General features: G+C 45.5%; 2 protein-coding genes, 1 long non-coding RNA gene and 1 pseudogene across 3 annotated transcripts; 2 read left to right on the top strand and 2 right to left on the bottom strand.

Moving 5' to 3' along the window:
* Positions 1-25001: 25001 nt before the first annotated feature.
* On the bottom strand, positions 25002-38983 carry LOC141025923 (uncharacterized). The gene is made up of 4 exons (XM_073501858.1): positions 38427-38983; positions 28711-28770; positions 28364-28637; positions 25002-25772 (listed from the first exon to the last, which is right to left on the bottom strand). Exons 1-4 carry the CDS (start codon positions 38981-38983, stop codon positions 25002-25004), a joined length of 1662 nt encoding a protein of 553 aa, XP_073357959.1.
* Positions 38984-40099: 1116 nt separating this feature from the next.
* LOC109744259 (desmethyl-deoxy-podophyllotoxin synthase-like) lies at positions 40100-41896 on the top strand (annotated as a pseudogene).
* An 11223-nt stretch (positions 41897-53119) lies between these two features.
* LOC109744261 (uncharacterized) lies at positions 53120-59260 on the top strand. The gene is made up of 2 exons (XR_012187487.1): positions 53120-58224; positions 58308-59260. It is a non-coding gene; the product is annotated as an uncharacterized lncRNA (long non-coding RNA).
* A 6290-nt stretch (positions 59261-65550) lies between these two features.
* LOC109744258 (uncharacterized) lies at positions 65551-69009 on the bottom strand. Its single transcript, XM_020303357.4, has 2 exons — positions 68710-69009; positions 65551-68176 (listed from the first exon to the last, which is right to left on the bottom strand). Exons 1-2 carry the CDS (start codon positions 68803-68805, stop codon positions 65951-65953), a joined length of 2322 nt encoding a protein of 773 aa, XP_020158946.1. The 5' UTR covers positions 68806-69009; the 3' UTR covers positions 65551-65950.
* Positions 69010-72089: the final 3080 nt, after the last annotated feature.

Raw genomic sequence — 72089 nt, 5'->3', positions numbered from 1 at the left:
TTTATCATTTGTGAGTAGTTACTTTTGTTCTTGAGGTAACGGGAGAAATCATGTTGCAAGTAATCATGTGAATTTGATATGTGTTCGATATTTTGATAGTATGTACGTTGTGATTCCCTTACACTACTAGGGAAAACCTTATACACAGAACATTAGCAGTAGCCGGGTTAAAAATGCACGCTACTGCTAATTAGCAGTAGCGCGGTGGTGTAAACGGCGCTACAGATACAGTTATTGCAGTAGCGCGCCCGAGTACAAAAGCGCTACTACTAAAATTCCCACGGCTTAGCCGATAGGCTGCACATAGTAGTAGCGATCTTCGTCAAACCGCGCTACCGCTATTTGCTTTGTAGCAGCGCGTTTACGTTGAGAGGCGCTACTGCTAAAGTAAATAAAATTAAATGGAAAGCAAATAGAAAAGTAAATTAAAATGAAAGAAATACAAAAAGGTGAAAGGAAAAAAAATAAAATGTAAAGAAAAATAAATGAAAAAGGGAAAAAAGAGAATGGTATAGCAGTAGCGCGTATATGGGAACGCGTTGTAGCTATGTTAGCAGTAACGCACTTCCTGGAACGCGCTACTGCTACTTCTGACTTAACCGCTCGATTTGTTCTTCCCAACGGCCACTTCCCCCAAATCGCAACTCCTCCGCTGTCGCCACCGCCGTCGCCCGTCGGCCGCCGCGCGCTCTCCCGTCGCTCTCCCTTCTCAACGCCGCCCCCGACCCCGGATTCGACGCCACCCCCGACCCCGACCTCGACTTCGCCCCCGACCCCAACCTCGAGGCCGCACGCCCGAGCCCCGACCCCGACCTCGACGCCGCCTGCCCCTCCCTCGCCGTAGTCACCGTAAGGCTCTGCCTCTCCTCTCCCCTACCCTCCTCTCTCTCTCCTAGGGCAATTTATATATGTGTTGATGTTCATATGAACCTTAGGGGTTCACATGAACCCTAGGTGTTCCATATGAAACCTAGGTGTTCCATATGAACCCTAGATTTGTTTAGGGTAGTATGCATTTTTTAGCATTTAGGAAAAACGATTAGCAATTTTTAGGAAATTAGCTAGGGCAAATTTTTATGAAAATGCCTAAACAGTAATTTCATTTGCATATTGTTGTTATATGATATATGTCATTGATGAAATGAAGCCGAGTGGCTTTGTTATTTCCAGGAAATGAAGCCGAGTGGCCTATGTTTTGCCGGAATGTTGATTCATTTCCGTTCCGGCAAATTTCAGGTTCTCGATTTGTCCACTTTTTAGCAAAAGTCATGCCAAAATTTTCCGTGAATTTCGACATGACTTGTGCTACAAACTAGGACATAACGAGTGCCCGGGATTTGCCGCACCGGGAAGGAGTCAACGTTCCTACAAAGCATAGGACTTTTTATGTCATTATTCATTTTATTAGGTATAGAATTAATTGACTAGATTTAATCGTAAGAACTAGTTGAACATGTCACATTTGTTGTTATTTTTTTAGTTAAAGCAATTTTTCCCGCATCGACGTCGACGATGCCTATCCCGCATCCTCGTCGTCGAGTCGGCGGAGGACACCTGCGTCACCAGATGGGCCATGTCCGAGACTGGGCTCCGCCGGGGTGGTACTGGGAGGCGCTACCTACCGGGGGGCGCAGGTTGGTGAGGAGCCAGCCTGTCGTTGACCCGAACCTTCTTTGGTGGCGGTCGCGTGGGCCAGTGATGGTCCAGAGGCTCGAGGACCCCGCGGAGGTGGTGCGTCACCGTGTCAGTGAGGAGGACGTGCACGTCCGTCACTACTTGTTTGCGTTGGAGCACAGGTTCTCCACTACCTGGCAGGTTCTCCAGGGATCTCACTGGAGCTATGATCCTGTGATGGTTCCTTCTCTTTGGGTGTCCACCGCTCGCGCCGATACCCGTCGTGCGCTAGGGTTTTAGTTGTATTAGTGATGTTATATGTATGATACTATTCGGGATGTATTAGTGATAATATTCGACGATGTACGGACGCATGAGATGATTTACTTTTGCTTATTGAATGCATGCTAATTTGAATACTTATTTATTTTACGATTTGGTTTTGCTTATTGAATGCTCATGTCAATATGAGTCCTATAAGATATTTTGAGTATCCTGGAGTTTTCTTCGATCGATTTTCAATTAATGTTTCAACTATGAACATAGGAAATGTCTGACAACGAAAAGGATCTCGGTATTTGCAAATACTGCGAAGACGAGCGCGGCCTGTGCGATGGAATCTTCCTAGATGATAATAGGCGCTTCAGCATCAAGCTGGATATGAACTTCGAAGTGGATACAGTAAGTGACAAAGACAAGTCTTTTTTCGTAATTAAGCATGACATCTGCTTCATTTGCTTCAACTTATAATTTAATTTTTTACTATTCTACTAGCGTATCCCCTGCCATGCAAGAGTTTTTGTCTTGGATGAGATAGGTTTCAGTTGTACTATGGAGGTAAAGAAAGTTTACTTGAAGACCGAGCATGGTTATATTTTCCACGCAGAATTATACAACGCAGACGACTACACCTATTTTGGATGCAAAACTTGGCGAGCACTATGCAAGACTTATGCATTTGAGCCTGATATGGTTATCACCTTTGATATTCGTCCGAAAGATGATATTGAAGGTAATACCGACATCTGGGTCGATGTTCAGACGCCTCCAGTTATACCATTATGTGAGTTTCTCAACCATATTTATGTCTTTCATATTGTTTATTCAAAAATAGTTGACAACTAATTTCTATTGTCAGCTTATTTCGGTTCAAGCAAACATGTCCAGCGCTTGGTAGACAGGACCTACCACTGTCCCAGGGCTGAACTAAACTACGAGGAGCTAAGTCATTATGTTTCATGGCTTAAGGATCTTGATACTGTCAAGACAAATTTTCTTCCTGCATTTAGAAATGCTAGTACTGAAAACGTGCGACCAATAGTGTTCGTAATGAACTACGGTCACATCTATTTAGGAAAGATGGTAAGATTTTTACTATTTGTCCTCAGTGCATCTTTTGCATACATTATTTTTTAAGCTAAACTTCATTGCTAAGTATGTTACTATACGATGTTCTTCAACAGGGACTCCCGATGAATGCTGTGCCTCATGGGATCGAGACTAATGGTACCATGAGTATTGTTAGCTTACGGCCAAGATATCCTATTATGCACTTTAGTGCATTCAGGATTTCTAAGAGCGAGGAAGTCTTAATAGTGAAAGACTGGACCAAATTTGTGATGGAGGAGCGCAGAGAAGTACTAGGGGGCAGCAATGAGAAGCGCAGCCCACGATTAGGAGACAGGTTCATCTGCATGCTACAACTTGATGAAGGAGGAGAGCTACACATGTTTTATGTTATTTTACCTGAGAGAGAGCAGCAGGAGTGTTTAGCTAGCTAGAAATGAGTTTGAAGATGATGATGTGCTACACTATGAGTATGATGATTAAATAGCTAGTGTTGGTGGTAATGACTATGATGATTAAATAAATATTGTTGGTGGTGATTAGCTAGCTAGAATGAGTTTGAAGATGATGATGTGCTACACTATGACTATGGTGATTAAATAAATACTGTTGGTGGTAATGACTATGATGATGATTAAATAGCTTGTGCTGGCGGATTAGATTCAAGTGGAGGCAACATGTGGTGCACATCGAAAGTACTACTAGTCCAATCTAGATCAAGTTTGGATCAGTAGTATACTTTTGACATGCACCACATATTGCCTCCACTTGAACCTAATCCACCTTCATTTAACACACTGTTATGGACATAATGATATAAACCTCATAATTGGTATTGTACCAAAATTTGTATAACGGCGTATAAATACACTAAAAATGAAAAAAAGAGTACTAGTAGCGATGGATACATAACACGCTACAACTAGCTAGATTAGCAGCAGCGCGGGACAGAACAAGCGCTACCGCTATGTGTCTTAGCAGTAGCGCTTATCGCACACGCTACTGCTAAGTAATAGCTGTAGCGCCTTATTGGTAGCGCGGCTGCCCGCGCTACTCGTGGGCTTTAAACCCGCGCTACTACTAGGGTTTTCCCTAGTAGTGTTAGTGGTGTCATGTGAACGTCAACTACATGACACTTCACCATATTTGGGCCTAAGGGAATGCATTGTGGAGTAGCAAATAGATGATGGGTTGCGAGAGTGACAGAAGCTTAAACCCCAGTTTATGCGCTATTCCGTAAGGGACCGATTGGATCCATAAGTTTAATGATATGGTTAGAATTTATTATTAATACTTTTCTCGTAGTTGCGAATGCTTGCGGGAGGGTTAATCATAAGTAGGAGGTTTGTTCAAGTAAGAACAGCACCTAAGCACCGGTCCACCCACATATCAAATTATCAAAGTAGCGAACACAAATCAAACCAACATGATGAAAGTGACTAGATGAAATTCCTGTGTACCCTCAAGAATGCTTTGCTTATCATAAGAGACCGTTTTGGCCTGTCCTTTGCCTCAAAAGGATTGGGCTACCTTGCTAGATACTTGTTGCTACTATCGTTACTTGCTCGTTACAAATTATCTTGCTATCAAACTACTCTGCTACTTAGAATTTCAGCACTTGCAGACATTACCTTACTGAAAACTACTTGTCATTTCCTTCTGCTCCTCGTTGGGTTTGACACTCTTACTTATGGAAAAGAGCTACAATTTATCCCATATACTTGTGGGTCATCAGCATCATCATACATGGCATAACCTAATACATGTGCATTTCATTATAGAATCTGAAATATGCAATGTTTATGTTAGTTCATACGTTGCACATGATGTTTAAATGCCCCTTAAATCTGGTCAGTCAAGTGATGGTCTTTAAGCCTCCTTCTTTGCTTCTTTTCTTGATATGTAAGATTTGCTCACACATCTGTTCAGTTGCTTGTTTGTATCAGCCAGCCATACTAGGATTGTTTGCTACTTCATGTTCTTGACCTAACACTCTAATAGAGCTTGTCAACGATTTAAACACTAAGGGCTGCTGTAGTGGGGGCTTGTCTAACTCATAGGTGACATAAAGGTTTGGCTGTACACTAAAGTAGGCTCTCCAAGAGTACCTGGAGATCTAGTTCGAAGGTATGCCTAGTTTTTACATAGTGCACACATAGTAAATGCTCATTTCATTGTGTGCAAGAGATGTGGCATGTTTCATTATGTGGTGTTGTTTTGCTATAATCTCATCCTTCTGTGTTGTTCACAGACTGGAAAGTATGCATATTTATCTTCCAAGGAGATGAGTAACTAGTTTGTGTGACCTTGCAAAGGGGGTGCAATGAAGATAAGATTGAGGATTTCCAAGTACAAGATGTTAGGAAGGAGCCTTGCAAGAGAAGGAGGAGCAGCGCTGAGCCTGTTCAAACAGTTAACTATATTACAATTACGAGGACACCCTATTTGTCTGACCTTGTGCTTGCGTAGGGTTCTTCACCTGTAACCCAGTCATTGGGCCATTGATTAAAACTCCCTCCACTCACTACTATATGATGTTCTAACTTTTTTGTAAATAGATGTATGTAAACACATTTTAATGTGTCTGTTCACTCATTACGGGTGTAGTCTACTTTTAAATATCTAAAACATCTTATAGTAGTGAACAGTGTGAAACTGCTTCCTGCCATGGTAGAGTTGTCGATGTCATAAATGTCATAACCAAACGCATATTCACATCATTAGCATCCCTATCAATACTAGGATATTGATTACATACTAGTCGAGATACTTCATAGGGGGCAAACAATATTACATTACTTGTTCCTTTATATAGTAAATGTAGCTAGGCCATGGATGTTATTGAGGCGTGCATGTATGCATGCATGCTGCCAACTCAACAGTTCAATTGCTTGTTTGTTTCAGGCATAGTTAAATTGCTCTTTTCAATTGCTTTATTTGTCCTCAGTTAGTGAGATGCCCAAACAATGATGCCTGATGTTTGGTACTTGTATAACTATTAGTTGACATAATTAAAGGCCTTACCATTTAATTACTCTGGCAAAGTGTGCCTGAAGCTTTGAAGTCTATTAGCCAAATATTACTGCATGAGGCTCACAATCTAGTTTATACTAGGCTAATGATTGCATAGTTTTGCTTGTTGTAGTAGGTTTGTATGAATCCCTCTGCTGTTCGTTATGCTCCCTAAGACTTTAATTGAGCTACAGAATGGTGAACTGCTTGCTTACTTATACGCAATGTGCTGTCTAAATTTGTAACCTGTCTGTGTTTTGGATTTGGCCCCAACATCATGCTCCTCTAGTGAGCTATGAGAGATTTCTGTATGCGGGCTGCACAGACTACCATTTTTATAATTTTTATAATATCACTTGCTTATGCTTCATGACATGTAACATTATTGTTAGTCCTGTTTTGCCATGTACAAAATAGTATGTCTTGCTCGCTTCACTGTTGTAACTATATTTTTGCCCTAGTCATGTGTACTTACAGAAACATTTCAGGATGAAGCGACATCAACAAAAAGATCTGCGAGCAGTGCGGCATGGCCGTTACCAAATGATTATGGATTGGAATTGGAATGTGCTGATGTTCTCGAGCATCAACTAGAGGTGGCAAGACAATGTGTACATGATTCTCAACGTGCAATCAACAAGTTGAGACTGGACTTGCAGGTATTAGATGCAGGAGTCAAACAAATGAAACGAGACACTGAGGTAACCATGAATGAATTGGAGATTTTTGCGGACTGAAATTTGTGCTATCTGAATCCGGCCAATCCTATTTTCTGAAGAGATTATAGTTCAAATGGTAAGTTCTGTTGATGCGTGTCCATGATGTATGAGCTTTATTTGCCAGTGTATGTAATTTGATGTTTGTGTCCGCTTTATTATCACTGGTGCCGAACTATAATGCCCTGTGGGTATAATCGGTTGTAATTTATTTATTGTATAGTGTAGGATTATTCTACGTTTCTATGCCTTAGTCTTTTTATTGTATAGTGTATGTTTTTAGAGGCGATAGTATAGAGTAGGATAATTCTTTGAATATGCTATATCGTTGAAACGGGGGCCAACACGCCCAAACATTTCCTGGACGCCATACAAACGACAAACATGTGTAGTCAAAGCGGGCCTTAATTGGGCTGGTCAAAATAATATTTAGTGGATCCCCAATGGTGTGGCCCACCGTAACAACGGCTCTTAGCAGCCCGTTAACATGCCGAAAGCTCTATAGGGCCGTATAAATGGAAATGGCACGCGGGCCTCTAGCAGGCCGAAATAAATGTCAATTTTGTCTCGGCCCTTTTACTTTACGATCCCGTAAGAGGCCGAAAGTGTTATGGGCCAGAGGAGGCCCAATTTGCAAACTAGGCTTTTAACGGGTCAAAAGTCGCGTCGGGCTGAAATTTTTCCCTGCGGAACGTGGGCCCCTAATGGACTCAAAGTCAAAGGCCCAACTGTTTTGCGGGCCGTTAACAGGCCGAAAGCCAAAATGGGCTAGGAATTGGCCCTTTAACCGAATGGGCCGAGGACAGGCCTAAAGTCCCAACGGGCTAGAATTGGCCCAGCTGTAGAATGGGACAAGAAAAGGCCGAAAGACGTTCCTGGCTGTTAACAGGCTGGAACTGACGATGGGCTGCTAAAAGGCCGAAAGAAGCTCGGGCCGTAATTGGGCCCAAAGACGTAGCGGGCCGTAATGGGCTGAAACTGATGATGGGCTGGAAATTGTCAAATCTAGAATGGGCCTTTGATGGGCCGATTCTGTGTAACTTGTATGGGTCGTGCTTTTGAATGGGCCTGACTCAAGTAGGCTGCTAATGGGCTGGCCGCTTATTTTGACAGCCCGGCCTTTTAAACTGAATGGGCCACTGTTGGGCCGAGACACGTGTCGACGTATCATAGGCGCGTCCCGTCCATTCGCTGGATGACAACTGTCCAGACGCTGGGCCGACACATGGATCTACCATCGAATGAGAATTTTACACGTGCAAAATCCCCATTGGTCCAGGCTGTTAACGGGTTATCGGATCCAAAACCAGACCCGATAGCTTAACGGCGACCAGTTACGGTGGATGCCAGGTGTCGGTTACCCTTGACGAAAGCACTTCCATGACGCACCATTTACCATCATGGAAGTGGACACTTCCGTAATGATAATTTTGGTAATGTCATGGAACACTTCTACGACAGCACAGGTATGACTATCTTGATTCTATCATAAAATCGTCATGGATGTACATGCATGACAGAAAACGTGACCTACTGTGACAAACACGTATCACACGGAAGTGTATTTTTTTGTAGTGATCTCTTGGTTGTTATGTTGACAATGAAAGCATACCTGAGAGGTGGTCATCTGCGAAATTATGATATGTGGTTCTCATGATCGTATTTTAATTATATTAATGAATCAGTGGGTTCTGCTTCATACCTGTTCTGCACATGATTCAGTGTTTGGTTTGTATGATCCAATGTCCTACATAGAAAAGAAAGAACATAAATCATGTTATGGGGATCTTATCTAGTACTTAGATACCCCAAATATCTGTGAGATGTATTGTTCTCAGGTGCAACTATGTCATGATTTGTGGTGTGAGGTTTGAGATCAACTAGAGTTTTGATTGTTGCGTAGCCCAGGTGTTGTGATCCTCTTCTGCTATTTGTTTGCCTTTTGATTTTCTGCACCTTTGATTTTCTTCATCTTCTTCCATGGTGATGCAAGATACAATGGCAGCGCCGGAGGAAAGGAAGAAGTCGCGAGAAGAAGAAGTCGTGAGAGGAAAGAAGAGGAAAGGAAGTGTCACGCCCTAGGGACGGACGAGATTCGACGGCGGCGAGCCGGAGTAGTAGGTAGGGGACGGGATCGGAGCTGAGGAAGAAAGAGGGAGAGAAACATCACAGGAGGAGATAAGAGAAAGCGAGAGGCTAGAATGATTTCAATTTCAAACTTCATACAGTACAGCACGCTACTCGCTCGCTTATATATCGCGGCTTACAACCCAACACTCGGCCCAGCGGCCCATACATCACACGACCCAAAAGCCCTTTGGCCATCTTTTAAACTCCTCGCGCTCTTGTCGCTGTGATCGCCTCTGTACTTGACTCCTTATCACTTACACTTCCCGCCCCTGAAGAACCAACGTGCCCCCATGCTGGTGCTGTCGGAAAGCGTTCCTTGAGCACCTGGTAGTCCTCCCAGGTGGCTGAAGCAACAAGAATTTTTGCCCACTTGACCAGTATCTGAAGATGGGGCGCTTACCCTTTCTTGATCAGTCGTCGGTCCAATATTTCTTTAGGACAAATCCCTAGAACAGAGAGATTGATCGGTACTGGAAGAGTGGTGAACACCGGCGTATGATCTGGCACATGATTCTTGAGTTGTGACACATGGAAAACCAGATGGACTTGACTTCCTCTTGGCAACTCCAGCTTGTATGCAGCACTACCAATCCTGTCCAGTATCTTGTATGGTCCAAAGTATTTCAGCGCCAGCTTTCAACAAGGGCGATCCACCACTGTTGATTGAGCATAAGGTTGCGGTCTCAAATAGACCATTTCCCCTTCTGCAAATACACTATCAAAGTGCTTCTTGTCAGCAAGGTGCTTGTATTTGCACTGGTCACGTGCCAAGTGATCCTTAAGAGCAGCTGTATGCTGAGTATGTGTGGCCAGCAATTCATTGACATCAGGGTTGAGAGACGGCATGTGTCCCAAGAGCCGGCCCATGTTTGCAGCATAACCATAGAGAGCTTTGTATGGAGTACATCCCAGAGATGAGTGATATGTAGAATTGTACCAGAATTCAGCTTGAGGCAGCCAGGTTGCCCACTTGGTAGGAAAGTCATGTACTGCACACCTCAGGTACATTTCCAGACATTGATTGACCCGTTTGGTTTACCCATCCATCTGTGGGTGATAGGATGTGCTCATTTGTAACTCAGTTCCCCATATTCTGAACAACTCTTTCTAGAATGAATTGGTGAAAATCTTATCTCTGTCAGATACAATAGCCAGTGGTAATCCATGCAGTTTCACAATGTTATTGAGGAACACCTTTGCAACAGAAGCTACTGTGAATGGATGCTTAAGTGGTAGGAAGTGGCATACTTTTGTAAAGCGATCAACTACTACCAAAATGGTCGAGTACCCCTCAGATTTAGGTAAACCCTCAATGAAATCCATACTGATGGCTTGCCAAGGGCTGCCAGGGATGGGCAAAGCCTGTAGTAGTCCTGGTGTTTTGCACACAATACTGCATGATGCTGCTAACGGGACACTACGATCAGAGACCCTTCGACGAAACTGTGTGCGATGCAATAATCGCAAACGGTGTTGTAAAAAACAGTCAAAAAAGGTGCAAAACGTTTGCGATGACGGATGCATCAAACACGGTTCAGATTTTAGTTGCGGTTGCGATGCAGGGCATACGGTTCAGTTCAATTAAATATTTGCGATGAGGAGGAACAAAAGAAACGGGCAGCCAGATGAAGGTGTGTGCGATATACAGCATACGGTTCACTCGGATGAGCTGTTTGTGATTAGGCAACACAAAAGAAACAGTCAGCCAAATCAAGGTGTGTGCGGTATACGACATGCGGTTCATTCGGATGAACTGTTTGTGTTGAGACAAGAGAACAGAAAAGGTTCAATATAACAAGATGTGTGTGATACGCGGCAAATAGGACTGTAATCAGAAATGTGTGCGAAGACCGATAATAACACAGACGGTTGCTGCTAATAAGACGTACGTGATATGCTCTGTCTATACAACATCTATTGGCCACAAGGATGCGAAGAGGCATCCTATATCAGCCAGGACTAGTTGTTCCATCAGTAGCTCATCTAAGAGAACTCTCAAGTTAACTGTGCTCAGGCTGGAGCAGCCATTAGAACGGTGACTGGATGGGAAGTTGTCTTGATCTTAAATTAACTGATGGGATGGGTCATCCCGGTCAAATTAAATTACCTTTGACCTGGATGATCCATCCCATCAGTTAAATTAACCTCGAGGTCCTTGTTTTTTAACACATGTTAAAGAAGGTCTACCGCATTAATTTTTAACAATGTGCGATACCTGGCATACAGTTGATCCATCCGACCTGTTTGTGGTGGAATAAGCCATGTGTGTTGTGGGCAAATGCTTGCTAGTATTCAACCATTTGCGATTGATGAATTCATCATCGACGGGTTCCCTAGTGTGGTCCATGTTCATCTGATCAACATCTACTTCTTCTGCTAGCTCGATGTTCCTTCTATGCTAAGTTTCCATTAATTGATGGCGTTTTATGAACACGCCACCGTTTCCCACCATTTCCTCACCTGTTTCCCGCCACCCAGCGATATTGCGCATAAACCTAGGCGGCACGCGACGCACGGAGGCAACAAGCGCAGCCTGTACCACATCCACCTTTTCCAAGCATGCCAACCCACCAAAGCGCCACCTCTGCCATCAACCTTGTCGATGAGGAAAATGAGCAGGCGCCACGGCCCGTCGAGGCGGAGGCGCTCCCCGGCAACGCGATGGATGACTCCCTGATGCGTGTCATCGCCACGGTTGAGCAGACCTTTGGCGCATGGCGCTTGAGCGCCGCAGATCAAGATAGGCATGTCAGCGCCGACAGACTACATCTTGCCGCACAACATGAGCGATGGTGCGCCGCAGAGCAAGCTAGGCGTGTCCGCACCGATAAGCTGCGGCTCGCCGCATGGCGAGACCGTTGGAGCGCCACAGAGCGAGAGGCGCGGCGCGCCACAGAGCGAGAGGCGCGACGCGCCGCACAGCAAGAGCGGATCCATCGGCGCTTGCCTGCTGTCGACACGGCATCGCAGCGGGTACACGTCCCGTCAGTACCCCCATTCCTCGCCAGGACTGGGGCAGAGGCCCTCTGCGCCGTACTTGCACCAGAGGTCGGCCACGCCGTACTTGCACCGGACGCCCACCGCGCTGTTCGCATGGGTCGCGCCGTTTGCCTTGTCTGCGGCCCGCTCGATGCCAACGCACTGGTCGGTAGGCTCGACCGCCTCCTTGGCCCAGGTGTCCACCTGGGCGCAGTAGAGGAACATGGCCGTCGCATCCTCGAGCTGGTGATCTCCGATGAAATAGCCAACTTGGAGCTCGAGATTGCGCTCCAGATGTACCGCGAGCATGTCGACCGCTTGGACGAACACCTGCACGAGTTCAGGCAGAGCCAAGAGCTACCGTAGGCAAGGGCTGCTGGTCATGGTCTCATGGACGCGTTTTATTTTGTTGAGTCGTTTCGACGTGGATAGCAATGTATTCACAGCAATCATAATATTGCTCTATTTATTCATGTGTTTCAATGTGTGTACTCTGTTTTCCGTTCTTATATGTTCTGTTTCAATGTGTGTATATACGCTTTCCATTCTGTATATATATTAATTGTTCATTAGTTCATCACAGAATATATATATATATAATATCATCACATATACGTGATGATACTTAACTACTAGGTACAATGCCTAAAATTGAAAACGAACAATACTAAAACTAATAATCCCTCCAGGGGCCAGTATTCCGGCAACCCCTCGCCAGCAGTACTCCGCCTCCTCCGCCTCGCAGCGCTTGACGTACCGATCTGCCTCTTGCTGGCGGACGAGCGCGAACGATCTTGCCATTTCGTTGGGCGCCCGCCGGAGCTCCTCGTCGGTAGCACGCTGGAGCTTATCGGCCCACCTCCATGTAGCGACGAGGCGCCCAATGCCTTTGACCTTCCTCGCGAAGCACCCGTCTTCGTACACCTCCTCCGCACGATGACGCGCCCGCCCCCAAAGCTCCACCGCCTCCTTTTTCCAGGCGGCATCACGGGCTTTACAGGCCGCCTGGTACCTGGATTCCTCCTCCGCCATCTCCTTCTTGAACGGCACTTGCCTGGCTTTCTCAGCCGGCAGCAGCGACTTCCACAGACAAAGATTGTACTGGCCCCAAAACCAATTCAAAGTTGGGGGGTCCGGCGCAACCTCGTCCGGTGGCGCGTAGGGGTCCTCGTCGCTGCTATTCGAGTGAGCGTCCTCAGGGGGCGGCGACTCCTCGTCGGCGCGTGGGCAGACCGGCGGCGCCATGGTAGAGATTTGAGAGAGAGAGAGAGGGCGAGCGAGGGGAGGATGTAGATGAGAATGCAGGCGGGACGACGTGAGCAAGGTAGTATTTATTGGCGGCCGGAATCTAGATCGACGGGATCAGTACACACGCCGGTCGCCGGAAATTACGAGTACTGTAGTTTGAATTACACACGATTCTCGCAGCAAAATCCATGTGTGAACATAGTAGCTGACGGTTTCCAATACAGAACTGTGTCTGATTAATGATCCCCGCCACTCACCTACCAAACCTCCAGCCGCGAGATAGAATGCCAATCGTGTGGGGGCCGGTTGCCTTGCCAGATCTTTACATTTTCTTTTTTGAACACCAGATATTTACATCGTCTGATGATTTACTCACACACACGTACACAAAAATATGATTTTTCAAACCGTTATGGTTAGCTGTTGCATGTAGATGTAGTTCAAATGTGAATTACGGTCATTAAATGGCTGGAAAATCACTTAAATATCTTTAAAAGGTCGAATGACCCCTGAAATTTTCCAAATTTTCACATGGCAGTTGTATTAGTGCACGTTAAACATAGAAAAAAATTGATGGCCGTAAGAGGAAGCTATCTCCCGTTCGTCATCAAACATGCATTGTTCTCTCTCAGAACCACGAACCTTCTAGTGAGTTGCTCTGATTTGTGAGGGGGGTGTGTCCAAACTTTCTTCAAACAGGCCAATTTTTTTACCACATCATCTTGGTGGCATGACATTACATCAAGCAAGGTTTCATGTTTTTCTAATCATTTTTTAATTTTTTGGAATTAAAATGCCATGGCACTCCATGCATGTGCCCATGCCGTGAGACCAATATGTTTGAAAATTCCTTCTATTTTACTGCACATGGAATTAACTCACACACAAGTACACAAATATGATTTTTCAAACCGTTATGGTTAGCAATTGCAAGATGTGGTTCAAATTTGAATTACGGTCATTAAATGGCTAGAAAATCACTTAAATGTCTTTAAAAGGTCAAATGACCGCTAGAATTTTCCAAATTTTCACAATACAGTTGTAGTAGTGCACGTTAAACGTAGAAACAATTTGAAGGCCGTAAGAGGAAGCTATCTCCTATTCGTCATCAAACATGCATTGTTCCCTTTCGGAACCACGAGCCATCTAGTGAGTTGCTCCGGTTTGTGAGGGATGTGTGTCCAAACTTTCGTCAAACATGCCAATTTTTTACCACATCATCTTGGTGGCATGACATTACATGAAGCAAGGTTTCATGTTTTTCTGATCATTTTTTTGAATTAAAATGTCATGGCACTCCATGCATACATATGCATGTGTCCATGTCGTGAGACCAATATGTTTGAAAATTCCTTCTAATTTACTGCACATGGAATTAACTCGCACACAAGTACACAAATATGATTTTTCAAACAGTTATGGTTAGGCGTTGCATGTAGATGTTAGTTCAAATTTGAATTATGGCCATTAAATGGCTAGAAAATAACTTAAATGTCTTTAAAGGTCAAATGACCCCTGAAATTTTCCAAATTTTCACATGACAGTTGTATTAGTGCACTTTAAACGGAGAAAAAATTTGAAGGCCGTAAGAGGAAGCTATCTCCCGTTCGTCATCAAACATGCATTGTTCCCTCTCGGAACCACGAACCTTCTAGTGAGTTGCTCCGGTTTGTGAGGGGGTGTGTCTAAACTTTCGTCAAACAGGCCAACTTTTTTACCACATCATCTTGGTGGCATGACATTACATCAAGCAAGGTTTCATGTTTTTCTGATCATTTTTTACTTTTTTGGAATTAAAATGCCATGGCACTCCATGCATGTGCCCATGCCGTGAGACCAATATGTTTGAAAATTCCTTCTATTTTATTGCACATGGAATTAACTCGCACACAAGTACACAAATATGATTTTTCAAACCGTTATGGTTAGCCATTGCAAGATGTAGTTCAAATTTGAATTATGGTCATTAAATGGCTACAAAATCACTTAAATGTCTTTAAACGGTCAAATGACCGCTAGAATTTTCCAAATTTTCACAGTACAGTTGTAGTAGTGCACGTTAAACGTAGAAAAAAATTAAAGGCCGTAAGAGGAAGCTATCTCCTGTTCGTCATCAAACATGCATTGTTCCCTCTCGGAACCATGAGCCATCTAGTGAGTTGCTCCGGTTTGTGAGGGGTGTGTGTCCAAACTTTCGTCAAACATGCCAATTTGTTTACCACATCATCTTGGTGGCATGACATTACATCAAGCACGGTTTCATGTTTTTCTGATCATTTTTATTTTTTGGAATTAAAATGCCATGACACTCCATGTATACATATGCATGTGTCCATGTCGTGAGACCAATATGTTTGAAATTTCCTTCTAATTTACTGCACATGGAATTAACTCGCACACAAGTACACAAATATGATTTTTCAAACCGTTATGGTTAGCCGTTGTATGTAGATGTAGTTCAAATTTGAATTACGGTCATTAAATGGCTAGAAAATCACTTAAATGTCTTTAAAAGGTCAAATGACCCCTAGAATTTTCCAAATTTTCACATGACAGTTGTAGTAGGGCATGTTAAACGTAGAAAAAATTTGAAGGCCGTAAGAGGAAGCTATATCCCGTTCATCATCAAACATGCATTGTTCCCTCTCGGAACCACGAGCCTTCTAGTGAGTTGCTCCGGTTTGCGAGGGGTGTGTGTCCAAACTTTCCTCAAACATGCCAATTTTTTTACCACATCATCTTGGTGGCATGACATTACATCAAGCAAGGTTTCATGTGTTTTTGATTTTTTTTATTTTTTTGGAATTAAAATGCAATGTCACTCCATGCATACATATGCATGTGTCCATGTCGTGAGACAAATATGTTTGAAAACTCCTTCTAATTTACTGCACATGAAATTAACTCGCACACAAGTACACAAATATGATTTTTCAAACCATTATGGTTAGGCGTTGCATGTAGATGTAGTTCAAATTTGAATTACGGTCATTAAATGGCTAGAAAATCACATAAATGTCTTTAAAAGGTCAAATGACCCCTAGAATTTTTCAAATTTTCACATTACAGTTGTAGTAGTGCACGTTAAACGTAGAAAAAATTTGAAGGCCGTAAGAGAAGCTATCTCCCGTTCGTCATCAAACATGCATTGTTCCCTCTCGGAACCACGAGCCTTCTAGTGAGTTGCTCCGGTTTGTGAGGGGTGTGTGTCCAAACTTTCGTCAAACATGCCAATTTTTTTACCACATCATCTTGGTGGCATGACATTACATCAACCAAGGTTTCATGTGTTTCTGATATTTTTTTAATTTTTTGGAATTAAAATGCCATGGCGCTCGATGCATACATATGCATGTGTCCATGTCGTGAGACAAATATGTTTCAAAATTCCTTCTAATTTACTGCACATGGAATTAACTCGCACACAAGTACACACATATGATTTTCCAAACCGTTATGGTTAGGCGTTGCATGTAGATGTAGTTCAAATTTGAATTACGGTCATTTAATGGCTAGAAAATCACTTAAATTTCTTCAAAAGGTCAAATGACCCCTAGAATTTTCCAAATTTTCACATTACAGTTGCAGTAGTGAACGTTAAACGTAGAAAAAATTTGAAGCCCGTAAGAGGAAGCTATCTCCTGTTCGTCATCAAACATGCATTGTTCCCTCTCGGAACCACGAGCCTTCTAGTGAGTTGCTCCGGTTTATGAGGGGGGTGTGTGCAAATATTCATCAAACATGCCAATTTTTTTACCACATCATCTCGGTGGCATGACATTACATCAACCAAGGTTTCATGTGTTTCTGATATTTTTTAATTTTTCGGAATTAAAATGCCACGGCACTCCATGCATACATATGCATGTGTCCATGTCGAGAGATAAATATGTTTAAAACTTCCTTCTAATTTACTGCACATGGAATTAACTCGCACACAAGTACACAAAATATGAATTTTCAAACCGTTATGGTTAGCTGTTTCATGTACTTGTGTGACGCCCGGATAATTATGCTACAGTAAACCTACGCTAATGATGCCACGTCACCTCTGTTAGTGTTAAAAATCTCGCGTTAGTTCAAAACCGGATCAAAATTCAAATTCAAAATATGGCAAACAACAAAAGTTTTCAAAAATTAAAACTAAAATGTTCGGGTTGTTTCAAATAAATCGTAAGCAATTATGGTGGAGAGACCAAGCTTTGATAAAATGTTTAAAGGCTCTAAAGTAATTAAAACAGCAGCTATAACAATTAATTAAATGCCTTTTACCATTTATAAAATATCAAACTATTTTAGTTAGGAGTGAAACTTTTTGTGGCAGTGGGTTAAACCATAACACTAATTTAGAAACTATTTTCCTAATTTATAAAACTAAGATAAATTGAAAACAAAATAGAAAACTACTAAAAAGAAAATAAATAAATAAATAAAGTAGAAGAATAGAACCCCCCCCCCCACTGGGCCAACCGGCCCAGCTGCTAGCCAGGCCGGCCCACCCCTGCCCTACACCTAAGCACACCACACCCGAAACCCTAGCCCCCGCACCCACTCCCCACTCCCCACTCGCCCTCCCCCACGTTCACTCCCCTCTCCCCTCGATCTGGATCGGGGAGGGCTCGACCCCGCCGTCGCTGCCTCACCTCGCCCCCGGGCTCGACCCCGCCGCCGCTGCCTCACCTCGCCCCCGAATCGCCCCCGTCGCCGCGACGACCGCGTCGCCCGTCGCCACCACCACCTCGCTGAAGCCCCTCGCCTCCTCACCTCCTCGTCGTCCCGAGCCGAGGCCGCCGTTCCGGCGCCGCGCCCTCGACCCCGTCACCCCGCCGCACTCGTCGCCGGCGACCCGAACGCCGCCCCTTCCTCGTCCCCCTCTCCGAGCCCGCTGCCCAGACCCCACGAACGCCGGTGAGGCCCCCGGCCTCTTCTCTCCCCTCGTGCCCGTACGCGCTCGCACGCCCCTGACCATCGCCTGTACGCGCACCGACCGCGCTCACCGCGGCCTCGCCTCGCCCGGCGTGCCGTCGCGTGCGCCCACAGCCGCCCGCCCGCGGTGGCCTCGCACGCCGTCCGTTCGCCCCGCACCCTCGCCCCCGCACGCGCCCGTGGCCGCGCGTGGCCGCCGCTCCCCGTGCCCCGCTCCGGTGCCGCCCGCGCCGCCGCGGATGCGCCGCACCGGCCGCGTCCCGCGCCCGCTGGCCTTCGCCGCGCTTGACTCCGGCCGCCCCTGGCCACTGGCACCCCCCTCCCCTTGCTCCGGCGCCCTGTTGTGGCCGCCGGCGCCCAGTCGGGTGCGCCCCTGCCGGCCACGCCCGCAGCGCCCATTCGGGCGCCCGCACGCCCATGTGCCCGCTTAGGCCCCAGGTGCCACTGACCCCTAGGCCCGGACCCCTCTGGGCCACTGCCGAACGGGCCCACGCCCCAGAACGAATAATAAAAAAAATAAAAAAATAAAATAATAATAATAAATTAATTAATAGGAATTAAAAAAATAAATAAAGAAAATAAAAATAAAAATAATTTTAATTAATTAATTAAACTAAATTAATTAAGTTAATTAATCCTGTTTAAACTAATCTAATTAGTTACTTAATTTAATTAAACAGTAATTGATTAGTTAACCCTAATTACCCTAATCAGTCAATGACAGGTGGGTCCCGCACGTCAGTTTGACCCAGTCAACCCCTGTTGACTGCTGACGTCAGCATGACATCATGCTGATGTCATAAATCCATTTTCGAATTAAGTTAAATAATTAATTAAATTCCAGAAATTAATAAAATCTTTAGAAAATCATATCTTTTAATCCGTAACTCGGATTAAAATATTTTCAACATGAAAGTTGCTCAGAACGATGAGACGAATCCGGATACGCAGCCCGTTCGTCCACCACACCTCCCTAACCTATCGAACACGCAACTTTCCCCCTTCGGTCCGTCTGTCCGAAAACACGAAACATCGGGAATACTTTCCCGGATGTTCCCCCCCTTCGCCGGTACCACCTTCTGTCGCGTTAGGGCACACCTAACACTGCTCATTGTCATGTCACGCATCGTCATGCTTATGTTTGCATTGTATTTACTGTTTCTTCCCCCTCTTCTCTCCGGTAGACTACGAGCCCGACACTGCTGCTGCCCAGTTCGACTACGGAGTTGACGACCCCTCCTACTTGCCAGAGCAACCAGGCAAGCCCCCCCCCCCTTGATCACCAGATATCGCCTAGTCTTCTCTATACTGCTTGCATTAGAGTAGTGTAGCATGTTACTGCTTTCCGTTAATCCTATACTGATGCATAGCCTGCCCTTGCTTCTACTGTTGACACCTTTACCTGCAATCCTACTGCTTAGTATAGGATGCTAGTGTTCCATCAGTGGCCCTACACTCTTGTCCGTCTGCCATGCTATACTACTGGGCCGTGATCACTTCGCGAGGTGATCACGGGTATATACTATATACTTTATATACATGACACATGTGGTGACTAAAGTCGGGTCGGCTCGTTGAGTACCCGCAAGTGATGCTGATGAGGTGGCTAAAAGGACAGGTGGCTCCATCCCGGTAGAGGTGGGCCTGGGTTCCTGACGGCCCCCGACTGTTACTTTGTGGCAGCGATGGGGCAGGTTGAGACCGCCTAGGTGAGAGGTGGGCCTGGCCCTGGTCGGCGTTCGCGGATAAATAACACGCTTAACGAGTTCTGGGTATTTGATCTGAGTCTGGCCATTTGGTCTATACGCACTAACCATCTACGCGGGAGTAGTTATGGGTATCCCGACGTCGTGGTATCAGCCGAAGCTCTTATTGACGTCAGCGACGGAGCGGCGCGCGCCGGATTGGACTGGAACGCCTACTAGGCTAGGTCTGCTTCCGGCCGCCCTCGCAACGTGCAGGTGTGCAATGGGCGATGGGCCCAGACCCCTGCGCGCATAGGATTTAGACCCGCGTGTTGACCTCTCTGTTGAGCCTAGGTGGGGCTGCGACGTGTTGATCTTCCGAGGCCGGGCATGACCCAGAAAGTGTGTCCGGCCAAATGGGATCGAGCGTGTTGGGTTATGTGGTGCACCCCTGCAGGGAAGTTTATCTATTCGAATAGCCGTGTCCCTCGGTAAAAGGACGACCCGGAGTTGTACCTTGACCTTATGACAACTAGAACCGGATACTGAATAAAATACACCCTTCGAAGTGCCAGATACAACCCGGTGATCGCTCTCTAACAGGGCGACAAGGAGGGGATCGCCGGGTAGGATTATGCTATGCGATGCTACTTGGAGGACTTCAATCTACTCTCTTCTACATGCTGCAAGATGGAGATGACCAGAAGCGTAGTCTTCGACAGGACTAGCTATCCCCCTCTTATTCTGGCATTCTGCAGTTCAGTCCACTGATATGGCCCTTTACACATATACCCATGCATATGTAGTGTAGCTCCTTGCTTGCGAGTACTTTGGATGAGTACTCACGGTTGCTTTTCTCCCTCTTTTCCCCTTTCTATACCGGATCGTCGCAACCAGATGCTGGAGTCCAGGAGCTAGAGATCCCGAGGATGATTCTACATGGAGTTCGGCTTCGAGGAGTAGTTAGGAGGTCCCAGGCAGGAGGCCTTGCCTTTTCGATCGTTGCTACTTTTGTGCTAGCCTTCTTAAGGCAAACTTGTTTAACTTATGTCTGTACTCAGATATTATTGCTTCCACTGACTCGTCTATGATCGAGCACTTGTATTCGAGCCCTCGAGGCCCCTGGCTTGTATTATGATGCTTGTATGGCTTATTTATGTTTTAGAGTTGTGTTGTGATATCTTCCCGCGAGTCCCTGATCTTGATCGTACACATTTGCGTGCATGATTAGTGTACGGTCAAATCGGGGGCGTCACAACTTGTAGTTCAAATTTCAATTGCGGTCGCTTCCGCCTAGAGGGCGTCTACGGCAGCCGACAGGGCAGCTGCAGCAGCCGAGACGGCTGTAGTAGCTGCTGCGACGGCGGCTGCAAACGCCGAGAGTGCTCGAGCTGCCGTCCGTGTCGCCGATGTCGCCTTGGCCCGGTTCGAGGCCATCCACGCCAAGATCGAGGATGCACACACCAAGATATTCCAGGCCACCTCGGACTCCAGCATGCAACCCACGTCTGAAAAGGCGGTGGTGGCCATGGAGCACCTGCTTCCTCATGAGGTCACCGAGCGGGAGCTGGAGATGCAGGAGGCGGCGGAGATCGAGGAGCGCCGGGAGGAGGAGTTGCGTGTGGCCGAAGTCGAGGTAGAGAAGAGTCTGTCCATCGAGGAATCGGCGGTGGAGTAACAACGCGAGCTCTGGCACAGCCACTACTACGAGTACTACAACCTTGAGGGCGGCACCGAGTACGAGGATGAGGACGAGGACGCGGTCGACTTCTGCAAGGGGGGCGGAGTCCACCAACGGCGGCATGTCACCAGGACAAGTCATCGATGTCTCATCTCACATCGGTGATGCATAGGCCGGCAAGGTGGCGGATTTGTTAAAATTATGCGTACTTAGGCTTTGTTTTTAATGCTGGTCTTTTGTTAGAGCGATGTTTAGGTCAACTGGCTCTGTTTAATTACTAAAATTGCTTGATTCAGTAAGTGTGGACTGTCTGCTGTACGCTCTTTTGTGTGCCCGAATTAGCAAGCGATGTCAAATTATGCAATGACGTACCCGGGGAAATTTCCACCAAAATTTGAATTATCAAACTCATCCCATCCACGTAAAGCGGAAGAATCGTTTGCGATGCACACAATCGTTCAAAGTGAATGGTCCGGCGGCACCGCGCGCAAAGTTTCCCTCCACATTTCCAAAATTTTGGCCTATCGCCAAAATATCTACCCCGCCCCCTTCCCCCTTCTCCACCCCCTTTTCTCCCTGACCACAAGTCACATTTCCCCTATTTCCTCCTTCCTTCCTTCCTTCCTTCCTTCCTTCCTAAGCTATAGCCGCTTCCTCACTCTCGCCATCTCGCATCCTACCGTCGGGGTCGCCATGGTCTTCTTCAATACCTCTCCAGCGGTTCCTCCTCCGGCGACGACTCCTTCACCACCCGGGTATGCCTCTCTTCTTTCTCTCTCGAGCTATGACTTGGAATGAAGGATTTTTACCCGACGGTCGATTTGAGTCATTTCTTCCTCTTGTAGCTCCCTAGGACCATCAGTGGCAACAAATGGAGCGGGGTGGCTGAAGATCTATCTGCTCGTTGTCACCATCAATCTCCATGCATGAAGCTAGTTGCGTTTGAATCTGTGGACAGTGGGAGGAAGTTTCTGGCATGTGCGGAGAAGGTTAGACACTCTTTCGTTGTTACAAATCATTTGTTAGATGTGATTTAGAAACTGTCACGGTCCCAGCCCATTCATACCACACCTTCAACCAAACGCATCCTAAGACAGTGTCACAGTTTGTACCTAGTATCTAAAATTGTTGCCATCTCATCAGCGGTGCCATTAGAAAATTATATGGCACCGCTTCAGCAGTTTGTGCAGCCAACTTTGGTCCACACATCCGAGCAGCCAAGCAGTAAAGTACTAAATCTTTATGGCACGAAGGAACTGGGCATCGGAGCAACTAGGTGCTCCAGAGTCTGGATCCCTGATTTTTTTTCCGCTGCATCGGCTCGTCAGTGCAGGGCACCGGTGCGAGATGTAGCAACAATTGTCTTTACACCAGTTTTGGCATACATAGTGGACGGCGTTAGTGCTATTTGTGCATGTACACACCTGCTAGTATCAATTTGCTGTCATCCAAACACTGTCGCTATGCTGTTGCAGTTATATTTACCTTCCTCATAAAATGTTCAATTTGTTATTTATTGTACATGAGTAAGAACTTGTAGCGTTGTTGTAGTTAATTATAGCTTCTGATGTTCCAGAATTTGGTTGTTGTCTTAGTAGCAATTAATTCATTTGCACATTGATCTTTTTTAGAAGATATGTCATAATTAACATGTTTCTTCCATTTTTCAAAATAAGCATTGGTGATTTTCCATGTTGCTATAAACCCATTTCCCCTACAATTGTTACTGATCTAGTTCTAAATATTATAGGATGAACGGAAGTGTTCTTACTTGGAGTGGGTTGATCAAGAGTGGCCACAGTCTTTGAAGATGTGCCTAGTGAAGCTTTGGAGCATGTATAAGGAAGAGAACAGACGTAGGCTTAGAGAAAGTGTTGTCAACGCTGAATAATATTTAAAGATGCGGGATAGAAAGAGGAAGGTGGAGAATGAGCTCAGATTTTTTTAAATCATACTTTGCTAAGATGGTGTTGGCGAAGGAGGAGGCACTTTCCCAGTTGGCCAGTGCAAAACATGTTCTTACTGAACTAAAAGCAGAGGTGGATAAGATGAGGGAAATGAATATATTGTTCTAATATTATTCTTATGAAGTTGAACTAGCTATATGTTGTACTGTGCTATTTTTATGTAGCTATCGTACTGTGATGTTATAATATATTTATGTGCCTGATATGAAATTGGCAAACAGTTGATCGATATGAAATGTGAATTTGCATAAGACTGGAATTATTAATTGTAAACTAATAAACCTGCTAAATGTGTCATGGAACTTTGCAAACGGTTCTAGCAGTAAAAGCGCTTGTGATGGATAGCCCAATGCCACACTGTTTTCTTCATCAAATCGTGTGTGATGTAGTTGATAAAAGCAAACAGTTAATCAAGGCAGAGCGTGTGTGATAGTTACACCTTTCGCACACGAGCCTACACATAAAACTGTGTGGGATGTACATACGAATGGAAACGTTTTCCCTGGATTGACTGTGTGGGATGTACATAAGAACGGAAACGTATTCCTTGGATTGACTGCGTGTGATATACATACGAACGGAAACATTTTCCCTGGATTGACTGTGTGGGATGTACATAAGAACGGAAACGTATTCCTTGGATTGACTGTGTGTGATATACATACGTACGGAAATGTTTTTCTGGGATTCACCATGTGGGATGTACATACGAACGGAAATTATTGGGTTTCGATGCCTCGCCCCATCGCACACGGCCCCAGCCTGTGTCCCAGGAGGGCCTATCCCCGACGATTTCTGGGTCGTGTGGGAAGGACCCCCCTATCGCCCACTCATTTGGCGACGGTTCCAAATTCCATCGCGGAAAGGGGTTAAAAACCGTTTGTATAGGACCGACGCATACCAGTGACAGCTCATGTTTTGCTTGCTGACAGATACCACATTGCTTGACAAAGTTTTCCACATCTGTCTTCATTCCCTTCCAACAAAACAGTTGTTTGACTTTGTGGTATGTAGGCAGAATCCCTAAATGACCTCCCACTTTAGTAGAGTGAAACGCCTGGATCAGCTTTGTTTTCAGACCAACATTTGCTCCTACCCAGATCTTATTGTCTTGTTTCAACAGTCCATCCTGTATGGAAACCAGGACAAGATGTGGAGTCCATAGCCAACTTTTGTAACATGGATAAAGCCTCTGGGTCAACAGAGTAAGAATTGAGAATTTCCTCTATCCAAACTGGCTTGCTGGTGGAAACACTTTGTACAGAGAACAAATGTGCTACCCTGGATAAGGCATCTGCAGCAGTGTTTTCCACACCTTTTTATATTGAATAGAAAACTGAAGTCCTACTAACTTTTTCATTGCTTTCCTTTGTAAGTCAGATGTGAGATTCTGATCTCCCAAGTGACATAGGCTTTGGTGGTCTGTTTTGATAATAAATGGTGCTCTGCTCAAATAAGATCTCCATCTGTCAATGGGCAACATAATTGCCAGAATTTCCTTCTCATATATGGATTTCTTCTGATTTTGCACCCCCGGGGCTTTGCTATAGTGTGCAATAGGGTGGCCCTCCTAGGAAAGAACAACTCCCAGCCCAGTGTTGTATGCATCAGTCTCTACAGTGAAAGTCTTGTCAAAGTTGGGCAGAGCTAACACAGGAGTATTAACCATGGTCTGTTTGAGCAGTTGAAAAGCTTGTTATGCTGTATCAGACCATGTAAATGCTTGTTTCTTTAATAGAGCAGTCAAGGGTTTTGCCAATAAGCCATAGTTCCTCACAAATTTTCTGTAATATCCAGTTAGTCCCAGAAAACCCCTCAATTCAGTCACAGATGTGGGGACTGGCCAATTTAGCATAGCTTCAATCTTAGCAGGATCAGTAGACACACCTTTGTCAGAAATTATGTGCCCCAAATACTCCAAGGACTGCTGGGCAAAAGCACATTTACTTTCTTTGACAAACAGCTGATTTTCTTTGAGGATATCAAATACTGACTGAAGATGATCTATATGTTCCTCCAAGGTGCCATTGAACACTAGTATATCATCCATAAACACCAGTACATATTTTCTATTGGCCCCTGCAAAAGCAAAATTCATGACACACTTAAAAGTGCCTGGAGCAGTAGCTAACCCAAAAGGCATTACTCTGAACTGGAACTGCTCATGATGAGTTTTGAATGCTGTTTTAAATTCATCTTCCTCTTTCATTCTTATCTGGTGATAACCAGCTCTTAAATCTAGTTTAGAGAACCACTTTGCTCTTCCTAATTCATCCAAGATCTCATCTATTACTAGCACTGGAAATTTGTTTTTCACAGTAATGGCATTAAGTCTCATGTAATCCACACAAAACCTCCATGTACCATCTTTCTTCTTGACCAGCAACACTGGTGCAGCAAAAGGACTTATACTGGGTGTAATTAAACCAGCATCCAACATCTCCTTGACTTGTTTCTCAATTTCATCCTTTTATAAAGGACAGTATCTGTATGGCCTACAGTTGACAGGAGCAGCATCTGGCAATAAGTTTATTTTGTGGTCAAAAGCTCTGTGTGGTGGTAGGGAGTGTGGTTCTTGGAACACTTGCTTGTTTCTGTCCAACACCTGTTGCACCTCCTGAGGAACTTCTGTGACAGGTGCCATTACTATGCGGTTTAACAGTGCAGTAGCCCACACATTATTGCCTTTCTCCCACTTAAGCAACTGTTCAGCAGATATCTCCTCTATATTCTCATGTTGTACACGCATCACTCCATGTAATCTGACCTCTTTGCCCTGATACTGAAACTGTATCCATTTATCAGCCCAGTGACATGATGGTAGCTGGAACTACGTCGGTATTTCCCTGGAGAGGGAGGGATGATGTAGCACAGCGACGGTAGGTATTTCCCTCAGTTATGAAACCAAGGTATCGAACCAGTAGGAGAACCAAGCAACACAACATAAGCAGCACCTGCACACAAACAACAACACCTCGCAATCCGACGTGTTAAAGGGGTTGTCAATCCCTTCCGGGGTATGGCGCCTCAAGATAGGCAAACATACGTGAGGTAAATTGTACTCCCTCCGTTCCTAAATATAAGTCTTTCTAGAGATTCCAACAAGTGACTACATATGGAGCAAAATGAGTGAATCTACACTCTAAAATATGTCTATATACATCCGTATGTTGTAGTCTATTTGTAATTTCTAAAAAGACTTATATTTAGGAATGGAGAGAGTAGTAGAATGATAGATCAAACGCCAAATAAAATAAATAAAGATAAAACACAACCAGGTATTTTTGTATTTTTTGGTTTAATAGATCTGAATAAAAATGCAAAGGAAAAGTAGATCGCAAGGCAAATATATGAGAAAGAAGACCCGGGGCCGTAGGTTTCACTAGTGGCTTCTCTCGAGAAAAATTGCAACGGTGGGTAAACAAATTACTGTTGGGCAATTGATAGAACTACAAATAATCATGACAATATCCAGGCAATGATCATTACATAGGCATCACGTCCAAGATTAGTAGACCGACTCCTGCCTGCATCTACTACTATTACTCCACACATCGACCGCTATCCAGCATGCATCTAGTGTATGAAGTTCATGGAAAAATGGAGTAATGCAATAAGAACGATGACATGATGTAGAAGAGATTCGTTTATCTATATGGCGGTAGATATAGATCTCGTCTTTTTATCCTTAGTAGCAATGATACATACGTGTCGGTTCCCCTTCTATCACTGGGATCAAGCACCATAAGATCGAACCCACTACCGGGCACCTCTTCCCATTGCAAGATAAATAGATAAAGTTGGCCAAACAAAAACTAAATATCGGAGAAGAAATACGAGGCTATAAGAGATCATGCATATAAGAGATCAAAGAAACTCAAACAACTTCGATGGACGTAAAAAGATATAACTCATCATAAACTCGAAGTTCATCAGATCCCAACAAACACACCGCAAAAGAGTTACATCATATGGATCTCAAAGAGACCATTGTATTGAGAATTCAGCGAGAGAGAGAGAGAGAAAGCCATCTAGCTACTAACTACGGACCCGAAGGTCTACAAAGAACTATTCACACATCATCGGAGAGGCACCAATGGAAGTGGTGAACCCCTCCGTGATGGTGTCTAGATTGGATCTGGTGGTTCTGGACTCTGCGGTGGCTGGATGAATATTTCGTTGACTCCCCTAGGGTTCTGGTATTTTTGGGGTATTTATAGAGCAAAGAGGCAGTCCAGGGGCACCCGAGGTGGGCACAACCCACCAGGGCGCGCCTGGGCCTCCTGGCGCTCCCTGGTGGGTTGTGCCCCCCACGGGGCACCCCCCAGGTGCAACCAGGGCCCATTGCCTTTCTTCTGGCCCATAAAAATGCATCATGGAGTTTCGTGGCATTTGGACTTCGTTTGGTATTGATTTCCTGCGATGTAAAAAACATGGAAAAGCAGCAACTGACACTTGGCACTATGTTAATAGGTTAGTACCAGAAAAGATATAAAATGACTATAAAATGATTATAAAACATCCAAGATTGATAATAAAACAGCACGGAACAATCAAAAGTTATAGATACGTTGGAGACGTATCATGACACTGCATCACACCCCATTGTTCAAGCCAATCCATCCCCAAGATAATGTCATGTCCTCCTAGTGGCAGCACCTGCATAGAATTACTGAAACCATGCCCTTGTATCCACCATGTCAGTTGAGGCACTCTTTCAGTACAAGAGATTAGACTGCCATTTGCTACCTTCACTTGTAAAGGAGTCACCAGGGGCTTAGCAGTTACAGAGATCTTATCCAGGAAAGCTTTGTCCACAAAAGTGTGTGTGCTGCCCGAGTCCACCAATATCAACACCACTTTGTTCTGTACTAGAGCTCTCAATTGAATTGTCTTGGGATTGGGTGCACCAGACAAGGCATTTACTGAGATAGTAGCACATTCCTCCTATCCTCCTGCAACTAATGCATCCAGCACTGCATCTGAAATGATTTCCTGCGTAGCTAGCACCTCAGATGCTTTTAACTGTGCCCCACCTGCCACAGGCTAATTACATACATGACCATGCACAAATTTTTCTCCACACTTATAACAAATCCCATTTGCTCGATGATATTCCTTCAGCTGCTTGTCCTTCCATAAGTCACCAGCTGCTAAACCAGAACGAGTGTCTGTCTTGTTATAGGTAGCTTTCTGGAAACTGGGTTTGTGTGTTTTCTGTTGAAGCAGTAATCCTTCCTGAACTGATGCATACAAAGCTGCCAATTGAACAGTGCCCGGTATCTGAAACTCCACTGCTGACCTGAGCTCCTCTTTGAGGCCCAGCACAAACCTAGTAACCAGAAAAAGTGTCACTGATTATGGGCTCATACAGCTTAACAGTGTAAACCAGCTGCAGAAACTACTGTTTATATTCTTCGACAGTGTCCACTTGTTTCAACAGCATCAGCTCCTTCATCTTCTTCCTGTACACATCAACATCAAATTCAAGCAGTATCGCCTGACAAAACTGCTCCCACATGTGAAATTCCCCAGACTGTTTGAACGCCTGATACTGATACGTCTTCGTTGTAACTACTTTTCCAAACACTTTTGCCCTTGTTTTGGACTCTAACTTGCATGATTTGAATGGAACTAACCCGGACTGACGCTGTTTTCAGTAGAATTGCCATGGTGTTATTTTTGTGCAGAAGCAAAAGTTCTCAGAATGACCTGAAACTCCACGGAGAATTATTTTGGAATATATAAAAATTATTCGCGAAAGAATCAAGGCCAGGGGGTCCACACCCTGTCCACGGGGGTGGGAGGCGCGCCTGCCCCCCTGGGCGCGCCCCCTGCCTCGTGGGCCCCCTGGTGCTCCACCGACCTCAACTCCACTCCATATATTCAAGTTCAGGGAGAAAAAATAAGAGAGAAGGATTCATCGCGTTTTACGATACGGAGCCACCGCCAAGCCCTAAACTCTCTCGGGAGGGCTGATCTGGAGTCCATTCGGGGCTCCGGAGAGGGGAATCCATCGCCATCGTCATCATCAACCATCCTCCATCACCAATTTCATGATGCTCACCGCCGTGTGTGAGTAATTCCATCGTAGGCTTGCTGGACGGTGATGGGTTGGATGAGATTTATCATGCAATCGAGTTAGTTTTGTTAGGGTTTGGTCCCTAGTATCCACTATGTTCTGAGATTGATGTTGCTATGACTTTGCTATGCTTAATGCTTGTCACTAGGGCCGGAGTGCCATGAATTCAGATCTGAACCTATTATGTTTTCATGAATATATGTGAGTTCTTGATCCTGTCTTGCAAGTCTATAGTCACCTACTATGTGTTATGATCCGGCAACCCCGAAGTGACAATAATCGGAACCACTCCCGGTGATGACCGTAGTTTGAGGAGTTCATGTATTCACTATGTGTTAATGCTTTGGTCCGGTACTCTATTAAAAGGAGGCCTTAATATCCCTTAGTTTCCAATAGGACCCCGCTACCACGGGAGGGTAGGACAAAAGATGTCATGCAAGTTCTTTTCCATAAGCACGTATGACTATATTCGGAATACATGCCTACATTACATTGATGAACTAGAGCTAGTTCTGTGTCACCCTATGTTATAACTGTTGCATGAATGATCGCATCCGGCATAATTATCCATCACCGATCCAATGCCTACGAGATTTTCACATATTGATCTTTGCTTAGTTACTTTACCATTGCCACTGTTACAATCACTACAATATTGCTATCGTTACTTTTGCCATTGTTACCGTTACTTCCATACTACTTTGCTACTAAATACTTTGCTGTAGATATTAAGTTATCCAGGTGTGGTTGAATTGACAACTCAGCTGCTAATACTTGAGAATATTCTTTGGCTCCCCTTGTGTCTAATCAATAAATTTGGGTTGAATACTCTACCCTCGAAAACTGTTGCGATCCCCTATACTTGTGGGTTATCAAGACTATTTTCTGGCGTCGTTGCCGGGGAGCATAGCTCTATTCTTTGAGTCACTTGGGATTTATATCTGCTGGTCACTATGAGGAACTTGAAAGACGAGAAAACCAAAATTTATCCCTCAACTACGAGGGGAGGTAAGGAACTGCCATCTAGCTCTGCACTTGATTCTCCTTCTGTTTTGAGTAAACTTGCGACACCTAAGCCTGCTTCTGCTATTAATTCTGATATGTCGCATGTTATTGATGATGCCACTTCTGCTTTGCATGATACTTATGATGAAACTACTTCTATGCTTGATAATACTGTGCCACTAGGTGAATTTCTGGATGAACAACTTGCTAGGGCTTGAGAGAATGAAATTATTGAAACTGATAATATTGATGAAAGTGATGATGAAGATTCTCCCCCTAGATATGAATTGCCTGTTGTGCCTGAGGATTATGTTATGGATGAAGGAACTGCTAGAGATTTTCTTGCTTGCAATGATAGGAGTGATCTTAAGAAATTATTAGCTAAGTTGAAAGAAAAATCTCTGAATGCTAGAATGAGATATGACCCTGCTTTTGCTACTTCACCTATCTTTATTACTGATAAGGATTATGATTTCTCTGTCGACCCTGAGATAATTAATTTGGTTGAATCTCATCCTTTCTATGGCTATGAATCTGAAACTGTTGTGGCACATCTTACTAAATTAAATGATATAGCCACCTTGTTCACTAATGATGAGAAAACTCGCTACTACTATATCCTTAAATTATTTCCGTTCTCATTAAAGGGTGATGCTAAGACATGGTTTAATTCTCTTGATCCTGGTTGTGTGCGTAGTCCCCAGGATATGATTTATTACTTCTCTGCTAAATATTTCCCCGCTCATAAGAAACAAGCTGCTTTAAGGGAAATATATAATTTTGTGCAAATTGAAGAAGAGAGTCTCCCACAAGCTTGGGGGAGGCTTCTCCAATTACTTAATGCTTTGCCTGATCATCCTCTCAAGAAAAATGAAATACTTGATATCTTTTATAATGGACTAACCGATGCTTCGAGAGACCGCCTGGATAGTTGTGCTGGTTGTGTTTTTAGGGAAAGAACTGTCAATCAAGCTGAGTTACTATTGAATAATATGTTGACAAATGAAAATAATTGGACACTCCCTGAACCAACTCCTAAGCCAACTCCGAAGAAAAGGGGTATTCTATTTCTCAGTCCTGAAGATATGCAAGAGGCAAAGAAATCCATGAAGGAAAAAGGTATGAAAGCTGAAGATGTTAAGAATTTACGTCCTGTTGAAGAAATACATGGTCTTAATTCATCACCTATTGAGGAAACACATGGTCTTGATAACCCGACACAGGTAGTAAAGGTAAATTCTCTCTATAGATATGATAAAGCTGAAATCCCGCCTACTAAGTTTGCTAGCCAATACTTGGATGAGTTTGATAACTTTATGGTTAAGCAAGAAGATTTCAATGCTTATTTGGGTAGACAATTAAAACGCAATGCTTATATGATTGAACACTTGAGTGATTATATGTCTAGAGTTAAAGGTGAGCTTAAACTTATTAGTAAACATGCTTCTATGGGTTACCACTCAAGTAGAACAAGTACTTAAAGCTCAGAATGATTTGCTCAATGAATTAAATAGTAAGAATAATGACTTTGCTGTTAGAGTTGCAACTAGAGGAGGTAAAATAACTCAGGAACCTTTGTATCCTGAGGGCCACCCTAAGAGAATTGAGCAGGATTCTCAGAGAAACAATTTAGATGCACCTAGTCCTTCTAAGAGGAAGAAAAATGAAAAATTATAGAACTTTGCATGCTTCTGGTGAACCTGTTCCTGACACACATGAGAATCCCAATGATATATCTATTTCTGATATTGAAACACAATCTGGCAATGAACATGAGCCTACTGATAATGTTAATGATGATGTTCATGTTGATGCTCAACCTAGCAATGACAATGATGTAGAAATTGAACCTGATGTTGATCTTGATAACCCACAATCAAAGAATCAATGTTATGATAAGAGAGACTTTGTTGCTAGGAAGCACGGTAAAGAAAGAGAACCATGGGTTCAGAAACCCATGCCTTTTCCTCCTAACCCATCCAATAAAAAGTATGATGAGGATTTTGAGCGCTTTGGTGAAATGATTAGACCTATCTTTTTGCGTATGCGGTTAACTGATATGCTTAAAATGAATCCTTATGCTAAGTACACGAAAGAAATTGTTACTAATAAAAGAAAGATACCGGAAGCTGAAACTTCCACCATGCTTGCTAATTATACTTTTAAAGGTGGAATACCTAAGAAACTAGGAGATCCATGAGTACCAACTATACCATGCTCCATTAAAAGAAACTATGTTAAACTGCTTTATGTGATCTTGGAGCCGGTGTTAGTGTTGTGCCTCTCTCTTTATTTCATAGACTTGATTTGAATAAGTTGACACCTACTGAGATATCTTTGCAAATGGCTGATAAATCAACTGCTATACCTGTCGGTATTTGTGAGGATGTGCATGTTGTTGTTGCAAGTGTTACTATTTTAACGGACTTTGTTATTCTTGATATTCCTGAGGACGATAGTATGTCTATTATTCTTGGAAGACCCTTTTTGAATACCGCAGGGGCTGTTATTGATTGCAACAAAGGCAATGTCACTTTTCATGTTAATGGTAATGAGCATACGGTACACTTTCCGAGGAAACAACCTCAAGTTCACAGTATCAACTCTATTGGAAAAATTCCATCGACTATTATTGGAGGTTTTGAATTTCCTCTTCCGACTGTCAAAAGGAAATATGATATTCTTATTATTGGGGACGTGCATATCCCCGTTGAGGTAACCTAGTGCTATTCGAAAATTCTCCGGTTTCATGCGATTCGGAATGAGTTTGTTAACAAGACTTGACCAACCTTGTTAGTGGATTCATTTTGATGAGCATGAGATGGATGAAGTTAGAAAGCACAACTCTCTGTACCCTCATTTTACTTTCTGTTATTTAGATTAAATAAAGCAAAATTAGTATTTTTGTCTGTTTTCTGAGTTATCCGTGCAATAAAAAAATACCTCGAAAATAAAAGTTCTCCAAATGCCCTGAAATTGAAATATGATTTTTTCTGGAATATTTATGAATATCTAGCACTGAGAACACATCAGGGGGAGCAAGCACCTGACCACAAGGGTCCAGGGCGCGCCCACCCCCTGGGCGCGCCCCTGCCTCGTGGGCCCCTGGTGGCCCCCCTCCACTTATTCCAGCACCCACACACTTCTTCTTCCTCCCAAAAAAATCACCAGCCAGCTCAAGCATGAGTTCTAGCTCATGTTGCTGCCATTTTTGATCTCCTTGCTCAAAGCTCCACTCACAAAACTGCTTTGGGGGATTGTTCTTTGGTATGTGACTCCTCCAATGGTCCAATTAGTTTTTTGTTCTAGTGCTTTATTTATTGCAAATTTTTGCTGCTTAGGTGACATTGTTCTTGAGCTTGCAAGTCAAATTTATTTGGTCCCAAGTAGTTCTAATGCATGATATAGTCTCTAGGCACTTGTGGGAGCAGTTGCTATTAATTTTGTTGAGTTTGGTTCACTTTATTTGAACTTACTAAAAATTTCAGAAATTTTCAGAAAATAATGAAGAGATTTTTTAGGGGCTCTTCGAGCTGAAGCTTGAAGGATAAGCAAAGTGAAGAAGATAAGAGGCCCAAATATAATCTCCCTCGCACCGCGGAGGTCCGGCCGTGTGAATGTCCTTGTGATGATTTCTTGAGAGCAGACGGGATTCATGATGATTTGTATGATTTGGCTGAGAGTGCAGGCCTCACCGACTTCCTCCGCGACCAGCGTGAACAGTATCTCCTACTCACTAATATCTTTGTGCAAAATTTTCATTTCCATGCTAAGAGGTCACCACCTTCGGTGGATTTCTATTTATATGATTTGTATAAGGAGATGTCCCTCTTTGATTTTTGTGCAGTTTGCAAGTTGCCCTTTACGGGCAGCGTAGAGGAACATCGTAACGATGTGGAAGGGTTTATTGATACAATTAATGTAGGGGAAACAAGGAAGGTTTCCGATGCAAGAATTACTAGCATACACTTTCCTGTTCTACGTTACTTTGTAATATTTGCTAGTAGATGTTTAATTGGTCGCAGAAACTGTGGCAACCTTAGTGCCCCTGATATTGTTATTTTGTGCCATGCCTTGTTCCGTGATAACACATTTAGTATGGGCACTATTGTTGCAAAGCGGTTAAATCTGAACCGTACGAAGGGCCCCATCTTGGGAGGTATCTTCGCCTTGCGCCTCACTGCACACTTTAACATACCTATTACGCATTATGAGAAAGAAGAAAAGTTGTTGCCTCCTGTTTTTCTAGACTATAAGAGTATGGTAGCACATGATTTTATTGTTAAGAATAAGAAAAAGGAGCTTAACTATAGACTGATATTTGATAAAAATTATTTTGAGACTATTACTTTGCCTGCTCCTTCTTTGTTTAACTTATCTTCAGGCAAGTACCTTGTTCTGCCGGAGGCCATCCATGCCCACCGGAACCAAGCACCAGCTCCAGAACCAGAGCCGGAACCACTACTTGATCCACACCGTCAGTCTGTTTATCAGTGGGATCCGGAGGAGATCGCCAACCAGTGGCATCCCGAGGCTGCATCTCAGTACGACCCCAGTTACAACTTTGGATATCCCCCAGGCCAGCTGTGGCCATAGACCAACTTAGGCAAAAAGCCTAAGCTTGTGGGAGTACGTATTTCTCACCGACATTACATTCATGTTCACACACTCACTCTAGTTGTCGGTGCTCATACTTTTTCATTGTACTATTCATGCTAGTTTATTTTCTTTTTATGCTTTCTTCTTGTGTGTTTGAAAAACCTTAAGAAAAACAAAAAAAATAGTTGTAGCTTTTAGCTAGTTTACTTTCCATGCCTGTAGTAGTAATAATTAAAAGAAAACCCAAAAGATTTCTCGTTCTTCTTTTGCTTGTTGGGATCTTTCCCGTGTAAATAGTTTTATTTCCTTTCTTTTCTTTGGGGGTCGATAGGAGAAGACCATGATGAAAATATAAAGTGGCTCTTATATGCATTATTGTTGATTTAACCAAGATCCCATATTGCCTTGTCTTTTCCTGTTTATTGAATGCTCGCAGATTCCAGCTTAGTCCAATGCACGTGCACTATTATTCTTATCCACACCGTTCGGTCGTGCAAGTGAAAGGCAATAATGATGATATATGATGGCCTGATTGAGATGAGATAAGCTGGTATGAACTCGACCTCTCTTGTTTTTATAAATATGATTAGTTCATCGTTCCTGATTCAGCCTATTATGAATAAACATGTTTGCAGTGACAATTAGAGATTATAGTTGCTTATGCCATGCTTAATTATCTAGGAGTTTATAATGGTTTACCTTGCGTGCCAACATGATATTAAAATGGTTGTGATGTGGTATGATAGGGTGGTATCCTCCTTTGAATGATTCAAGTGGCTTGACTTGGCACATGTTCACGCATGTAGTTGAAACAAAATCAACATAGCCTTTATGATATTTATGTTCATGGTGAATTATATCCTACTCATGCTTGCATTCAGTGTTGATTAATTTTAATGCATGTTCATGACTGTTGTCGCTCTCTAGCTGGTCGCTTCCCCATCTTTTGCTAGCCTTCACTTGTACTAAGCGGCAATATCGCTTGTGCATCCACTTTCATAAACCCCAAAGTTATTCCATCTGAGTCCACCATACCTTCCTATATGCGGTATCTACCTGCCGTTCCAAGTAAATTTGTATGTGCCAAACTCTAAACCTTCAAATGAAATTCTGTTTTGTATGCTCGAATAGCTCATGTATCAACTAGGGATGTCTGTATCTTCCATGTTAGGCGGGTTATTCTCAAGAGGAGTGGACTCCGCTCCTCACTCACGAGAAAATGGCTGGTCATCGGGATGCCCAGTCCCATGCTCTAAGCAAATCAAATCAAAATAATTGCAAACAAAACTCCCCCAGGGTTGTTGCTAGTTGGAGGCACTCGTTGTTTCAAGCAAGCCATGGATTGATGCTTGTTGGTGGTGGGGGAGTATAAACTTTACCATTCTGCTTGGGAACCGCCTATAATGTGTGTAGCATGGAAGATATCGAGACCTCTCGGTTGTTATGTTGACAATGAAAGTGTACCACTCAAAATATTATTTATCTCTATTTCAAAAACCAAGCTCTGGCACCTCTACAAATCCATGCTTCCCTCTGCGAAGGGCCTATCTATTTACTTTTATGTTGAGTCATCATCTTCTTATTAAAAGCACCAGTTGGAGAGCACCGCTGTCATTTGCATCGATTACTATTAATTTATATTGAGCATGACCATGACTGGATCTCTTTTACCATGAATTACAATGTCTAGTCAGTCCTTGATCTATAAAGGTGCTCTACATTTATGTTCTGCGGTCTCAGAAAGGGCTAGCGAGATACCATCTTGTTATATCATATTATTATTGTTTTGAGAAAGTGTTGTCATCCGAGATTTATTATTATTGCTCGCTAGTTGATTATGCCATTGATATGAGTAAACATGAGACCTAAGTGTTATTGTGCATATGGTTAGTTCATAATCTTTGCTAAAAACTTGAATGCTGGCTTTACATATTTACAACAACAAGAGCAAACAGAGTTTGTAAAAGTTTTCTTTATCACTTTCAGTTTGTCAACTGAATTGCTTGAGGAAAAGCAAAGGTTTAAGCTTGGGGGAGTTGATACGTCTTCATCGTATCTATTTTTCCAAACACTTTTGCCCTTGTTTTGGACTCTAACTTGCATGATTTGAATGGAACTAACCCGGACTGACGCTGTTTTCAGCAGAATTGCCATGGTGTTATTTTTGTGCAGAAACAAAAGTTCTCGGAATGACCTGAAAATCAACGGAGAATTATTTTGGAATATATAAAAAATACTGGCGAAAGAATCAAGGCCAGGGGGCCCACACCCTGTCCACGAGGGTGGGAGGCGCGCCTGCCCCCTGGGCGCCCCCTGCCTCGTGGGCCCCCTGGTGCTCCACCGACCTCAACTCCAATTCCATATATTCACGTTCGGGGAGAAAAAAATAAGAGAGAAGGATTCATCGCGTTTTATGATACGGAGCCGCTGCGAAGCCCTAAACTCTCTCGGGAGGGCTGATCTGGAGTCCGTTCGGGGCTCCGGAGAGGGGAATCCATCGCCATCATCATCATCAACCATCCTCCATCACCAATTTCATGATGCTCACCGCCATGTGTGAGTAATTCCATCGTAGGCTTGCTGGACGGTGATGGGTTGGATGAGATTTATCATGTAATCGAGTTAGTTTTGTTAGGGTTTGATCCCTAGTATCCACTATGTTCTGAGATTGATGTTGCTATGATTTTGCTATGCTTAATGCTTGTCACTAGGGCCGGAGTGCCATGAATTCAGATCTGAACCTATTATGTTTTCATGAATATATGTGAGTTCTTGATCCTGTCTTGCAAGTCTATAGTCACCTACTATGTGTTATGATCCGACAACCCCGAAGTGACAATAATCGGGACCACTCCCGGTGATGACCGTAGTTTGAGGAGTTCATGTATTCACTATGTGTTAATGCTTTGGTCCGGTACTCTATTAAAAGGAGGCCTTAATATCCCTTAGTTTCCAATAGGACCCCGCTGCCACGGGAGGGTAGGACAAAAGATGTCATGCAAGTTCTTTTCCATAAGCACGTATGACTATATTCGGAATACATGCCTACATTACATTGATGAACTGGAGCTAGTTATGTGTCACCCTATATTATAACTGTTGCATGAATGATCGCATCCGGCATAATTATCCATCACCGATCGAATGCCTACGAGCCTTTCACATATTGATCTTTGCTTAGTTACTTTACCATTGCCACTGTTACAATCACTACAATCGTTACTTTTGCCACTGTTATCGTTACTTCCATACTACTTTGCTACTAAATACTTTGCTGCACATATTAAGTTATCCAGGTGTGGTTGAATTGACAACTCAGCTGCTAATACTTGAGAATATTCTTTGGCTCCCGATGTGTCAAATCAATAAATTTGGGTTGAATACTCTACCCTCGAAAACTGTTGTGATCCCCTATACTTGTGGGTTATCAGATACCAAACGGCTGCATTATCTGACAGATACAGAGATACATATGTGACCTTAAAACTATCAGGAATATGATAGAGCCTGAAAAATGCCTCACACTTGTCCAACCATATCCGCACATCTATGCCATCAAACCTAGGGAAATCCATTTTCGGCATCCACTGCCCCTTGCACATGCTCTCATCTACCACATGAAGTATAGGAGGTTGCTGAACATCCTGAATCTCGGGTACCTGAATCGAACGCGATGGTGGTCGCCCTACAGATCGTGGTGCCGCACCGACGATGCCATCTGAGACCTCTGAAGCAGTCGGCGACGAAGCCTCTGGTACTCCTTGCTGCTTGTTCATCTGTGCCGCACGAGCTTGACTCTGTCGCACCTGTCCCAGCGTGTTGTAGGAGAGATCCACCTTGACTTGTACCCGATCGAGACGCGCGCCCTGCTCGGTTAGCTTGGCGTCGAGGGCCTCGAGCTGCGCGCTGAGTCCATCGACGGCGAGCCATTTGCTCTGCGCGGCGCAGATCTCCGCGAACTCCTTCAGCATCCTTTCCTGGAACGCCTCCATCTCGTCCGCGAGGAAGCGCGACTGCGGATTCGGCTTGAATGTCGTCGTGGTCGCCGGTTTCCCCGAATCAACCCACCTCAGATCAGGAATTACGCAGATCGAACCCTAGGTTTGCTGGGTACGAATCGGGAAAAAAATTCCAGTGAAACGCAGCGGCAATGAGCGATGGCTCTGATACCAACTGTCATGCCCTAGGGACGGACGGGATTCGATGGCAGCGAGCCGGAGTAGTAGGTAGGGGACGGGGATCGAAGCTGAGGAAGAAAGAGGGAGAGAAACAACACAAGAGGAGATAAGAGAAAGCGAGAGGCTAGAATGATTTCAATTTCAAACTTCATACCGTACAGCACGCTACTGGCTCACTTATATATCGCGGCTTACAACCCAACACTCGGCCCAGCGGCCCATACATCACACGACCCAAAAGCTCTTTGGCCATCTTTTAAACTCCTCGCGCCTTTGCCCCTGCGATCGCCTCTGTACTTGACTCCTTGTCACTTACAGGAAAAAGTCGCGGCAAGGTGGGTTCTAGTTAGCGGGTTTATGGGGTTTGTTTGCGTCCGGTTCGGTGTGCCCATCAGGTTTTCTGTTGTCTATCCGGATTTGATTGAAACTAAATCTAATTTCAGTCACTTTTTCTTTGTGTTTTTTCTGATCGTTGATTTTCCATCCAGCGGCTCAGAACCAAAGTGACTGAAACAGACAAGAATTTCAGGTACCTGATGCATAGGTGTCCCATCTCTCCTATACCTTGTTCGTCCATATATGAACATGCACCCGTCCCTGCTTGCCTACGCTTCCATTCCACGCATCCCATCTGCACTAGAAACTTTACAGCTAGTGCACAACTTCACACCATCAAGAAGCACGTAACGTGGCCATGTACATACGTGAAAACTAACGTTACTACTCCAGAGTCCAGACATAATCTGCCTCGCCCTGCATGAGCTCGGTTTGGAACGACCTTCACCGGCGCCAAGCTGCCAACTAACAGCCTTTGGCACTAGTGGAGTGGAGCTTGGTTGGAACCAGCTGCTTCCAACCTTGATGGTTGTTTCGTGCACCGCTCCTACGGGAAATGGCTATATAATGAGCAGATCAAATCGCTGGCTAGCTCCATCACCTTAACGCACCAACCATGGCCATGCAGCAACTCGTGTGCTGGCTCTGCGCCTTCCTGGCCCTCCTCCTCCTCAAGCTTATTAAGAAGCGTGGCGCCAGGACGACGGCGCCGGCGCTGAAGCTGCCGCCAAGCCCGTCGTCGCTGCCGTTCATCCACAACCTGCACCACCTCCTCCGCAGCCCGATCGCGCACCGCGCCGTGGCCGACATCGCGCGCGAGCTGGACGCGCCGCTCATGTACCTCCAGCTCGGGGAGCTCCCGGCCGTGTTCGTCTCGTCCGCGGACGCCGCGCGCGAGATGATGAAGGTGCACGACATGAAGTTCGCCTGGCGGCCGTATCCACCCACCATACAGAAGCTGCGCCCCATGGGGAAGGGGATCTTCTTCGCGCCGTACGGCGCTCTGTGGCGGCAGCTCCGCAAGATCTCCATCGTGAAGCTGCTCAGCGTCCGGCGCGTCCACTCGTTCCACCGCGTGCGGGAGGAGGAGGCCGGCCGCCTCGTAGCCGCCATCGCCGCCACGCCGCCGGGAGAAACCGTCAACCTCTGCGAGCAGATCTTTTGGGTCATCGCGGACTCGACGATGCGCACCATGATCGGCGAGAGGTTCGAGAGGAGGGACGAGTTCCTGGTGGTGTTGGCGGACATCGTCAAGATCGCATCGGGTTTCACCATGGCCGAATGGTTCCCGTCATCGTGGCTCGTGCGCGCCTTCGGTGGCACGAGGCGGCGCGGCCACAGGGGCTACCTCACGACCTACAAGCTGGTGGAGAACGCCTACCGGCAGCGACAGAAGCGAAAGGAGGCCATGGCTGCACCGTCGACCAGGAACGCCGTGACGGGAGAGGAGGAGGACCTGATGGACGAGCTCATGAGGATACACGAGGAAGGTGACCTCGAGGTGCCTCTCACCATTGGCAACATCAAGGCTGTCACGATAGTAAGTGTTTTTACTCGTGCTTAATGCACTATTTATTCACTCTGTTGACGAACTAATTAACAGACTAACTGCGCACTTTACAGGATCTCTTTGGCGCCGGGACGGAGACGTCATCAGATGCACTCCAATGGGCGATGTCAGAGCTGATGAGGAACCCGAGAGTGATGCAGAAAGCACAGGCCGAGCTGCGCGACAAACTCCGCGGGAAGCCTACCGTGACCGAGGCCGACCTGGCCGACATGACTTACCTGAAGCTCGTCGTCAAGGAGACCCTGAGGCTGCACCCGGCGCTGCCATTGCTCGTCCCAAGGGAGTGCAACGAGAGTGCAAGATCATGGGGTACGACGTGCCCAAAGGCTTCGTCGTGTTCGTGAATGCATGGGCGATCGGCAGGGACCCCAAGTTCTGGGACGACCCGGAGGAGTTCAAACCGGAGCGGTTCGAGAACTCCACCGTCGACCTCAAGGGGACGGACTTCGAGTTCATACCGTTTGGGGCTGGCCGCAGGCTCTGCCCTGGCCTGGCGTTCGGACTGGCCAGCATTGAGATCGTGCTCGCCGTGCTGCTCTACCACTTCGACTGGGAGCTCCCGGACGGGGTGGCCCCGAGCGAGCTGGACATGACTGAGGAGATGGGCATCACCATCCGAAGGAAGAATGACCTTTACCTGCGTCCAACTGTTCGTATAAAGGTGTAGGTTCTTTTTTCGAAAAGGAGGGTTTACTCCGATCTCGGCCTCTTGCATAATAAACATGTGCTGCATAGTTGCCTTGCATCGTCAATGGTGACGGGTTTGCCCGATGTACTACCTGTTTATCATGACTTGAATAAAATAAGCATGAGGTTTGTTCCGTGGGACCGGCTATATATGCTGCCTAAAAATAATTTCATTGTAAATCAATTTTGTCTCTCCGGTGAAATTTGATTATTTTTGTCTAAGTTGATTATGTCCCGGTCATTGGATTGAAAATTCATGGTTTGGCACCTCTTTTCCTTCTCGAACGGGTAAATTGCATAAAACCACCATTTTAATAGCTAGGTTTGCGAAAAACACTAGTATACAGTTTCTCTACAGAAAACACCACATCTTGCGTAATGTTTTGCAAAAACCACTGATCGGTGGATTTGGCTTGTTTAAGTGTGTTATGACAGATGGGGTCTGTTTTCTGCAAACACCACATCCGTTGCTGCACGTGGCCCGTCCCTCTCCCCCAACCCCCCCCCCCCCCCCCTCCCCGCGCCGCCTGGCCGAGGAGCGGTCTTCCACCATGCGCCGGTGGGTCTTGGTCTTGATGGAGCCGGCGTCCCCCGCCCCTTCCTCCCCGGGCCGCCGGCGTCGTGCCCCCAACCGGATCCTGCCACATCGGCCTCCACTATCCCCGTCCTGCACCGGATCCGACGGGAATGCCTCGACCAACTCGGTGTGGTGAGCGCGTGGGGCTATAGCAGGAGGACGACGACCGATGCAGCAAGGGCGGCCTACCGTTCCTCGATGCTCCGGCGACCGCGATGATGGCCAACACGTCAGGTAGCGCGACGGGAGCGGCGTCCTCGAGCCACCGCCAAAACGCCTCCATGGCCGGGACGAGCTCGTGGGCCTTGCTCGCGGCCGTGGCCACAAAGCGCTGGACGAGTGGCCAAAAGTCGGCGACGGCGTTCTGCACCCACCGCCGACGAGAAGTCGGACAATGTGCCGCCGATCTGCTACAGAATGAGAAGCGGGGGCTAATTGTGTTTTTCATTTTTGATTTAGGGGTGTCTATGTAAAATTCTGGGGTCTAGTTTGTAATTGTAGCTTAAAACCCACCTGGCACAAAACGTTACACCACGTAGGCAAAAACAAGCCCCACCTATCATAAACTCACTTAACAGAGCCAAATCCGCCGATCAGTGGTTTTGGCAAAACCATTACGCAAGATGTGGTGTTTTCTGCAGAGAAACAGTATCCTAATGTTTTTCGCAAACCTAGCCCTCAAAGTGGTGGCTTTATGCAATTTACTCCTTCTCCAACCTAACCCCTTCTTTTTCCTCCTCCGGCTGCATCGGAGCGCCGAGATGCGCCAACCGATGGTAGTCCCTTGCTTTCATCTCTCTCGCAACTAGCGAAATCAATCCTTGTCCTAAGACATGAACACACTAGAATTGGAAGACTCGTAGCCCTAGCCGCACAAGCAGTGCCGGCCTGTCAGGCTGCATAACGGACACGACCGAGGAGCTTAGTTTCAGTATGTGGCGGGGAAGATTCCTCCCCTGCCTCCTCTAGTTTCATGGTGCGGGAGTTGGTTCTCATCCATGGCTAACAGCAGGGAGGGTTGCAATGATGGGTTGAGTGAAGGAAATATGCCCTAGAGGCAATAATAAAGTTGTTATTTATATTTCCTTATATCATGATAAATTTTTATTATTCATGCTATAATTGTATTAACCGGAAACTTAGTACATGTGTGAATACATAGACAAACAGAGTGTCACTAGTATGCCTCTACTTGACTAGCTCGTTGAATCAAAGATGGCTATGTTTCCTAGCCATAGACATGAGTTGTCATTTGATTAACGGGATCACATCATTAGAGAATGATGTGATTGACTTGAACCATTCCATTAGCTTAGCACTTGATCGTTTAGTATATTGCTATTGCTTTCTTCATGACTTATACATGTTCCTATGACTATGAGATTATGCAACTCCCGAATACCGGAGGAACACTTTGTGTGCTACCAAACGTCACAACGTAACTGGGTGATTATAAAGGTGCTCTACAGGTGTCTCCGATGGTACTTGTTGAGTTGGCATAGATCGAGATTAGGATTTGTCACTTCGATTGTCGGAGAGGTATCTCTGGGCCCTCTCGGTAATGCACATCACTATAAGCCTTGCAAGCAATGTGACTAATGAGTTAGTTGCGGGGTGATGCATTACGGAACGAGTAAAGTGACTTGCCGGTAACGAGATTGAACTAGGTATTGAGATACCGACGATCGAATCTCGGGCAAGTAACATACCGATGACAAAAGGAACAATGTATGTTGTTATGCGGTTTGACCGATAAAGATCTTCGTAGAGTATGTAGGAACCAATATGAGCATCCAGGTTCCGCTATTGGTTATTGACCGGAGACGTGTCTCGGTCATGTCTACATAGTTCTCGAACCCGTAGGGTCCGCACGCTTAACGTTCGGTGACAATCGGTATTATGAGTTTATGTGTTTTGATGTACCGACGATAATTTGGAGTCCCGGGTGTGATCACGGACATGACGAGGAGTCTTGAAATGGTAGAGGCATAAAGATTGATATATTGGACGGCTATATTCGGACACCGGAAGTGTTCCGGGTGATTTTGGAGAAAACCGGAGTGCCGGAGGGTTACCGGAACCCCCCGGGAGAACTAATGGGCCACATGGGCCTTAATGGAGAGAGAGAGAGAGGGCCTGACAGGGCAGGCCGCGCGCCCCCTCCCCCTCTGGTCCGAATTGGACTAGGGAAGGGGGGTGGCGCCCCCCTTTCCTTCTCCCTCTCCTCCTTCCTTTCCCCTCCTAGTAGGAGTAGGAAAGGGGAGTCCTACTCCTACTAGGAGGAGGACTCCTCTCCTGGCGCGCCCCAAGGGTCGGCCGGGTCCCCCTTGCTTCTTTATATACGGGGGCAGGGGGCACCCTAGAACACACAAGTTGATTTTTTCCAGCCGTGTGCGGTGCCCCCTCCATTATAATCCACCTCGGTCATATCGTTGTAGTGCTTAGGCGAAGCCCTGCGCCAGTAACTTCATCATCAACATCATCACGCCGTCGTGCTGACGAAGCTCTCCCCCGACACTCTGCTAGATCGTGAGTTCATGGGACGTCACCGAGCCGAACGTGTGCAGATCGCGGAGGTGCCGTACCTTCGGTGCTTGGATCGGTCGATCGTGAATACGTACGACTACATCAACCACGTTGTCATAACGCTTCCGCTTACGGTCTACGAGGGTACGTAGACAATACTCTCCCCTCTCGTTGCTATGCATCACCATGATCTTGCGTGTGCGTAGGAATTTTTTTGAAATTACTACGTTCCCCAACAGTGGCATCCGAGCCAGGTTTATGCGTAGATGTTATATGCACGAGTAGAACACAAGTGAGTTGTGGGCGATAATAGTCATACTGCTTACCAGCATGTCATACTTTGATTCGGCGGTATTGTTGGATGAAGCAGCCCGGGCCGACATTACGCGTACGCTTACGCGAGACTGATTCTACCGACGTGCTTCGCACACATATGGCTGGCGGGTGTCAGTTTCTCCAATTTTAGTTGAATCGAGTGTGGCTACGTCTGGTCCTTGTTGAAGGTTAAAACAACACATAATTGACGAAATATCGTTGTGGTTTTGATGCGTAGGTAGGAACGGTTCTTGCTCAGCCCGTAGCAGCCACGTAAAACTTGCAACAACAAAGTAGAGGACGTCTAACTTGTTTTTGCAGGGCATGTTGTGATGTGATATGGTCAAGACATGATGCTAAATTTTATTATATGAGATGATCATGTTTTGTAACGAAGATATCGGCAACTGGCAGGACCCATATGGTTGTCGCTTTATTGTATGAAATGCAATCGCCATGTAATTGCTTTACTTTATCGCTAAGCGGTAGCGATAGTCGTAGAAGCAATAGTTGGCGAGACGACAACGATGCTACGATGGAGATCAAGGTGTCGCGCCGGTGACGATGGTGATCATGACGGTGCTTTGGAGATGGAGATCAAAGGCACAAGATGATGATAGCCATATCATATCACTTATATTGATTGCATGTGATGTTTATCTTTTATGCATCTTATGTTGCTTAGTTCGACGGTAGCATTATAAGATGATCTCTCACTAAATTTGAAGGTACAACTGTTCTCCCTGAGTATGCACCGTTGCGGAAGTTCGTCGTGCCGAGACACCACGTGATGATCGGGTGTGATAAGCTCTACGTTCACATACAACGGGTGCAAGCCAGTTTTGCACACGCAGAATACTCGGGTTAAACTTGACGAGCCTAGCATATGCAGATATGGCCTCGGAACACTGAGACCGAAAGGTCGAGCATGAATCATATAGTAGATATGATCAACATAGTGATGTTCACCATTGAAAACTGCTCCATCTCACGTGATGATCGGACATGGTTTAGTTGATATGGATCACATGATCGGTTAGATGATTAGAGGGATGTCTATCTAAGTGGGAGTTCTTAAGTAATTTGATTATTTGAACTTCAATTTATCATGAACTTAGTACCTGATAGTATTTTGCATGTCTATGTTGTTGTAGATAGATGGCCCGTGTTGTTGTTCCGTTGAATTTTAATGCGTTCCTAGAGAAAGCGAAGTTGAAAGATGATGGTAGCAACTACACGGACTGGGTCCGTAACTTGAGGATTATCTTCATTGCTGCACAGAAGAATTACGTCCTGTAAGCACCGCTAGGTGCCAAACCCGCTGCAGGAACAACGCCAGATGTTATGAACGTCTGGTAGAGCAAAGCTGATGACTGCTCGATAGTTCAGTGTGCCATGCTTTACGGCTTAGAACCGGAACTTCAACGACGTTTTGAACGTCATGGAGCATATGAGATGTTTCAGGAGTTGAAGTTAATATTTCAAGCAAATGCCCGGATTGAGAGATATGAAGTCTCCAATAAGTTCTACAGCTGCAAGATGGAGGAGAATAGTTCTGTCAGTGAGCATATACTCAAAATGTTTGGGTATAACAATCACTTGGTTCAACTAGGAGTTAATCTTCCTGATGATAGTGTCATCGACAGAGTTCTTCAATCACTGCCACCAAGCTACAAGAGCTTCGCGATGAACTATAATATGCAATGGATGGATAAGACAATTCCCGAGCTCTTCGCAATGCTAAAGGCTGCGGAGGAAGAAATCAAGAAGGAGCATCAAGTGTTGATGGTCAACAAGACCACCAGTTTCAAGAAAAAGGGTAAAGGGAAGAAGGGGAACTTCAAGAAGAACGTCAAGGAAGTTGCTGCTCAAGTGAAGAAGCCCAAGTCTAGACCTAAGCCTGAGACTGAGTGCTTCTACTGCAAAGGGACTGGTCACTGGAAACGGAACTGCCCCAAGTATTTGGCGGATAAGAAGGATGGCAAGGTGAACAAAGGTATATGTGATATACATGTTATTGATGTGTACCTTACTAATGCTCGCAATAGCACCTGGGTATTTGATACTGGTTCTGTTGCTAATATCTGCAACTCAAAGCAGGGACTACAGATTAAGCGAAGATTGGCTAAGGACGAGGTGACGATGCGCGTGGGAAATGGTTCCAAAGTCGATGTAATCGCGGTCGGCACGCTACCTCTACATCTACCTTCGGGATTAGTTTTAGACCTGAATAATTGTTATTTGGTCCCAGCGTTGAGCATGAACATTATATCTGGATCTTGTTTGATGCGAGACGGTTATTCATTTAAATCAGAGAATAATGGTTGTTCTATTTATATGAGTAATATCTTTTATGGTCATGCACCCTTGAAAAGTGGTCTATTTTTGTTGAATCTCGACAGTAGTGACACACATATTCATAATGTTGAAGCCAAAAGATGCAAAGTTGATAATGATAGTGCAACTTATTTGTGGCACTGCCGTTTGGGTCATATTGGTGTAAAGTGCATGAAGAAACTCCATTCTGATGAACTTTTGGAATCACTTGATTATGAATCACTTGGTACTTGCGAACCATGCCTCATGGGTAATATAACTAAAACTCCGTTCTCCAGGACAATGGAGCGAGCAACAAATTTATTGGAAATCATACATACTGATGTATGTGGTCCGATGAATGTTGAGGCTCGCGGCGGGTATCGTTATTTTCTCACCTTCACAGATGATTTGAGCAGATATGGGTATATCTACTTGATGAAACATAAGTCTGGAACATTTGAAAAGTTCAAAGAATTTCAGAGTGAAGTGGAAAATCATCGTAACAAGAAAATAAAATTTCTACGATCTGATCGTGGAGGAGAATATTTGAGTTACGAGTTTGGTCTTCATTTGAAACAATGCGGAATAGTTTCACAACTCACGCCACCCGGAACACCACAGCGTAATGGTGTGTCCGAACGTTGTAATCATACTTTACTAGATATGGTGCGATCTATGATGTCTCTTACTGATTTACCGCTATCGTTTTGGGGTTATGCTTTAGAGACGGCTGCATTCACCTTAAATAGGGCACCATCTAAATCCGTTGAGACGATACCTTATGAACTGTGGTTTGGCAAGAAACCAAAGTTGTTGTTTCTTAAAGTTTGGGGCTACGATGCTTATGTGAAAAAGCTTCAACCTGATAAGCTCGAACCCAAATCGGAGAAATGTGTCTTCATAGGATACCCAAAGGAGACTGTTGGGTACACCTTCTATCAGAGATCCGAAGGCAAGACATTCGTTGCTAAGAATAGATCCTTTCTAGAGAAGGAGTTCCTCTCGAAAGAAGTGAGTGGGAGGAAAGTAGAACATGATGAGATAACTGTACCTGCTCCCTTATTGTAAAGTAGTTCATCACAGAAATCTGTTCCTGTGACTCCTACATCAATTAGTGAGGAAGCTAATGATGATGATCATGTAACTTCAGATCGAGTTACTACCGAACCTCGTAGGTCAACCAGAGTAAGATCTGCACCAGAGTGGTACGGTAATCCTGTTCTGGAGGTCATGTTACTTGACCATGACGAACCTACGAACTATGAGGAAGCGATGATGAGCCCAAATTCCGCGAAAATGGCTTGAGGCCATGAAATCTGAGATGGGATCCATGTATGAGAACAAAGTGTGGACTTTGGTTGACTTGCTTGATGATCGGCAAGCCATCGAGAATAAATGGATCTTCAAGAAGAAGGCCGACGCTGACGGTAATGTTACTGTCTACAAAGCTCGACTTGTTGCAAAAGGTTTTCGACAAGTTCAAGGAGTTGACTACGATGAGACCTTCTCACCCGTAGCGATGCTTAAGTCCGTCCGAATCATGTTAGCAATTGTCGCATTTTATGATTATGGTATTTGGCAAATGGATGTAAAGACTGCATTCCTGAATGGATTTCTGGAAGAAGAGTTGTATATGATGCAACCTGAAGGTTTTATCGATCCAAAGGATGCTAACAAAGTGTGCAAGCTCCAGCGATCCATTTATGGACTGGTGCAAGCATCCCGGAGTTGGAATAAACGTTTTGATAGTGTGATCAAAGCATATGGTTTTATACAGACTTTTGGAGAAGCCTGTATTTACAAGAAAGTGAGTGGGAGCTCTGTAGCATTTCTAATATTATATGTGGATGACATATTGTTGATTGGAAATGATATAGAATTTCTGGATAGCATAAAAGACTACTTGAATAAGAGTTTTTCAATGAAAAACCTCGGTGAAGCTGCTTATATATTGGGCATCAAGATCTATAGAGATAGATCAAGAAGCTTAATTGGACTTTCACAAAGCACATACCTTGATAAAGTTTTGAAGAAGTTCAAAATGGATCAAGCAAAGAAATGGTTCTTGCCTGTGTTACAAGGTGTGAAGTTGAGTCAGACTCAATGCCCGACCACTGCAGAAGATAGAGAGAAAATGAAAGGTGTTCCCTATGCTTCAGCCATAGGCTCTATCATGTATGCAATGCTGTGTACCTGACCTGATGTGTGCCTTGCTATTGGTTTAGCAGGGAGGTACCAAAGTAATCCAGGGGTGGATCACTGGACAGTGGTCAAGAACATCCTGAAATACCTGAAAAGGACTAAGGATATGTTTCTCGTTTATGGAGGTGACAAAGAGCTCGTCGTAAATGGTTACGTCGATGCAAGCTTTGACACTGATCCGGATGACTCTAAGTCACAAACCGGATACGTATTTATATTAAACGGTGGAGCTGTCGGTTGGTGCAGTTCTAAGCAAAGCATCGTGGCAGGATCTACGTGTGAAGTGGAGTACATAGCTGCTTCGGAAGCAGTAAATGAAGGAGTCTGGATGAAGGAGTTCATATCCGATCTAGGTGTCATACCTAGTGCATCGGGTCCAATGAAAATCTTTTGTGACAAATACTGGTGCAATTGCCTTGGCAAAGGAATCCAGATTTCACAAGAGAACCAAGCACATCAAGAGACGCTTCAATTTCATCCGCGATCAAGTCAAGGAGGGTGACATAGAGATTTGCAAGATACATACGGATCTGAATATTGCAGACCCATTGACTAAGCCTCTCTCACGAGCAAAACATGATCAGCACCAAGACTCCATGGGTGTTAGAATCATTATTGTGTAATCTAGATTATTGACTCTAGTGCAAGTAGGAGACTGAAGGAAATATGCCCTAGATGCAATAATAAAGTTGTTATTTATATTTCCTTATATCATGATAAATGTTTATTATTCATGCTAGAATTGTATTAACCGGAAACTTAGTACATGTGTGAATACATAGACAAACAGAGTGTCACTAGTATGCCTCTACTTGACTAGCTCGTTGAATCAAAGATGGCTCTGTTTCCTAGCCATAGACATGAGTTGTCATTTGATTAATGGGATCAAATCATTAGAGAATGATATGATTGACTTGACCCATTCCGTTAGCTTAGCACTTGATCGTTTAGTATATTGCTATTGCTTTCTTCATGACTTATACATGTTCCTATGACTATGAGATTATGCAACTCCCGAATACCGGAGGAACACTTTGTGTGCTACCAAACGTCACAACGTAACTGGGTGATTATAAAGGTGCTCTATAGGTGTCTCCGATGGTACTTGTTGAGTTGGCATAGATCGAGATTAGGATTTGTCACTCCGATTGTCGGAGAGGTATCTCTGGGCCCTCTCGATAATGCACATCACTATAAGCGTTGCAAGCAATGTGACTAATGAGTTAGTTGTGGGATGATGCATTATGGAACGAGTAAAGAGACTTGCTGATAATGAGATTGAACTAGGTATTGAGATACCGACGATCGAATCACGGGCAAGTAACATACCGATGACAAAAGGAACAACGTATGTTGTTATGCAGTTTGACCGATAAAGATCTTCATAGAATATGTAGGAACCAATATGAACATCTAGGTTCCGCTATTGGTTATTGACCGGAGACGTGTCTCGGTCATGTCTACATAGTTCTCGAACCCGTAGGGTCCGCACGCTTAACGTTCGGTGACGATCGGTATTATGAGTTTATGTGTTTTGATGTACCGAAGATAGTTCGGAGTCCCGGATGTGATTACAGACATGACGAGGAGTCTCGAAATGGTCGAGGCATAAAGATTGATATATTGGACGGCTATATTCGAACACCGGAAGTGTTCCGGGTGATTTCGGAGAAAACCGGAATGCCGGAGGGTTACCGGAACCCCCCCCCCCCCCCCGGAGAACTAATGGGCCACATGGGCCTTAGTGGAGAGAGAGAGGGCCGGCCAGGGCAGGCTGCGCGCCCCTCCCCCTCTGGTCCGAATTGGACTAGGGAAGGGGGGGCGGCGCCCCCCTTTCCTTCTCCCTCTCCTCCTTCCTTTCCCCCTCCTAGTAGGAGTAGGAAAGGGGAGTCCTACTCCTACTAGGAGGAGGACTCCTCGTCTCCTGGCACGCCCCAACGGCCGGCCGGCCTCCCCCTTGCTCCTTTATATACGGGGGCAGGGGGCACCCTAGAACACACAAGTTGATTGTTTCCAGCCGTGTGCGGTGCCCCCCTCCACTATAATCCACCTCGGTCATATCGTTGCAGTGCTTAGGCAAAGCCCTGCGCCGGTAACTTCATCATCACCGACATCACGCCGTTGTGCTGACGAAGTTCTCCGTCGACACTCTACTGGATCGTGAGTTCGTGGGACGTCACCGAGCCGAACGTGTGCAGATCGCGGAGGTGCCGTACCTTCGGTGCTTGGATCGGTCGATCATGAAGACGTACGACTACATCAACCGCGTTGTCATAACGCTTCCGCTTACGGTCTACGAGGGTACGTAGACAATACTCTCCCCTCTCGTTGCTATGCATCACCATGATCTTGCGTGTGCGTAGGAATTTTTTTGAAATTACTATGTTCCCCAACATTGAGGACAACCACAATTGGATATGGCATGGAGGTCTGACAGTGCTTTGTTGTGTGGCTTGTCAGGTTGTGATAAGGCCAAGGTGTCACAATCTTCCAACGATGGGTAACTATTGCTCGGTGGAGAAAGACTTTGATGACCCGACTACAAATGGGTGACCATATTGTACCTTAGCAATCGCTAAACCAACCTTCTGGAGGTTACTGACGATACCGAAAGCATGATCAGCCCGACCACAAAGGTCTATTCCTGCAAGCAACCGAAGAACGAGCAAGAGTATGATAAAAAACAATCTGAATATTATGGATATAGATAAAGTATTGATAAAAGTGGGGTTCCAAAAACAGTCTTGGCATGGTCGTTGGACACAAGCGAAGTACACGAAGTTACAACGGTGACTAACTGTTAACTAAACAAAACCCAAAGAAATTGCTATGAGTTTGATCTACTCATATACAACTAAGGGGTGGCGGCCAAGAGGGTAGAAGAACGTCCAAAGGCAGTCAAAACCTAACCATAGGTCCTACAAGGCACATGGGCCCAAGTGGAGATGACACAACACCTTTGTCTGTCCTCACCAGGTCATGGCAGCATGTCATGGAGGCGAGCAATGGTGGTGATCATAGTGAGGTGGTGTGGCATGCAGCATCGTGGCTCTTCCACTAACAAGCGCCATTGGGCATGTCGTGGCTCTTCCACTAACAAGCGCCATTGGGCATGACACACGTGGTGGCGGATACTGCTAAGTGTTGTTATGGCGCACGACATCCATCTACCATGTGGCGGTGATGTCTTCTCTTTCGCTGGGAAGATGGGCATCATAAGGAAGAACTTGTTGACCGAAAGCAATAGGGTGATGTCTTCTCTTTCGTTGAATTTTTGTTTGGCCGACAAGTTCCGTGCAAGTGAGACAGTGTAGAGTTGTACGACCTAGTTGCGACATCGAGGTTGTATTATCTGGGCTGAAAATCTATGATTTAGCCCTCTAGCTAGATCTCGTATGTGCTTTGTATCCTTATTGCAAGAGCTCAAAGTTCTACTTCGGGAATCATAGCCCTAGGTTTGACTTTGGTTGAACCAACTAACATCGGCATTTGAGCATCAATTCTTTGTTGAAGGCACTGTCTTGAAGTTTGCTCCTTTGTTCTGTCACGTGTGGCTTGTTGTTGAATTATCAAACATAGTTATGGAGTTGGTGGTAGGTTTGTGGGGAGATTATACTATGAGGTAGGTCCAATAATGTGGATGACCTTGGGTTTTTCTTTTCTTTTTCGCAAGACGAATTTTTCGGCATCTATGCTAAGCATTATTTTATACTACTTACTAGCCAGTTGCTTGTGCTACATCGCAAAACCAAAGGAAACACGATGTAATTTACTTTACTCAAAAAAAATTGTAGGATACCTTAGATGGGGTTTGGCAGTTGACACGAATGAGATTAGTGGTGAGAGACAACATGAGTAGGTGATTGGATGATGCAAGAAGACGAAACGAGGGGGATTCAGGTGGGTGATGCGAGAAGACCATCAACTCCAATCTTTATAAGTAGGGAAGTCATATATGGTTGTGTGCATCAACCGATGATGATGCTGATAGTTATCCTTCTTTTCGAAATCGATATTTTTACACTTGAACCTGCAACTTTCACACCTTCAAACTATCTTAGAATGTTTATGGATGGATGAATTTTAAAGATGGCGGGTAGAATTTGTTCATGTCAAGAGATCATAAAAAAATATCGACTATAACTCATAGAATACTTTGGTTCCTAAATAATAACCATCCATAATAACCTTGTAAAGTGCTAGAGATGGACAGAGTCCATAATAACCTTGTAAAGTGCTAGAGATGGACAGAGGAGGGAAGGGCTGGAAAATTAAGAGGGAGGCCAAGCCAGAGTTGTGAGGTACCACCACTAACCTTCCGCCACCTCCCTCTTCCCATGTACCCTGGTCCTGTCCCTGAGGCGGTGATAGGAGCCTCACCTTTGTTCGGCTCACAATCAGTGGTTTTGATCAACCCTATTGTCGCTGCCGCCTTGTCGAGGTGGCAGCGCGGGGCACACTCAATGGGTGGTGGGGATCTTCTTCTGAGTGGGCAGCAACATCTAATCACCATCTTCTTGTCTACTTCCATATTTGAGTCACATTTATCGATATCAACAGTCTCCGAAGAGATGGCGACGTACTTTTTTGTTCACTAGTTATATGCGTGCCTCAGCATGGATTTAAATATTTGGTTCGATGATTCAGAGTTAAACTCTAAGCCTCAAGTTTCTTAGCTTGTACACGTCTGTGTTGGAATATTAGGCAAATCCATTTTTAATTCCAGTAAATAATTCATGAATAGTACAAAAAAATAGCATGCAATAATCTAGCATACTAGACAAACGGGATAACATGCACGGCATGATCACATATGTAACAACAACTACAAATAGAGACATGAACATATTGCCGTATTGTTCGTTAGCTACCGTGGGAGTGATGTTGTTGATGACGATGTTGACGTTGAATCTTTTGCTAACGGTGTTGTAGATGACGATGAGTAGCGCTGCCCGATTTGGACAGAAGACTACCCGTGATGACGAACTGGAGCAGTCACGCAGAGCACTTCTCAAAAACCTAATTAGTCCTCTTCCGGTGTAGAATCGCAAGGACGAACGCTTCTAGAGACCTCCTCTCGCGCACGTCGATGCACGCCGTCGTTCGGGATGGAATAGACTAATGTGGCGGCGTAAGTTGCAAGATGTGGCAAAACACTAGATGTTTTTGTTGTGTCTTTGGCCACGGCTGGTAGCGGTATATATAATAGGACCAGAAGCAGTATCGTGTCGTGATCACGATCTCAAACCAACTTGGTTTCTAAGTCATGTACTTACCGGACAAGAAATAATTAACTTGTCTGCTAAGACATCAAAAAATGAAACGGCAAAAGGAAGTTGTGCCCGGCCAGGCGAGGCAAGGCAAGCACGCGTGTGGTCTTCTATTTCTCTTCTCAACACAACACTTAGTGTGGAGGTTGGATCCTTTCGATCTAAGTTTCTCTTTATCGGCGGCGGTTGTTGTTCTGATGCGTTGGTCCTATAGAACCTTAGCACGAAGACTTTCCGACAGTCTACTACAACAAGTTGTGCCCGACTCGGGCAAGGGAGGGGCGATGACAGCGGCGCGCCTTCGGCTCGCTTCAGTGCTTGTAGTAGTCACTAGATGGTCTACGAATCTGTATGTAATTTTTTTTATTTCTGGTGTTCGTTGTACTGTCGTGATTGAAGATGAATAGATTAAAAGTTTTTTTTTTGAAACGAGGCAAAAGATTTGCCATTTTCATTGATTAAGAAGAAGAGAGTTGCCCGGTTAATTAAAGGAAAACCAGGCGAAAACCTAGATACAAACCCCACAAGGGGCACACGCGGACGACCTGGCCACAACAACGCCAAACAGTCGACCGCAACGTCGAGGACATGGTATTTTGCTGACGAGCTTCAGAGAAGAAAGTTGCAAGCCTCGCACCGACCTAGTCTAGCGCAACATCCAGAGAGCACCGCACGCTGAAAACCGCCCTCATGGAGTCATCGTTGCCGCAGCGACCTCGCCTCCCACAGCGCCGACTTCTCTGTCACAGTCAGAAACCAGCATTGGCACACCCATTGGCGCACCGGACCTTCGACATTAAAAGGACAAGCCGCGACTCGGCTTTGCTCGCCACCATCGTCGTTGCCACACACGTCGCAACGCCAAACAAACCTCACCGCCAGTCGGGCACCTGCTGACCGCGATGCCGTGCACGTCCAGCCTGCAAGAAGCACAAAAGGGACCAAGATCTCCAAAACGGCGCCCCCAAGAGGGAAACCGACGTTCGAGACGACGACGCCGCTTGATCCAACAAGGATCCTGACTTTCGCCCAGAGATCTTGACCCGAGAGATGAGGATGCACAGATCACCACGATGGCGCCTCCAAGGAAGAAAGCGACGCCCACGAGCGCCGCCGCCGACGGCCAGCTAGCACCGGCCAAGCTTTCGCCCGAATCAGCAACACCACCACTCCCACGCGGTCGACCGACGCCAACCAGCACCTCCACTGACCCGCGCACCCCTGCGCAGCAACCGCGCCATCGCCACTCAGGGACCACCACCACGCCTCGCTGCCGAGCTGCGAGAGACGAGCCTCCCTCCACCAAGCACACCGCGGCCGCCGCGTCGCCCGCACGAACTCCACGGCCACCGACACATCAACCACCGTCCTGGGGCCGCCGTCCCGGAGTCCAACATCGCCATCCATCAACGAACCGGACTTGGGAGGAAGTAGCGCCGCCGAACACATCCGCTGGCAGGACCACCCGCACCACGCAGAGGCCACCGCCCAGGAAATCCAACAGCTCAAATCGGCACCACGCCGGCCGAAGCACACCACAAGAACCTCACCAGAACGCCGGCCCGGCCGAGCAGCGCCGTCCAGCAGGAGAAGCAGGTCAGGAGCGGCCGCTCCAGATCCACCCGCAGCCGACCAGAGCCGCCGGTCCCCACCACGCGCAGCCGCCCTGCCGCCCGCGCGGGCCAGAGCAGCCAATGCCGCCGCATCCCGCCGACGGCCCGCGACAACCGGATCTGGGCCCGAAACCCCGATCCACCGCCAAACGGCACGCCACCACGCCACTCGACCGCGAGGATGAGGGGAGGACGACGCGCCGCTGCCTGGGGCCGCCGCCCCAGCCCAGCGCCACCGCACCGCTGATGTGGCCAGACGGCCAGATCCGCCCCGATGCATAGCCTCGCGAAGCACGCCGCGCCGTCCAGGGCCGGCCACCGCGCGCGTGCGACCGAGCGAGGGAGGCCCGCCGCCGCCGGCTGCCGCACGGGCTTTGCCCGGCGGCGCGGCCCGACGGCGGCGAGGGGGAGCCTGTGGGAAGTGGGGTGCTGCTGCGGCGGTGTTGTGTTTCGCCGGAGCCGCTCCCCTGGAGAGCGACGCGAGCGCTTCTCAGCACCGATGGGCGACAGAAGGTCTATAGATTGAAAGTTTCTCGCAAAAAAAAAAGAACCCACTATATAAAGTGGTGAAACACTTTCTCTAAACTTTAGCACCATCACTTGCCATTTTTTTACGGGCCTCTGTTTGAGATTTTAGAAATTGTACATGGGTTAGGCCCATTGTTTCTAACAGTTTGATGCTCAAGCATCCTGTGTAAATACCCAAGCCTCTATTTCCGGGGTGCTTTTGCTCCCATATTCACCCACTTGGTTGAAAATGACTCTTGGGTAAGTTGGAATATGGCACGTGTATTTTTTTGGTACCCAGCTGTATACAAATGAGTGGTGTGCCCAAGTTTTGGTTTGAAATTTTTTGACCGTGTGTGCAGCTTGGTTTGGTTGGTTTAGTATTTTTTGTTGCGTGGCGGCCAGTTTTTGTGCTGAAATTTGTGTCCTGACAGTCCCTTTTGCTTCGATGCTTTTTCGATTTTGTGATTGGTCTTTGGTTTTTGTTCTGGCCGCTATTGGCCCAGTTGTCTTGTCGTTGTCGATCTCTGCTGCTGTTGGCCCAAGTCGCTTTCTGGTTTGCTATTTGTCATCGCGTCGTGTATCGGTTCCTGTTGGGCCAGTCGTCATGTCGCAATCTGATCCTGTCGCTATCGTTGCGTGCGTGCCGCTGTTGGTTTGGTCGGTGTTTCCTTCTAATAGAGCGGCACCGCTTCGATGCGTTGGTTCGGGAGTCTGCGAGATCGGTGCCGCTTTCCTCGTGGTTTCTGGAGATCTTGCCGCTTACGGAGCCTATAAACAGATGGCTTTCTTTTTCGTGATGTTGCCTGGGGCTTTCGTTGGTGTCTCTTACGTGGGTATTAGTTCGATGGTTTCTTTTTCGTCCAGTCGTAATGGACCGCGTCGTTCTGGACGGCCTTCTGGTTCGCGGGGGGCTACTGTTGGTCGGCGCGGTGGCTCGGCCGGTGGTGCTGCTCCTGCTGTTTTGCCGGATCGGTCTGCTTCATCTTGTCATTCTCGCCCGTCTTCTCAGGTTGGTCACTTGGGGCGGGGTTCGACTTCTCCGCGGGTTGGTCGCTCTGGGCGGGGTTCGATTTCTTCCCATGTTTGTTTTGTGCGATCTCCTGCTTCGGTGGATCTTGCGGCGCAATCTGGTTTGTTTCTATTTTTTTTCTTTCGTTTGGTTGTGTCTGTCTGTTTTTTGGGATTAATTGTTTTGCTTTGTTGTTGGAAGCAGGTGGTGATGTTTCTGCTGGACGACGCAGGGAGGAGATCCGGTTGGGCAAGCGTCCTGGCATCGTCTCCACGGCCCTTTCTCGATCTCCAATTCTCCATCGAAGTTGTGCTTTCTGTCCTTTTTCACGCACCACGATCAAGCCATGCGGGGAGCGCAACCGTCGAAGGCGAGCAGGTGAGGTTGATCTTGACGGCGTCCTACTGCTCGCCGGCAAGACCGTCCCATGGGGAGCGCCGCCTGTCTCTCCTCAGGCACGCAGCCTATCCACTCCAGCGCCGGTTCCTCGTGCCTTTGGCGTCATCGGGGCATCACCGCCTCTCCCTATGCCTCTTGGTATGTGGGACACGCTGTGTCCCTCGCCTTGCACCTCTGGACGTCGCCCTGTTCTATCTGCCTTTCTTCTTAGATCATTCATGTGCAGCATCAGGAGGGGCGGTGGTACGGTTTGGCTTTGGAAGCTGGCCATCAAATCCTGTTGTACAGTGTTGCTGAGATGCAACACAAAAATTTGAGTGGCGGTCTCATGGTGGCCGTAGGGCCTCGACCTGCTCTTCGATCCTTTTCTCTTTTCTTTCCTCCGAGATGGAATTGTGCTCCGTTCGCCACATCCCCGAGCATGCACCGCCATGGTCGGATCCTAGCGGCCTGCGGCCTTCCTTGGCGACAGGTGTCACGGTCCATGGCGTTGGTGGAGGAGACGATCGACACGGCGGGCAGCTACAACACGAAATCCTGTATGTTGAGAGCCTGGCCGTGAGCACACGAGCGGAGGGACGACAACACAGCGGAGCTGTTGAAGCTCCAGCAGTTCGGCTTCTCCCTGTCCGCACAAGAGAAGCAGGTTTCGCCGGCCACTTATCTTTCTGATTTTCTAGCTAGAAATTGGTGTGCTTCACTTGTTAGTTATTTCTTATAAAGAATGAAAATGTATCGAGGATCGATTCGAGAAGAAACTTAGCTGCTGGAAGGGTAAGCTTATGTCATATGGAGGACGACTAGTATTGATTAATTCAATACTAACGAGCATGCCGATGTTCCTCCTGTCTTTTTTCGAGGTGTCCAAAGGGATACGCAAGAGATTAGACTTTTATCGATTTATCGATCTCGATTCTTCTAGCAATCTAACGAGATTAAGACAAAATATTGTCTGGTAAGATGGGATATTATTTGTCGACCAAAGGACGGGGGTCTTGGGATTGAAAATCTCGAGGTGAAAAATAAATGCTTGTTGAGTAAATGGCTATATCGACTATCGCTGCATTCTGAAGGAATGTGGGCCTAGATTCTTCGCAACAAGTATTTACACTTCAAAACTCTAGCCCAGGTTACTTACGACCTAATGATTCACCATTTTGGAAGGGACTCATGCGAGTGAAAGAAACTTTCTTTCATAGGGTGAAGTTTAATGTTGGGGACGGCTCAACAATAAGGTTTTGGGAGGATACGTGATTAGGTGATACATCGCTAGCTCTTCAATATCCTTCCCTGTATCATATTGCTCAAAGCAAGGAAGAGTTCATAGCAACGGTGATGCAAACGGTACCCTTGAATATCCAGTTCAAACGATCTCTAGTTGGGGAACGCTGAACTTCTTGGCTACACTTAGTTAGGAGGCTAATGGAAGTGCACCTTTCCGATGAGGAAGAATCTTTTAGATGGAAGCTCACGAGTAGTTGCTTATTTATGGTCAAGTCTATGTACTTAGATCTCATCAATTCTGGCCCAATCCTACGATTGCTTCATATTTGGCGAGTTAAAGTGCCCTTACGAATTAAGATATTTATGTGGTTTGTTCACAAACAAGTGATCCTAACCAAAGATAACTTATTGAGGCAGAGATGGGTAGGTAGCTCGAAGTGTTGTTTTTGTGATCAGGATGAAACAATACAACACCTATTTCTTGATTGTCCTCTTGCTAAGTTACTTTGGCGGTCGGTGCATGTAACCTTTAATATTTCACCTCCTAATAGCATAGAAGCTTTGTTTGAAACGTGGCTTGATGGGGTGAATTTTCATATCGCGTGTAATATTCGGATCAGAATATGCGCACTTATTTGGGCTATATGGAACTGTACGAATGATATGATTTTTAACAGAAAACCTATGATTAATTTCTTGCAGGTCATATTCCGGGCTACGGCATGAATCCGTACATGGTCATTACTCACTCCTACGGCCTCCAGGGAGCAGCTGGCTACTGGGTGCAACCGATGGGAGATGGCAGCATGGGTTTTTTTCAACCGGTTTGGATGGCGATCACTGCATAGGATAGGTCCTTAGTGGATCCTCGTCCAGCCGGATGCGGCTTTGAGACTTGTACTCTTTATTTTTTTTCCTTTGCTCCTTTTGTGAGCAGTACTTTGCAGATCAGACTTTGCTACTGTCGGATTTTTAATAAAGTGGCCGCATGCATCTTTCCGACGCAGAGGCCGGAGGATGACCTCCTTTTCCAAAAAAAAAAGTTATTTCTACTAGATACATGTTACTACTCAAATTCTTCGTATTTCGCTTGGGATCTCGATGGGCCTAATAATCTTCTCTGAATTTAATCATGCTACAGGACCGAAGGGAGATGATCAGAGCGCGGCTCTGGACAGTTACCCACCAAGAAAGTTAGACGGTCCGACTGCATAGTATACAAAGATCATTGATTCTCATAGTCACTTACCCACCAAGAAAGCTACATGATAGTTTATTTAGTAACAGGTATATAATTTTGAACGTATAGTTTTCTTTTTCTTTGTCACAGTTTGTTTATTTCAGTTGCCATATCTTCAGTTGAGCACATGTTTTTTTACAAATTAACCGCATCTTAGTATCCTCTTGTTGTACATGCCCAGGAAATTATATAGGTTCAATTATTAATTGTTGCACATAGTTGGATTTGATTCTAAGTTCTACTTTGTTCTGTAACAGTAGGAATGTAGTTCTCGTGAGTTTAGTTCTAATATTAAGTAATTCATGTAGTGAATAAATGGGTGACACTCAGATTGTCAGAATGTGCTTAGTGTAGTACATAAATAATCCTACATATGATTTACTTGTATAGCACTTTCTGTGGATTGCAGGTTTGTAATGCTTCTTGTGTTTCTAGGTCTGTACAGCACTGACAACAGCCCTCGGAAATGATGAACACGGAGGACGTGTACGAGGCAAAGGCAGAATTCCGTGGAAAGTAGGGTTTTCCCAGGACAATGACCCGTACTGTTACAGAAGCCGTAAGAGAAAGACGGACCGGGATGCAGATCTTTTGGCGAAGTTTGCATCGGAACTCCATGAGTTGAAGCAGACCGTGCATGAACTAGTAAAAGAAAAATCGGCTGCAGGGCCGCATGAAGATCATGAAGCGGATCGCGGAAGCCAGCAGCGGAGAAGCAGCGTGGCTTCCACGGATGCCCCGCCTGGTGCTAATGCACCGATGATCGAGATTCGTGCACCGGAGCCTCACTACCCCGTGGATGATGTAAAGGAGATGAAAGAATGTGATCTGCATTATCCCGTGGGGAACGTTTCCACGAAGGTAGCTACCGGCAGTGCTTTACCCTGTACACCTGGAGCACTCCACCACAACAACCCCATTGCATATGGCTATGCTCGTGTCACGGTGGAAGACATAGTCCAAGAGTTTGAGGACCTGGAGATTGACAAAGCTACACCCGAAGGGGAGAGAAGACTTGGAGATGTCAAGCGCCAGATCATTCTATGGAAAAAGAAGTACATAGTGTTTCCAGGCGAGGCGCCAAGGCTAACAAGTCCACCCCCCTCCGATGGTGGTGGTGGTGGTGGTGGTGGCGGTGGTGGTGGTCGTGGTGGTTCACCTACACCTCCTTCACGCCATTCGACGCCGTCCCCCGATCCACAACCTCCGGCGGGTAAGCAGCCGCCGCCCCCCAATCCTCCTCCGGCGGGTACGACGCCCCCCAATCCACCTCCGGCGAAGAAGCAGAAGCAGGCGGACAGCAAGGAAACCCGCTCCTGGACTATTAACCCGGACCCTTATGTACCTAAGACCACAAGGGTACCGGAGCCATCACTGAAGCCTCTCCTCCCAAGGCCTTGGGAACTTAGTGAAGCTGAAACCAAATTGGCCGCGTCTACTCATTATGAGAAATGAAAGGCGGATATGAAGGCGATAAAAGAGCCTGAGCCCAAGCAAGTATTCACTGAGAAGCAAAAGAAGTGGGCTAAGGATTTTTTGACGACACCGTCCCAAGCCGAGCTGAATATGCCTGACGACTATGGACATGAACTTCGTAGGCAAGCAAAAATATTGAAGGAGGAGAAAGAAGAAAGTAAAAAAAAGCGGGAAACAAGTTGACCAGCTCGGGATGCAGAATAAACAATCGATCCCCCCGCTCATAGTGAAAGCCGGTCCGGAAGAGGACCCCGAGATCATAGCACCTGCGGCAGCACTTGGATTGACTGTAGCGAGTGACGTGAAACAAGCGTCCGAGATGGGTTTGACTCTTCGTGCCTTAGGCCTTGAGGATGCGCCAGTATGTGAGATAGCATTACAATATGTGCGGAATGGGCCTCTCGTCGAGCCTGCGCGGGAAAAGAGTCTACCACCACAAATGCGAAATTTGCTACGTTGGTACAAGCAATTCATAACATGGGCCGACAAAGAATATGTTTATGCGGATGTTACAGAGGAGCATCACACCAAACGGTACTCTGTACAAGTTCATATGAGTGAATTGTTCCAGCTGTTCAATCTGCGCGAGCTCGACAAATCTATGCTGAGTTGCTACGTTCTGTAAGTGATTTATTTCTACCTCATCTCGTTCTTCAATGCCTGCACTATATATATATATTGTCCTAACTATATTGTTGCGTACGCTATTATGCAGATTGAAGATTTGGGAATGCAAAATAAGAAACATCCATGATGTTGGGTTCATTGACCCACATATCGTTAATGGACATGTGTTACAAAATCACCCCGAAGACATGGAGAAAGACTTGTACAAGTTTCTTAGAAAGCATCAACTCAAAAGTCATATTCTATTTCCTTACCATTTTGGGTGAGTGTTTCTCTCTTGTGCCCATTCTCTTTTGTTTACTCCATGCATGGTATGTCTAATCGATGAGTTATGCATGACTATGCATGTAACGTGTCCGCAGGTTCCACTGGATTCTGCTAAATATTAAACTTCACACCTCCAGAGTTCTAATCATGGACTATGGATTCGGATCCAAAGCGTTGGGCCGACATGAGAAAAATGCTGTAAAAGTAATTATTTTCAATCATTTGAGCTCTATATCGATCGGTCTCTTTCGTTCATTTCCTAATATCAAGTAACTAATAACTCCCTTGTTCATTTAATTTTCTTTGCCCTGTAGGGTTTGGAGACGGTTCTCAGAAGAAATTGTCGGTGAATTCAAACATGAGCTAGATTTTAGAAGGTTAGTTAATGTGGATAAGCAGCCACCGGGGACCAATCTATGTGGATACTATGTTTGTGAGAACATCCGGAGACACACCTCTGAGCGGAAGGCATCGGATAGCGTGCGGAAGGCGACGGATAACTTGCGGAGGAGGCTTAGTCCAGAAGCTCGCTTCCGACCAATTCAAGATGAATTAGCAGGATTTTTCATGAGGGAAGTCATCAATCCTAAAGGAGAACACTATACCGAGGACGAAGAAATTTATATGCATACCCGAGATTGAAACTTGTTCGAAGTTGTATATGGTAATCCATCCTAATTGTGTATGGAAACTTGTTCGAAGTTGTATATGGTCACCCGAGATTGAATATATATTATATATTCCTCTTGAATTCTTCTTGTTTGAAATTTCATATGCATGTATATAGTAGCGTAGAATATGTGTACTGAAACTTCATCAAAATTAAAATAAAACACAAAATAAAATATAAAAGAAATAAAACACTACAAATTAAAAAGAAACCAGGTTTAGGGGGGCTAAAACCCTAAACCTGCGGAGGAGGCCTTTAGTCCCGGTTAGCCACGAGAACCGGGACTAAAGGTCCTCCGCCCCGACGGACTCCTGGCACCCACGTGGACGGGCCTTTAGTCGCGGTTCGTAAGAGGCGCGACAAGGGGGGGGGGGGCTTTAGTCGCGCATATTTAGTCCCGGTTGCACAGCCGGGATTAATGGCCTTTGCGAACCGGGACTAAAGGCCTATTTTCTACCAGTGCACGTTGAATCTTGCAAAGAGAGATAATTCTGAAGTTATTTCGTATTTGCTGTGTGCATGCAGTTTTAGTTTTTGTTTCATGTGGTCCATGAAGAATCTGCAAATAATGTTCAGAGTTGTTAAAACAAGACTCACCACAGGAGTGAGAGACTAGCATGTTGAAGGCTTCGGTCACTGAACAGAGAGAGCTCAGTCACAATTTATATGACAAAGGAGTATGCTTATTTGTATGTGGGAGTAAAGAGGTCCATATTTGCAGAACATCGCGATACTTTTTTTTGCGGGTAAGCATCGTGATACTTTTAAAGGTACAAGTACAGTAGTTCAGCATAGGCCAGGGACTTTTCCTGCTGCTCTAATCCGCTTGACCTGTTCAAGGGATGTTTTGTTGTTCCTGTATGGTCAATGAAAACTGGTCAGACACTGAGGTCTTCCAATCCACCACACGATATGACCTGCTAATCAACATCGACTACTATGCCTTACAGTTTCATCTATTTTGATGTTTCAAATATATATTTTAAAGAAATTAAACATAAGCTTTGGAATCTTGATTCCCCGGTCTGAATCATACAACCATTTGTTTGCCTTTATCTGCATCCGCCTGCAGATTAAAAATGGACGGGATCGGACAGATTTGGTTGTATGTATAGCATATTCAGATCTTTAAGGCATGGCCATCTCAACAATAATCAGTACATTGCAGGAGTGTAACCAAAGATGTGACATCAAGGTCATATGTAGTCATGCATAGGAGATTGTTTATATTCAGAAAGCAAGAAGATAGAAACAGTAACAGATCATGTATTTTTATCAGCGAATTCAGTTTAGTTAGCTTTTCTTGATATCCGTTTGCAAATCTAACTCTCTAACTCTTCTTTACCATCGAGGGTTAGGCATATGCACAAACATCTACACCCTCTTTCTAAATATAAGACCGTTTGAACTACGGAGTTTTCGAAAGCGTGGACAGACAAGAGTATTTAACTTTTTTTGAAGAAAAAAGAGAGAGTACTTGATAGCCATCTACTTTAGTAGCTTTGGGATTTGAAATTATTTGAAGTTGCAATGAAACAGTAAAATAACAAACACGCTGCAACATCGCTGCACCAACTTTGCTGCACATGGAAACATTCACCACAATCTCAGTAGTAGTTTTGGCATGACGAAAACCAGCACCAATTGCCATATCAGTAACTTCCCATGTATATTTAGGAGGAACACATTGAACAAAGATCTGAGGAATAGCTTGAGGTACAATACAAAAGGAGCACAAAAGATCAGATGACCAGCTTCTGCTCAACATGTTACCCTTTTTCAAAATGGCAGTTGTGATATCAACCAGAGAAGATCTCATCCTTCTGGGCGACGTCGCTGTCCATCAATGTTTGAAAGATCTATCTGGTATATCTCTACTCTGAAGCTATCTTGGAAGATCTACCTTGATAGAATTGGAAGACTACATGCTTTAGTTTGAAGCTATCATTCCTCAAGATTGTTTATTGTGTCATCAGTGACAATCTGTTTTGTCAATGAGAAGAGCCTAACTATTTCTTTTTCAGCTTCAAGAATCACATCCGTCTTCTTGTGTACTTCCATTTTAGGATCACATTTACTGATTTTTTGACTCTCTGATGCAACCAAGTCAATACCAGAATCAGCTTTGCCGTGTTTGAAGAAATCCTTAGTCATATCCGCAAGCTTCCTCAATGCAGTCGTAGCAGCAAGTGCTTCGACCCCCGCAGCTTCAATTTGAAGCTCAGGGAGCTCCATCTCTCCTACAATGCCGTCCTCTGTTGTCTCACTGGAAAAAACAGCAAGTTCATTTGTGGCACTGGGATCCGGTAACTCTTCCAACTCACGTAGTTCCCTCTCCTTCACATCCCACTTTTTAAGTACTGCCTTCAGCTCTTGATCTTTGGCATCAAGTGCTTCATGAGCAGCTCTCAAGTCCATGTCCTTATGCCGCAAGCATTCTCTTAACATCTCTATGTCAGCCTCCAGTTGATTATGCTTATGCAAATTGGACTCGAGGGCTGTACCTGTGCTTGAAATTTCATCATCCAGTAATGTATAGATGTCCATTTCTCCAGCTTTTACGGAACTAGCAAGATCGCCAGTGAGCTCAGCCATCCTTTGAACCATGGATTCAGCTTGCGAGCATCTGAACCGTATGCTATCCAACTCACTCTCCAGTGTTTCTATATGTTGTTCTTTATCATGTAATTCAGTTCTAGCCTGAACCAGTTGATCCTTCTTGCTATTTAGCAACTGCTGAAGCTCAACAATTTCACTGCTGACTTCAGTTAGTCTGCTCTGTGTATCAGAAAGCTCTGAATCCTTTTCTTGAACAGCCAATTGAATAGACTCTACCTTTAACTTCATATCTTGGACTTCCTGTCTGGCTTCTAACAGCTCAAACTCTTTTACTTTAACAAGTTCTTGTGATTTGGTGCACTCATTTTCTTTCCGAACAAGCTCCTTCTGAAGAAAGCCTACTTCTTCAGTTCTATGATCTAAGCTCTGTCTTTCTTTGGTTAATTCGGTTTCAAGAGACTCGACCTTCTCCATTTCCTGAAGTAACTGTGATTCAAGTTCATGACAACGAGACTGTGCGTACTTGAGCTCCTGTGTCTTCCCTTGAATCTCCAGTTGAGCAGCTTCCAAATCATGGGTGTAAGACATCAGTAATACCTGTTGGTCCTCGAGTTCCAGTGCTTGTTTCTGCAACTGCACCGCTTGATCTTCTATTTGTCTGCGAGAGGAAGCGAAAGCATCTTTCGAAGAGATTAATTCACAGCGTACAGCATCTAGGAGAGACCTCACACGTTTGAAGTCAGTGATAATACCCTTGATATCATCTGTATCTTTGAATGCCAGTTGTGCAAGTTCCTTTAACTCTTGTTGTGCTGCTAACCATCCTAAACTCTGCTTCTCAAGTTCCTGTTCAGCAACTTTCAGTTTCTCTTCATTAGTTTTCCTCGATTCATTTGATCTGGCGATATCGATTGTCTTTCTTTTAATTTCACTCTGCAGCTCCCTAACTGTTGCTTCTTGCTGCGCAATAGCTTTATTAGCTGTAAGAAGCTGCTGCTCTTTGGACCTGATCTCTGAACGCACCAGGTCGGCTTCCTCGTTCTTCTTGAACATATCTCGTTTGAGATTTTCCACCTCAATTACCTTCTGAGAAAGCAAAGCTTGTGAACTGGCAATAGTCCTGTCTTGCCCCTCAACCTGAAGCTTCAGATTACTGATCTGCTTCACTCGCAACGCCAGATCTCTACTTGCCTTTTTCAGTGCTTTCTCTATTCCTTGTTGCCTTACATAAGCTTTGCGGATCGCTTCCTCTCTCTGATCAAGGTCCTGCTTTGTCTTGCTCAACCTTATCCGATCATCGGAAACCCTCTTCTCTGCGCTGCGAAGATCCCTCTCTTTGTTTCTGAGGATAGACAAGGCACCCTCGAATTCAGACTTCAGGACCTCAATGCTCACGCTCAGTTCACTATCATGAGAAGCACCAGTGTCTAAACTTTGTGTCTTTGCAAATAGCCGCTCCAGCAACTCTCTAGCTGGCTCAGTCGTTCCATTATCACCATCAGTTATATTTGATCTAATACCTTTTATGACTGATTTGATCAAACGAGGAGCATATTTCAGATGCTGAGTCTGAGATGCCACCATGAAACTCAGCTTCTGCCTGAACATAACCTGAGAGAGTTGCAGGAAACAATGCATAAGTAGGATAGTAGGATAAGGAAATGGTCACAACCTAGTGAAGCAATCTGAGGAATATCCTTTCCTCAAACTAAGCACGTAAAAATTTGTTTTGTAAATCGAAGAACTGAAAGACAGTACACTGAACTTCAGAAATTCACTGCTATATAAGGTGAAGTATCATAACCGATGAAATTTGATCTCAAGCCTACCTCTGCATAAACATTTCATCTGTTCAGTATTTTTTTTTGAGTTCATAGGCCGTTCTCCAATCAAGATTTGTTCAGCCAGGTGCAGTTTACTGAATTTATCACAATCGAACCAATTCCAGAAAAGTTTTAAAAAAGGTACTAGTACTAGCAGAACATGAATTAGGACACCAAATCTGGCATCCTTCTACTTCAAACACATGTGGACGGGCACGGAATCGGGAAAACACGAACGCAAGCAGCCCATGTAACAGTGAGCAGCGTGGTACCACGAAACAGCGATATGAGAAAAGGAAGAAAAGATCAGCGGGCGCTCACATGACTGGCGGTACGGCACGACGGGGATGTGCTGCGGAGAGCGGCGGCCACCGCCGGCGGCGGCGACGGGGATGGGGAGCCGATGGAGAGGCGCATGGCCGCGGAACATGGGGAGAGGGAACCACCGCCGCCCGGGCGCGATCGGACGGCTGGCAATGCGCCTGCGGGGTGCAGAGGAAGGCGACGAGATACGAGGCAGAGGGAGTACGGGAGATGAGGGAGGTGGTGGAACCGCCGCGCCCAGCCGCGTGTGGACTGCAACGTCGACCACGGGAGAAGCGTGAGAGAGAGCTGTGTCGTTTGCCTTCTACTGCTTTTCTCCTCCGTTCACTGGTCTTCCCTTTTTTTCTTTCTATTCCAAATTTATGAGTTTATAACACATGGAATTTAAGGTACACCTTGGCTGCCTTAAAAAATGAGTTTATATAACACATGAAAATTGTTAGGGACAGTCTTGACTTTAAAAAGAATGAGTTTATAACACATGAAAATTATCAGGGACTATTTTGACTCGGAACGGAATACTAGGGTAAGAGCATCTCCAATAGATGATGTATATTTTGGTGCTCCAAACCGGTGATGTAAAAATTTACATCATCAAAAATTGCTTTTTACATCTTTGAAAACGGCTCAACTCCACCAGATAGTCCAAAATGGTGATGTAAAAGAGCAACTCCAACAGATGGTCCAAAACGAAGATGTAAAATTCTGAAACGACCAACTATATTTGATCTCAACATAGCTCAAACATCAAATTCAAACATAGTTCAAACATAGGTGACATAAATTTAAACTAGCAGAGCTACTCATAGTCGGACTAATTTTTTAAATAATACATGTTTATTAAATTTCAGAAATATTACGCCATAATTATATTTTTTAAAAATATTACCCAGTCGGCCTACTGCTGACCAATTGGATCCAGTCGGCCTACTGCTGGCCGATTGGATCCAATCGGCCTACTGCTGGCCGATTGGCCTCAGTCGGCCCACTGCCGGCCGATTGGATCCAGTCGGCCCACTGCTGGCCGATTGGCCCCAGTCGGCCCACTGCTGGTCGGGCACCCAGTCTGCTTCCTCTAGGCCGACAGGTGCATGCACCCATTTATCTGTTGAATAGGTATTTAAAAATGTTGAAGAAGTATTTGAAAAAATGTTGATCATGCATATAAAATCAAGCATTTGAAAAAATGTTGAACAAGTACTTGAAAGATGTTGAACAAATATTTGAAAACTGTTGAATAGGTATTTGAAAACTGTTGAAGAAGTATTTTAAAAAATGTTGATCATGTATATAAAAATGATAATCAAGCATTTGCAAAAAAAATTGAACAACTATTTGAAAAAAATGTTGAATAAGTATTTAAAAAAATATTGATCATGTATATAAAAATATTGAACAAGTATTTGTAAAAATGTTGATCATGTATATAAAAATATTGAACAAGTATTTGAAAAAATTTGAACAAGTATTTGAAAAAATTTGAACAAGTATTTGAAAAAAAATATAGAAAGAAAAGAAAAAAAGAAAGAAATAATGGAGAAGACCGGCTCAGTCACCTCTAGTTGGTCGCGATCCCTTTTCTAACCAGTAACTAGAAGCTCATGGGGTGGTTAGCTGCGCTGGTGATTACCAGCGCAGCTAACCACCCCACTAGCTTCCAGATGTTAAACATTTTTTCAAATACTGGTTCAAATTTTTTAAATACTTGTTTAACATTTTTTAAATACTTGTTCAACATATTTTCAAATACTTGTTCAATATTTTTATATACATGATCAAAAAATTTACAAATACTTGTTCAACATTTTTATATACATGATTAATATTTTTTCAAATACTTGTTCAACATTTTTTCAAATACTTGTTCAACAATTTTTGCAAATTCTTGATTAACATTTTTATATACATGATCAACATTTTTTAAAATACTTCTTCAACATTTTTCAAATACCTATTCAACAGTTTTCAAATATTTGTTCAACATCTTTCAAATACTTGTTCAATATTTTCTTCAAATGCTTGATTAACATTTTTATATGCATGATCAACATTTTTTCAACATTTTCAAATACCTATTCGACAGATAAATGGGTGCATGCACCTGTCAGCCTAGAGGAAGCAGACTGGGTGCCAATCGGCCAGCAGTGGGCTGACTGGGGCCAATCGGCCAGCAATGGGCCGACTGGATCCAATCAGCCGGCAATGGGCTGACTGGGGGCCAATCGGCCAGCAGTAGGCCGATTGGATCCTATCGGTCAGCAGTAGGCCGACTCGGTAATATTTAAAAAAAATATAATTACGGTGTAATATTTCTAAAATTTAATAAAAAAATGTATTATTTAAAAAACATAGTCGTAGTCCGAGGGCATCCAATACGACTCTTCGGAGTCATCCGAGAGCCACTAGAACTCCTCATCCTCCTCCGACGATGACTTGATGGGGATCACCGTCGAGGGGCCGGCCTTGTCCTCCTTCTTCACCTCCTTCTTCTTCTCCTCGGCTTCCAGTAGAACTCCTGCTCGGCCTGGACGTACTCGGGATGCTCCCGCGCAAACCGAGCCATCGCCGCCTCGTCGCTCTCGTCGGGAGTGACGACAACTGTCGGTCTCTTCTTCTTCGTCGTCGGCATCTCCTCCATCCGGATGCCCTGCGGCACGAGCCACTCCGCCACCGCCCGGGTCTCGATCTCCGGGAAGTTGAGGTTCATCTTCGGCAATCCGGCACGCCACACCGCCACGTTATAGGCACGCATGGCCTCGTCAGCGGTGGGATACGTGCCGAGCCACCAACGCCGCCCGGCGTCGGAGAACTCCACTCCGAAGTTCCCGGAGGGCTTCACCCTCACGCCGAAGAAATCCCGACTTGCCCTTCGGCATCTTCTTCGACGCCATCGGGTGGCAGCGGGGGCCGAAGTGAGTCGGGGCGACAGCGGGTGGAGAGAGGTCGGGGCGGCGGCCGAGCGGGGGACGGGCGGCGGCGTGCGGCGCGGGGCGGGGCGGACGGAGCGGGGCGGCGGCGGCGGCGTGCGATGCGGGCGGGGGCGAGCGGAGGCGGATGGGTCGGGACGGGGCGGGGCCGGGGCGGGCAGAGGCGGCCGGAGCGGAGGCGGACGGGGCCGGGGCGGCGCGGTGCGGCGACGGACGATCCGCCCGTACGACGGCGGGCGGCGGCCCAAGCGAGGTGGAATCAGCGGCGTGGGTAGGGGCGGGGCTGGATCTTCGGTGGGGCGGCGTCGGGGAGCTGCGGCAGGCAGGAGGATGAAGGGAGGGGGAAATGAACTAAAGGGCGGTTGGGCGTTGGCGCACGGCCGCGGTTTTTACATCTCCTGCCTCCGGAGATGTACATTTGCACCGCGAGGTGTTGTATTTTACATCTCC

This window comes from Aegilops tauschii, chromosome 6 (assembly GCF_002575655.3).
Source record: "Aegilops tauschii subsp. strangulata cultivar AL8/78 chromosome 6, Aet v6.0, whole genome shotgun sequence".
Taxonomy (NCBI): domain Eukaryota; kingdom Viridiplantae; phylum Streptophyta; class Magnoliopsida; order Poales; family Poaceae; genus Aegilops; species Aegilops tauschii.
This window is presented reverse-complemented; position numbering and strand designations above follow the sequence as displayed.

Excerpts from the sequence above, each read along its gene's own strand:
- LOC141025923 (XM_073501858.1), bottom strand. The coding sequence starts at position 38,983 with ATGGAGGCGTTCCAGGAAAGGATGCTGAAGGAGTTCGCGGAGATCTGC. Across the intron at positions 28,638-28,710 it reads ACTGTCGAAGAATATAAACA|GTTTGTGCTGGGCCTCAAAG; the intron begins GTAGTTTCTGCA and ends TCTGGTTACTAG. Across the intron at positions 25,773-28,363 it reads AAAAATTTGTGCATGGTCAT|GATGAAATTGAGAAACAAGT; the intron begins GTATGTAATTAG and ends CCTTTATAAAAG.
- LOC109744258 (XM_020303357.4), bottom strand. The coding sequence starts at position 68,805 with ATGCGCCTCTCCATCGGCTCCCCATCCCCGTCGCCGCCGCCGGCGGTG. Across the intron at positions 68,177-68,709 it reads CGTGCCGTACCGCCAGTCAT|GTTATGTTCAGGCAGAAGCT; the intron begins GTGAGCGCCCGC and ends CAACTCTCTCAG.